At 37.8% G+C, this 61,166-nt stretch overlaps 2 protein-coding genes across 5 annotated transcripts; one reads left to right on the plus strand and one right to left on the minus strand.

Annotated features, from left to right (window-relative positions):
• Positions 1 to 10,400: 10,400 nt before the first annotated feature.
• SERP1 (stress associated endoplasmic reticulum protein 1) lies at positions 10,401 to 14,644 on the minus strand. The gene is made up of 3 exons (XM_082682432.1): positions 13,998 to 14,644; positions 13,624 to 13,699; positions 10,401 to 12,388 (listed from the first exon to the last, which is right to left on the minus strand). Exons 1-3 carry the CDS (start codon positions 14,079 to 14,081, stop codon positions 12,348 to 12,350), a joined length of 201 nt encoding a protein of 66 aa, XP_082538558.1. The 5' UTR covers positions 14,082 to 14,644; the 3' UTR covers positions 10,401 to 12,347.
• Positions 14,645 to 14,646: 2 nt separating this feature from the next.
• On the plus strand, positions 14,647 to 50,282 carry EIF2A (eukaryotic translation initiation factor 2A). Of its 4 annotated transcripts, XM_082682398.1 has the most exons (14): positions 14,647 to 14,781; positions 25,836 to 25,905; positions 27,740 to 27,814; positions 30,819 to 30,937; positions 32,541 to 32,640; positions 32,997 to 33,079; positions 34,449 to 34,522; positions 34,660 to 34,804; positions 34,980 to 35,096; positions 37,922 to 38,493; positions 42,077 to 42,190; positions 48,108 to 48,236; positions 49,231 to 49,296; positions 49,896 to 50,282. In XM_082682398.1, the coding sequence occupies exons 1-14, from the start codon at positions 14,754 to 14,756 to the stop codon at positions 49,959 to 49,961; spliced, it is 1,758 nt and encodes a 585-aa protein (XP_082538524.1). In that variant the 5' UTR covers positions 14,647 to 14,753; the 3' UTR covers positions 49,962 to 50,282. The 4 variants fall into 4 exon arrangements, with proteins under 4 accessions (XP_082538524.1, XP_082538526.1, XP_082538525.1 ...); XM_082682400.1 differs by lacking the exon at positions 30,819 to 30,937; XM_082682399.1 differs by lacking the exon at positions 27,740 to 27,814.
• Positions 50,283 to 61,166: the final 10,884 nt, after the last annotated feature.

Here is a 61,166-nt window from a genome sequence, read left to right on the forward strand (position 1 = left end):
ATATGAAAGCCATTAGCCATCCTGGAAATGAAAATCAAAGCCACAAATGAGATAACTCTTCATACCCATTAGGAAGGCTAGAATAAAAAAGTTAATAACAAAGGATGTTGACATTCTTTGACAAAGGTTGACAAGGATGTAGAGAACTTAGAATCTTTATACACTGCTGGTATGTAAAGTGGTGCATCTACTTTGGAAAACACTCTAGTGGTGCTCAGAAAAGTTAAAACATAGAGTTACCATTTGACAAGCAATTCTACTGTTAGGTATATATCCAAGAGAAATGTAAACATATGTCCATGCAAACGTTTGTACACAAATGTCTATAGCAACATTATTCGTTAGAGTCAAAGGTGCAAAAAACCTAAAATCTCCATTAAATAGTGAGTGGATCCACAAAATTTGGCACATCCTTATACTGGAATATTGTTCAGCCTTAAAAAGGAATGAAGTGCTGGTACATGCTACAACATGGGTGAGGCTAGTTACAAAATACCACATAGTCAACGATTCCATTTATATGAGAAGTCCATAATGGGCAAATATAGAGACAAAAGAAATTAGTGGTTGCATTAGGCTATGGCGTGGGGGATGGCGGGGAATGTTGAGTGGTCAGAGCCCAGAAATACTAGATTTCCTTTTGAGGTTACGAAAATCTGACCGTGGTGATCATTGCACAACTCTGAACACGCTGAAAACGATTTAAGGGCACACTTTAAATGGGTGAATTGAATGATTTGCGAACTACATCTCCAAAAAGCTGCTTTTTAAAATAACAAATCCTGAAAAGCAAAGTCAAATGGGACAAGTGAGCCTAATTGGATATCAAGGTAGTGGCACAATCCCACAGACAAATTTCAGACGATTTAGAAGCTAGTCATCGGCTGCCGTGAGCCGAGGCGGCCCGGGGAGGGCCCTTCTGCCTCGGCTCCGCGCCCAGGCTTCGCGGCCCCAGCGGTCAGCTCCCAGCCAGCGTGGCCCAGAGCGCGGGGAGGCGGCCTCCAGCCGGGTCTGCGCTCTCTGCCCTCCAAGAAAATCTTGCCGTGAGTGGGTAAGACCCCCAGTAAACATCCAAGCCTTCGGCCCGTTCACTCTTACTTCCCCGAAGACGAATCACTGTTGGAACAAAAGCCAAGACGATGAGGGCAAGAAACACAAGAATGGCTCCAACAACTTTGGGCAAACCAGAACTCGACATTTCATAAGGAAAAAGACGCATTTATTCACTCAAGACTACCGGCGAAAGGACCGGAACTGAGAGTTGGATCTGGTTATAAAGCCACACGACACGCAGAAGAAATGGCTGACCTTTACAAGGGATTTCTAAGTAAAAATCTTCTGAAGCACGTGTATTATAACCGAGACTGATACAAGCGTAACTTTGCCATCACCTTCTTCATGGGGAAAGGGGTCCCGGGGAGAGCTTGGGACAAGCTTAGACCACAACCAAAGAGGACCAGCTCCCGGGAGCCCACCTGCCCTGCCCCCCCACCGCGGACAGTTTTCCCGGAGAAGCGGCTACTTTGGGGATCCGTTTTACAAGGGCTCTAAAAACCTGCAAGTGAACTGAGTCCCGTGCCTGCTTCATGGGGGCCCCTTGGCTTATGTCAGCACAAGGTAGACTGGCAGAACGGGCGTCCCGGTGGGCCCCAGACCTTGTGACTGTCCTGACTGTGGATTCCAAGCTGGCCTCCGGTCGTGGACATGATGTTAAATAAAACCCAAGCACTGTGAAACGTACATACATACATAATACAGACATACCTACAAATAAAGGCTAATAATTTGGCTCTATATCCCTCATGAAATACTGCCTAAGGACAAAAAGGACTTCAAAGATAAATAAATATATTTTTAGAAACTGCTTTCAATAGCCGTATTGTTAATAAAATTGCTATATTTTAAAATTATAGTGTATTTAGTAGGATAAAGTGACTAAGCAATCACATTATTGTTGTTAGGAACCAAGATTTTCAATTTAAGGAAAAAAAAAAAGAATGCAAATATAAAATTCAAGAAACTAGTGAAAACCTGTCATCTTAAGTTTGAATTGGAAATACCAATATAAAATCAAGATGTACTTTCCCTTAAAAATACCTATTTTTTAGTTTTGTTTACTAATAGTCTTAGTAACAATGAGAACACAGTTGCAAAAAACTCCCCTAGGGTTTAGACTGTAATCTCTAAATATCATATCCTGGTATCCTGGTAAAAAGAACCATAGATGACAGTTCCAAGTCTAGGGAAGGAAGTATCTCAGGTGAATTTGGGACACCCTGTTATGCCAGTCTCTTTTCTATGTATATTATCTACATTTGCTCATTTAATTCCTTTGTAAATGAAGAAATAGAATTGAAAAGATTTCCCAAGGTCACAAAGGAACAAAGTGAAAAAAAAATAATAAATGCAAATGAGTCTAGAGCCACACTTGAAAAGTTGCTCAAGGGCGCCTGGGTGGCTCAGTGGGTTTAAGCCTTTGCTTTCAGCTCAGGTCAAGATCCCAGGGTCCTAGGATCAAGCCTCTGGCTGGGCTCTCTGCTCAGCAGGGAGTCTGCTTCTTCCTCTTTCTCTGCCTGCCTCTCTGCCTACTTGTGATCTCTCTCTGTCAAATAAATAAAGAAAATCTTTAAAAATTAAAAAAAAAAGAAAAGAAAAGTTGCTCAACCTTGCTAGTAACCAGAGAAATGCATATTAAAACAACTCTGAATCAACTTACCCTCTTCTTATAAAGGCAAAAGTTAATGTCTGATGAAATAAAGTTTTAGTGAGCTCTCAAGGACATAAAAACTCTTACATATTGCTGATGGAAACTTAATTTTTCACAATCTTTTTTGGATAGTTAATTTACCATACCTAACACATTTGAAGATGCATATATCTCATGCTCAGAAATTTCTCTTCTAGGGGTGCTTGGGTGGCTTGGTTAGTTATGCATCTGACTCTTGATTTTGGCTCAGATCATGATCTCAGGGTCATGGGATCAAGTTCTGCATTTGGCTCCCCCCTACACTGAGTGGGGAGTCTGCTTGGGATTCTTTTCTCCTTCTGCCGCTACCCCTTCTCTCTCTCTCTAAAATAAACAAATAAAATCTTTTTTTTTTTTTTTTTAAGTTCCACTTTTAGACTAGGAAAATTCTCTATATATTTATACAAGGAGCCAATGTTTAGGGGCTCCTGGGTGGCTCAGTTGTTAAGCGTCTGCCTTCTGCTCAGGTCATGATCCCAGGGTCCTGGGATAGAGCACTCGTATCAGGCTCCCTGCTCAGAAGGAAGCCTGCTTCTCCTTCTCCCTCTGCTGCTCCCCCTGCTTGTGCGCTTTCTCTCTCAAATAAATAAATAAAATCTTTAAAAAAATTTAAAAAGAGGAAATAAAGTATAATTATCCACATTCATTGCAGCCCAGAGTGTAACAGTGAACACATAAAAACATCTCTCAGGAGTCTGGACACGTAAGTGTGGCTTATTCATAATAGGTAAACTCTATGTGGCAATTAAAATAAATGAATCAGATCCACTGGAGAAACCTCAAAATTATGCTGAGTAAAAAGTAAAATTGCATATAAAATGTACAGTTTGACACTACCTATGTAAATCTTAAAAGTTCACAAGAATATGTATTGTTTATGAATTTATATATGTGTAGTAAGGGTACAAAAATGCATAAGCATGGCCTACAGTGACTTCATAAGGCAAAGGGTGTATTTGTTGTATCTTTAACATTTTATTTATACTTAAAAAAGAGATTTAAAGCAAATATGGCAAAATTTTAACAACTGTGGCATATTGATGATGACATGTAGACATCTCATGTTATTTTGTGTATATTGGAAATGTTTTACAATTATAATATTTAAAACTCCAAAGCATAACATTCTATATTAGGTGCAGTTTACTCATTAAAAAAAAAGAAATGAGGGCTAAATTGCAGTGTGGTAGCTTGGACTGGATTCTAAAATAGAGAAAGGACATTAGTAGAAAAACTGGTAAAATCCAAACAGAGTCCTAATCTAGTTAATAGTATCGCTCCAGTGTTGATGTCTTAATTTCGACAAGTGTACCATGGTTACATAAGATATTTACATTAGGGGAAGCTGAGTGAAGTGTACAAAGGAACTTTCTGTACTATCTTTGCAACTTCTCTGTAAATCTAAGTTTTTGTTGTTTAAATTCAATTAGCCAACATATAATACATCATTAGTAGTGATCCAAGGGGGCACGTGCACCCAAATGTTTATAGCAGTAATGTCTACAATAGTCAAACTATGGAAAGAACCTAGATGTCCACCAACAGATGAATGGATAAAGAAGATATGGTATATATTATATATATACAATGGAATGCTACGCAGCCATCAAAAAACCCGAAATCTTGCTATTTGCAGCTATGTGGTTGGAACTAGAGGGTATTATGCTGAGCAAAATAAGTCAATCAGAGAAAGACAATTATCATATGATCTCTTGGATATGAAGAATTTTAGAGGCAGGGCAGGGGGTCATGGAGGGTAGGGAGGGAAAAATGAAACAAGATGGGACCGGGGAAGGAGACAAACCATAAGAGCCTCTTTTTTTTTTAATTAAGATTTTTATTTATTCACTTGACAGAGAAAAAGAAATCACAAGTAGGCAGAGAGGCAGGCAGAGGGAGAGGGGGATATAGGCTCCCTGCTGAGCAGAGAGCCCCATGCGGGACTCCATCTCAGGACCCCGAGATCATGACCTGAGCCAAAGGCAGAGGCTTAACCCACTGAGCCACCCAGGTGTCCCACCATAAGATACTCTTAATCTCAGGAAACAAACTGAGGATTGCGGTGGTGGTGGAGGTGGGGAGGAGGGGCGGAGGGGAGAGGATGGTTGGATTATGGACACTGGGGAGAGTATGTGCTATGGTGAGTGCTGTGAGATGTGTCAGACTGATGATTCACAGACCTGTACCCCTCAGGCAAATAATACATTATATGTTAATAAAAAAATACATCATTGGTTTCAGACATAGTGTTCAATAATTCATCAGTTGTGTATAACACCCAGTGTTCGTCACATTATGTGTCCTCCTTAATGCCCATCACCAATGTTTATTTTTAAAATGAGCGAAGGTGGGATGCCTGGTGGCTCAGTCTCATTTGAGACCCATGCATCCCCCGGTTTCTCTTCAGCTTTCCAAATGTAATATGTCTTCTTATTCCAATCCTGATTAGCTGGATAGGATTCACAGTCCTGTAAGTTTTGAAAAGCCATTCAGAAGGCAGAAGATTGGGAAAGGGAGATTTAGTTCAAGATATATGAATAGCAAGTGACCGTAAGAAGTAGGTGACTTCTACCAAGTCCAATACAGAGGCTAATGATACTTTCTGTTTTCAACAAAGAAGGCCCCTCAGCCTATGGGAGATATCTTGTTTTTGCAGTTTGTAAAATTAGTGGATCTTATTATGTAGATCATTTTAGCTTTTCAAAGTGCTTTTACCATCAAGTTTTCACAACAGTTGTATCAAATAGGAGGGTAAGTGCTTTCTTTTCTGTAGCCAAAGAGAACAAGACCCAAGGAAGTTAGGTATCCATTTCAGAACCAGAACTCTGAGACCTCTTCAGCACTTCTCAAAGTTTAATTTGTATATGAGTTACCTAAGGGTCCTGTGAAAATGAAAATTCTGATACAGTGGGCTTTGGGTGAGGCCCAAGATTCTATATTCCTAACAGACTTCCAGGTTACCGTGGGTCTGTTGGCCCCACTCTGAATAATAGATAAGACCATTGACATAGGCTGGTTATTAAACTCCATTGGTCCACTTTCCCTGCGGGTACTTGTCAGTACAGATGGGCTTTAACATAATGTTTAGAAAAGAAAGGGATCTTGGGGCGCCTGGGTGGCTCAGTGGGTTAACACCTCTGCCTTCAGCTCGGGTCATGATCGCAGGGTTCTGGGATCGAGTCCCGCATGGGGCTCTCTGCTCAGCAGGGAGCCTGCTTCCTCCTCTCTCTCTCTCTCTGCCTGCTTCTCTGCCTACTTGTGATCTCTCTCTGTCAAATAAATAAAATCTAAAAAAAAAAGAAAGAAAAGAAAGGGATCGGCCTTGGAAAGCATTCTTTTTTTTTAAAGATTTTATTTTGTTTGTTTGACAGAGAGAAAGTGCACAAGCAGGGCAAGTGGCAGGCAGAGAGAGAGGGAGAAGCAGTCTCCCCACTTTGCAAGGAGCCCCATGCAGGACTCGATCCCGAGACACTGGGATCATGACCTGACCAAAGGCAGACACTTAACCGACTGAGCCACCCAAGCGTCTCTAAAGGTTTTATTTTTAAATAATCTCTACACCCAAGCTCGAACCCACAACTCTGTGAATAAGTGGCATGCTCTACTGACTGAGCCAGCCAGGTGGCCCTTGAAAAGCATTCTGCAATCAAGCAGAAATGAATGTTAGACCTTCCTTCTTCATGTAATCCATCTGTGGTTAACAGGAAGTTGTGCACCTGTAACCAAGGGTGGAACTAGGTGGAAATATGCTTGGATATTGCCAGTGTTTATCTTTATGATTTGGGCTTTGTTAGCTCTATCTCAATCCCAGACGCATTTGAACCTTGGCATCTACAGTTGTTCATTAATTGGTGGCTCAAGTGTCAGAACACAAACTCATGAATCTTGGTGGTTCATCCTAGTCCCACGGTGCTCCCCGGTGTAGGAATTAAGTGATTTTCCACATGGCTGCATGGATGACGTTTTCCCAGGTGGGCCCTGAGAGTTTCCTTTGTCCAATGTCGGAGATCTAGTTTGGTAACCACATGACATGATAAAAGCTCACCAGTGTGGTGTGGTGTGGCCTTGCTGTAGGGAATTTCTTTGTGAAGAGAATAAGCTGTCCCTTTCAGGGACTGGATCTGGTTTGGGAAGAACAGAGCCATCTGGGTTTGTGGGCTGGTTTGGAGAAAGGTGCCCACTGTGACATCCTTGTCCCTTTCTGTGCTATAGGATGGGGCCTGGGACAGAGGGCGGCTAACAGCCCACGGGCACCTGCTCTGAACAGTGTTGTCAGACTCTTTCCTTATAACTGGGCAGACTGGTGTGGTGAGGTGTCAGCTTTCTTTATAAAGCACATTTTATAGTTTTCTCAATGACACTTATAATGAACGGTTCTCAAATATGCCTGAAGGACAAATACAACTGTTGATATATTTCCAAACATCAAGCCTATCCTAAGAGAGTTCATTTGAAGGGTAAACTTGGATTATGGTGCTGAGCCCAGCCATCAAGCAGAGGATGCCAAGATTGGAAGTAGTTTGGATGGCTTTTGTATCGGGGTGGATTATTTTACATGTTCTTAAAGATTATTCTAATATGATAGGGCATTTGGTGCTCTCTTTATCACTCATCTAAAATGTTGAGCTCCCCTCATGTGTGTAAAGTTCCATGCTAGCCTAAGGGCCCCTGGGTGGCTCAGTTGGTTACGCGCTGCCTTCAGCTCAGGTCATGATCTCAACGTCCTGGGATTGAGCCCCCTTATTAGGCTCCCTGCTCAGTGGGGAGACTGCTTCTCCCTCTCCTGCTCCTCCTTGCTTGTGCTAATACATAAATAAAATCTTAAAAAAAAAAAAAGTTTCATACTAGCCTCAAGGGTGGTGGAAGTAGATGAAAAAATTACGAAAAATGTGGCATTCGTTCTTAAGGATTTCATGTTCTAGCTGGGAAACTGAGAACGCTAATAAACATGGCAACATAATAAATGCTAACTAGTCCAGAGTCATCAATCCCAAAGAGAGCGTTTCTAATTCCCATGACATAGGAAAACTTCACAGAGGTGATACTTAAGCTAGATATTGAAGGGAAAGTAGTATTGTAATGTAGGGAAAATAAGCAACAACACTTAGAGCACAGGTATTTGAAAAGTGAACTTTTGGGGCTAACTTGACTAAGGAGAGAAGCAGTGGAGACAAAGCTGAAAAGGTAGGTTGGGCCATGCTGTGAAGTTTCCTGAAAAAATCAGAGCTAAAGAGACATTTCATTCCAATGGCAGCAGGAAGCCACTGAAATTTAGTAGGTATTCAGATTTTACCTTCACAGAACTCTTAAGGGTTTCATGAGATTTTAACATGTTATCTTAAAAAAAAAAAAAAGACATTCTAGAAGAATCAGAATTCTTTAGCACTCAATGGATTAAAAGAGCCAATTAGGTCACCACAAGACTATTTATCTAATCCTTGTTTTGTCAATGGTTCATTGGTAATGGGAAAGATCACTTCTCTAGGCCATAATTTCCCCAAGTATAAAATAAAGGGGCTAATCAAGATAATTTCCAAAGTTCCTTCTTGGTCTAAAATCAGTTATTTTCATTTCCCTGGTTCAGACTTCCTCATAACAATGAAAAAAGAAGAAAAACCTGTTACTAGTGCTTTTAATGACATTGAAATCATAGTTTTATTTAAATTTGCAAATTTGTTCTATCTGCATCCCAAAGTAGAAGTTCACACTGTGAAAAAAAGTCACACATGATTTATTCACTAAAATTTTGTAATAAAAAGAATCTATGTAGGATATATGACTCCATTTTCCTTCTTTTTTGGGGGGGGGGGGGCTACCAGACTGATTTTTCAACATTACAGATGAAAACTTTTAAAACAAAATACAGTAAGGTTATATAACAAAATACCCTTTAAAAATGTACTCTTGGATATGTTACAGTGAATAACATTACTGATTTGACCTATTTTTTGTGCTGTACAGGAAATATCAAATTTGTCACTTAAATTCATTTTCAAAAGACATTGCATCTATAAAAGGACAAGTTTTTTTTTTTTTAAGTTTGCAACATGCAAAAATTTTTTTAAATTACTGGTTTTCCTAAAAGCAGAAGTAAAGAGCTCATGAAAACAGAAGTGTTGTGTGTGGACGTTCTGCAGTCATTCCTATGGTTTCTCTGGGATACAGCTGAGTCCGGAAATCTTGATTCTAGTTTCTGCTCTACCTCAACGAGCTCTGAGAGAGTGGACACCATTTATCTGATTTTACTTTTCTTTTGAAACATTAACCACAAATATAGTCTTCATTTTACGGTCTTTTCCCCCCTACTACAGGACTGAAAGATACTTGTGTGCTGGGACTCTGTATTCACAGCTCTAACTCTGTATCTGGCACATAGCTCAATTATTTACAGAATAAATGAATTTTTTTTTCCCCTGTAAACTGGGGCAGTTGGACTAAACTACCCATGTCTTTTCTATCTTTAGGATTCTGTACTACAGATGATTTTACTTTGAATTAACGGAGTCCAGACGGCTGAACATTCCCCTTCAGCTTGGCTTCGAGCCTTTACTGCTCATTATTGGTCTTTTCAAATTAGGAAATTTCTGTTCTAATCCAACCTGAAGCTAACACAGAACAAGTAGCTAGAGTGGGATGAAGTTTTGACAGGAAATGATTCTCTAAGGAAAGGGACAGAGAATTTGCTGTTGCACCTCAAACAGTATGTTAAAAAACTAAAAAGGTATGTAAAGACAAATCAAACGTCAAAACAATTTCTAAGTGGAAAATCTGAGGCTCTAAAGTTTTAGATACTCTAAGAGCAATAAAATTTTGTTGATGATGAACCTCCCAAGAACACAATCCAGATCTCCATGATATTCCTCTGTGCCAGCAAAACCCCGGTAATCTCAGTGAGAAGAGCAATGGCCCAGCTGTTGAATTCAGATACACACTTTTTTGATGTTAAGTCAAAGCCCATTACAATACATCCTGTTACAATGAAAAGCTTTCCTTATTTTGGAAGCCTACTCAATTATTTTGAGTATCATTATATACAACCCAATGGATACAATGAAATCACTGACAACTCCTAGAAATGTTAAAGGTAAATGACAAAGAGTAATTGGATAATGTAGACAATCCCCCAATATTATCACACTGTGTTCAACACTGCGTGACATAAAATTCAACTGGGAAAGGGAGACCGAAGGAACTATGATTTTTCCTCGAATGAGACTTAGCTAATGAGATGAGGATAAACCCTAGGAAAGGAAGTATTTAATTCACTGTGGTTTTTTTTTTGTTTGTTTGTTTTTTTTATTTGACAGACAGAGATTACAAGTAGGCAGAGAGGCAGGCAGAGAGAGAGAGAGAGAGAGAGAGGAGGAAGCAGGCTCCCTGCTGAGCAGAGAGCCCGATGTGGGACTCGATCCCAGGACCCTGAGATCATGACCTGAGCCAAAGGCAGCGGCTTAACCCACTGAGCCACCCAGGCGCCCTAATTCACTGTGCTTTTAATGTATTTCTTGCTACTTATTCCCAGTTATAAACTTTTAATCTGTGTCTCTGGGTACTTACTTAACTCAAATACAACATAATAGTAGGCATTCTTTAAAATCATTTTCTACTAACCATAAAAAGTACACTCCAATAAGAAATCTGTAAAATCATTTCCTTTTAGAAGGCATCAAATATTCAGGGAACTTTATTTTTAAAGGACAAATCAAATAAGACATAGCTTTCATTGACCCAAACATGCATAATCCATCCTTAATATAAAATGTACTCAATTAGGAAATTACACATGAAATACAAAGGGAATGCAACTTTACATATGTAAAATGATTGCTAGCTATAGCAATTTAACAGTCAAATTAATAAAGACACGTACAATTAAAAAAAAAAAATCACCCTAACATCTTAAAGCCAATTATCTATAGTAAACCAGGGGATATGGAATGGTTTCACTCAAAGCAAAGAATAAGGCACCTGCTATAAATTTAGAACAAAAACTTTAATTTTTAAAGTTATAATAAAATAGAATTAGTCAACCAAGACACTTGCTTCAAAGAGGGAAACAAGTCTAGGGTTGATTTCCTGGGTGAGAAAGGCAGGTTAATAATGCAGAAAAAAACCCTGCTGATCCAAGGTCAGCTGACTCCTTCCCTGTTCTTGAGTAAAGTTCCTAAACATTCTTACCTGCTCCTCTCCCTCATTCTCCCCCTGTATTTAGGGGTATCAGAAGCTCTCTCTGAGGTTCATACTGTGCATGACTAGGTAGATTTCCCTTCTGTTCCTCTTAAGAGTTTATTTTAAAAGAGATATCCTGAGACAATTAACAAAGCAGATGAGCAGCTTTCTTTCCAATTCACTGATACATGCCTTTTTTTTTTTTAAATCAAGTTATGACTACATATTTAAATTAGCCTAAACTTTAAATTTTCTGGTACCAGAAAACCCAAAACCTGCCTTCTCACCCTTACCATTAGTAAAAAGAAACTTTGATCATAACCTATAGAATTACAAAACAAAGGGAAGACTAAACACTGATCCTTATCAGTAAATCCATTTAATTCCAGATGGCACTTTAGTCGGATGTATCTAGTACCCCAACATAATTTTAATCATAGATCTAGAAAATTATTTCCAAACTAAGTTTTTAGTTGATGTGCCTTTTTTGGTATTAAAAGTGCTATTCATGTGCTAAGATGTTTTATGGCACATTGGACTCATCAGTATGTCCCGATGAGACACCCAGTTTTAGTAGTATTTTTCCCTAAAATGTTGTCTAGCATAGTAGACCCCTTTGATATATTAAAATAATTTTGGTGAATTTAATGGTGACATACTTTCCCGACTTTACTCCACCACGGTAGCTTTTGGTGAAAATAAATTGACTAATTAAGTTACAAAATGCTCAATCAAGTTGTTTTCTTATGGCATTTCAGGTTAGTATAATTACTCATGCAAAATCCAAGGTAGTGTAACAGAAATAATATTGTTAAAATAGATGTTGTAGCTATAAGCATCTCCTTTTATATTAAGCATTTAGAAGCTTTTAAAAAATTTAGGTGCTAAAGGTTATGGGAAACTAGGCTAACTGTGTAGTTGTTCCATTATAAGCACTTTATTAGAGAACTGTTACATGACCCTATACGGGAGTGTGCTTTCAATTCAAGATACAGTAATAAAGTGCCTAGCTATATAAAAATTGTAACTCCAAATTTTAAATTAAGCTAATTGCATTTACACATTAGGGTTAACAAAATCTAGACCCTATCTACATAAATTTAATCTAATTATCTATATTGGATACTGTTTTAATAACCACATTAAAAAAATTTACTCTTTACTGACTGAATAAGTAGGGTCCACTACTGTAGCTTAACAATCAAATTTTATTGCTTTATTCATGTGGTGCTTTTGCAAGGCACTGTGGTATGGACTAGAAAACTTGGAATGACCTGTGAAGAAACCTGGGAATGACAAATGAAGGATGATATGAAAAGTCATTCTGAGGCAGGATGCTTTACTGAATTGTTTTTAACCAGGGTATCAAACATCAGGAATGAGTTCAAGTTAAAATTCACAGGAGAATGGAAACATCTTAAGGTCAGTCACTTCACATGCCCATCCTGATACTTTGAATAATCTGGAAAATTGCTGTAAAGAGAAAGAGCAAATGTTTTAGTAAGCATGCTTTGAATAAAATAGGTCTGGCACGATAAATACTTATTAAGGTAGTTCACAAGAACCCAAGAGCACCTTTTCAATTACTTGTAAATGCTATGCAACTTCACTGAAATAAAAACAACTATTCTAAACAACTGAATGTCAAATTATATTTTTAAATTTCAGCCTCTCTGAATTATATGTCTTAATGTCCAAGAGATTTTGCAATACGCAATCATTTCAGAAAGAACTTCAAGCACCAAAGCAAACAGGTTTTCTAGCATAGAATTATTCTGATTTATCCCCAAAATATTAAGTGTCCTTCTAAGGCCTGGCCTGTAATATAATCATGTTTCCTCATTCTCACAAAGCTGAAATTTGATAATCCTTAGGTTATGTAAATTGCTTGGCTCTTAGCCATTTATCAAGAAAGCTTCTAACTAGTAAGTTTAGGAAGGAGGCAAAGCGAAATGTTTAAGAGAAACCTCAGTAACTTTAGAATATCAGAATGTAAAAAACAAAAATGTGTACTTCAATATCAACAACTTAATATGCAACAATTTGCATATTAATAAATGAAGATAAATGAAGAGAGGAAAAGATATTCTGTAATTTGTAGAGACAAGAATCTATTACTTTAACAGCAGGTTAACCTGATAATTTATTTTTCCTACCATATGTCAAACGTTTCTTTAATCTAAAAACATTTATTTCATATATTAAGTTGCCAGTCAGATCCGTTTTCTTTATACAGAATCAATTCTTTTCAAGAGCTTTCTTTACTTTATAAAAGATACCCAATTCTGACATTAAGACATTAGACTCTGGGACACATTAAACTAAGTTCAACGTCCATAACATACATCATGTTCCTAAGCTTTTTTGCAAATGTATCGATAATGAGGCTGCGAACATTCTGAATTCTCATTCCGTGAGGCTTTTTTGTTTTGGTCTAAATTTCTTCCGACTTGATCATTACTAACTAAGGACCTGACCTCTTTTTCTGATCTCCTGTGAGCACAAATCAACCTGTGAGAAGTTTCTGGAGCACCACCCTCTGTGCATATGTGGGGCAAGTAATTCGGTTCAGATGAAGGGAGACTTATGTGGGGCTCCCGGCAGGTAAATTGAGAACTACGCTGGTAGGAGTCACTACTTATGGGTCACCACGTCATCCCAACCCGTACATCCAAAGCCCTACCCAATGGTAGCCCCCAAACACTTACCAGAACCACAAACAACAAAAATGAAGAGAGCCAATAACCAGGGTCCTACAGACGCCTTCTCTTCGGGAGCATTTCTCTGTAAAAATGAAGATTCCCTTTTCAAATGCAAAACCCCGCTCCGACCCCGGGCTCCTGCAGCCTACACCTCGGTCCAGGTGGCCGGGTCCTCTCAATTCACAGGTTTCCCCTGCGTTCCCGAACCACCAAGCTCCGGCACCCACTTTCCCGAACCTCCCCCACCGCGCCCCAGCCTGCCCCCGCCAGCTCGCGGCCCCGGTCCCCTAGCCTCGGGTCTCGGGGAGAACTCGACGCGGCCCTACGACCCGGGCCTGAGCCTGGGCTGGCAGACCGAGGGGCGCCTGCCCGTTCCTTACCGAGGTCTTGGCTACGTTGCCGCGCTGGGTGATGTTCTTGCTGTGCTTCTCGTTGGCCATACGGATTCGCTGCTTGGCGACCATCTTCGCGGCCCCACCACCTGCCCCCGGCACCCCCTGGACGCGCACGCTCGCCTCCCCTTGGGCCGCCGCGACGCTCTGCTCCCGGTGCCTGCGCCGCCGGAGCTAGGAGGCTCTCAGGCGGGGCACTAGCTCCGGCCGCTGGGCCTGGGCTAAGAGAGCACGAGCGCCGAGCGCTAGCGGGGCGCGGGCCGCCGACTGACTGACCACGCCGGACTGGCCGGCCGAAGGCAGGCGCGCGAGACGACAGCGGGCCGCCGGAATATTCTTGCGCCGCCGCTCTGGCCGCCGCCGGGAGCGTGGAGTGAAAGAGGAAGGAAATGCAACGCAACAACCGGGCAGTGCCGTCCGTAACCTCGAACTACTTCGGGTTCGGCTGCCAACGTCAGCACTGAAGGGGCTCCGCCCCGCGGAAGCGCGGGCTCCGCCTGCTGAAACAGAAAAGGGAATACGAAGCCTAGCCTCCCGACGCTCTTAAAAGTGTTGCCCCGGAGCTGCGCGTGCGCTTTCGGGCTCCTTTCCGCTACTCTCTCCAACCGGAAGTGAATTGGCCCCGAGGCTTGTGATACCGGAAACAACTCTGCGCGGTTTCCACGCTTGAAGAGACGTGTTGGGGCCGGGTTTGGCCCTCGTGAACTCTGACCCAAGCGGGTGGATTTCTCTTTCCGGGACAAGATGGCGCCGTCCACGCCGCTTCTGACAGGTAAGTCCTGAACAAGTGAGGGACTGTTTTTCAGAGCACTTTATTTTTGTGTCTTTGCTCTTGGGGATAACCTGAGAAGCATTGGTGTCTGATGCACTTTTCCTTGTGGGTTGTGGAAGATCTCGAAGGCCTTTTGGGTTTCTTGGTGTAGCGTGGCAATCGGAAGTGAGGCCCCCGCCTCTGGGCCCCAGCATTCCCAACCCGTTTGGCCCATCCATCATTCCTCCCTGTCGCTTAAAGTTTCACTGGAATTGGGGAAGGAAGATAAGATCAGAAAGTGCTGGTTGAATTTGTTACCCCGGGTCTGCAGCACTGATTTTATACGAACCCTCATCTGGTGACAGACCTTGTTGACAGTGAGAAATCATTCATCCCTTTAATAAGGAACAAAAACATATGATTAAGTCCCTAGAATGAGCACACATATTAAATACATCTGAACTTAAGTAATACCAAATTCTGTGCTCCTTGCTTTAATTAGATTAGAATAGAGAATAGAATAGAGAGAGTAGAGCTGTATTAGTGTAGATTTAAAGTGATGAAAGTGTGCTCTGGGATTGTAGCAGTGAGTATTATAGAAATGATCTGGTAACGTTTGATGTTGAAATGGTTATGAGCATTTTCGAATTTGAACATGAGAGGATTCCTGAGATTTTGAAGTGGAGTTAGAGTTTATAATTTTGGAAAAGATAATTAACTTAGTCTTGGACTGTGTCCGAGAAGACTGGACTACAGTAACGATTGGGATTCTCATATGACTATCAAATAAAGAGAAGGGTGTTGGGAAAGAAAAGAATAGAGGCTTTCTAAAAGTCGTGGACAGCTTATGTAGAAGGGAGAAAGTCATTTTAACAGAAAGGTTGTCTACTTTTTTTTTTTTTTTTTTAAGATTTTATTTATTTATTTATTTGACAGAGAGAGATCACAAGTAGGCAGAGAGGCGGGCAGAGAGAGAAGGGGAAAGCAGGCTTTCTGCTGAGCAGAGAGCCTGATGCAGGGCTCAATCCCAGGACTCTGAGATCATGACCTGAGCTGAAGGCAGAAGCTTAACCCACTGAGCCACCCAGGCACCCCAAGGTTGTCTACTTTAGAGGAAGGGGATTATGTCCCCTTGTGCCTTGAAAGGAACCTTTAAAAACTTGACCTTTTTCCCATTCTTCATTTTAAGATCTTTATTATTAAGCACCACGTCCACTCATATCAGTCTGGTTACCGCAGTTCCTTCATCAGATATTTATCAAATGCTGACTATAATTTATTAGATGATTATGCCAGGCAGATACTGTTTTAAAAGGCATAATTACATAATTAAATGAATTTTTTCCTCTGGCTTCATAAAGATAACTTGTATGTTCAGATTTTTGGAATACTAAATGCTTATTTGAACTCTAATAGAAAAATAGTACATTAAAATTATCTATAAATTTTTCTCCTTTAAAAATCCTTACAGGGTCTTCTTGATGCTTACAGGGTAAATTCCAGTTTAGCATAGAATGTGGAACCCTTCATAATCCTTGAAAAGCTCTTTACATCTGGCTTGTGCTCCATCAGTATTGAACTGCTTATAAAAAACTGCTTATAAAACCCTTGAGAAATAACTTCTTCAGCTAGGATTATCCTGTTCCTCTTGATTTGACTTACTTTTCATCTTTAAAACACATTTCAAACATCATTGCCTTTTGAAGTTTTTTCCACTCTTCCCAGATGATCAGTCAGTCCTAGGCTATTTTTGTACTTCATATATACTTGAATTTTTTTTTTCCACATAGGTTAATTATCTGGTTGTTTAGATGCTTTTCTGCCCTGCTAGACTGTGAACTCCTTGGTAGTGGGGGCAGAGTTTTACTCCTCCCTGACTTCTCAGTGCCAGGTACAGTGCATGGTAAACAATAGACACTCTAAATGTTTGATGGAGGAATAAGTTAATGAAAGATCATCACTTCATTTACAGTCAAATTAACTAAGAATGACAATTTTCTTATAATGCTTAAAATCAAGGACTTTGTAAGAGCTTAAAGGTCAACTAGTCTTTCTGTTTCTCATATTCTCATATTCATGGAGGCCCAGAGAGATTGTTATTCCAAGTTGGCAGAATCAGGATTATATTTAGTCATTTAATTCCATGGTCCATTTTTCTTCTACTTAAACACACATATTAATTTTGTAAACATTGTTAGCATAGATATTTCAGCCAATAATAGATTCTTTTACTTCTAACATCTTTTTTTAAACTTAGACTCATGGAATTTTAGAGTTTAAAATAATTTGGACATTGTTAAGTAAATTTTGGTAGATATAACTTTTAATTGGAAATGATAAAAAGCCAAAGCACACCTGTGTGGCTCAATCCATTGGGTGTCCGACTGGATTAATCCATGAGATTAAGCCTCTCTTGAGTTGGGCTCTGCGCTCTGTGGGTGATCTGCTTACAATTTTTTCCATTTCTCTCTCCCTCTGCCCCTCCTCCTGCTTGCATGTGTGCACTCTAAATAAATAAATAAATGTTTAAAACAAAATTCATTCTCAGGCTAATGCTCTCCATGTTTACATTCAACCAGCTCAGCAGCCCCAAAGGAAAGCATGTTTTTTGCCAATCTCAATGCTGTCTGTTAGGCTTGACTTGGCCTGGATCTTGCTTATCTTTGAATCATTCAGTTGTTAATCGAATCACCAGGACCAAATTATATTCTCATGCTTGGACAGTTTTCCCTGGAAAATGAGAGTCTTCTAGAAGGTGGATTCTGGATGCCAGGCATGTAAAACAGTGGTCATTATGTGAAACCCATATTTCTAATCAGCTTACCTGGTTGAGGCCACTGAGTTAATTTATTCAAAATGGAGTCATTGGGGCGCCTGCGAGGCTCAGTGGGTTAAAGTCTCTGCCTTCGGCTCGGGCCATGATCCCAGGGTCCTGGGATGGAGCCCCATATCAGGCTCTCTGCTCAGCAGGGAGTCTGCTTCCCTTCCTCTCTCTCTGCCTACCTCTCTGCCTACTTATGATTTCTGTCTGTCAAATAAATAAATAAAATTAAATTTAAAAAACAAAAACAGAAGGGGTGCCTGGGTGGCTCAGTGGATTAAGCCGCTGCCTTCAGCTCAGGTCATGATCTCAGGGTCCTGGGATCGAGTCCCGCATCGGGCTCTCTGCTCAGCAGGGAGTCGGCTTCCTCCTCTCTCTCTCTCTGCCTGCCTCTCTGCCTACTTGTGATCTCTCTCTGTCAAATAAATAAATAAAATCTTAAAAACAAAAACAAAAACAAAAAAAAACCCAGAAAAAAACAAAATGAAGTCATTGTCCTACATTGATAGGTACTGCAGTAGATACAAGGATTGGAAAAAGTATCCCATTATAATGATCACCATATCCCTGGCATAGAACCCTTGTTTGTTGAAACCTAGTAGTTTTCTCATATTAATTGAGGCCTAGAGCAATAAATGGTACATGAGTATCCAGAAAGGCTACTAATTTTTAAAAAGATTATTTAAATACAATATTTAATATTCTTGATTTTAAACAGTTTTTCTGTGTGAAACTCTGGCATTTATTTTTTGCTTTACTGAAAAGAGCTGTTCATGTTCTAGGTTTTTCTTTCTAATAGAGCATGTTTCCAGATCCCCTTTGATTGCAGGGGAAGATCATTAAAAACAGATCATAGCAACTCTCAGTACACTATATTAAGCTATCTCTACAGTCTATTCAATGTTTTGCATTCAGTCATTTCTAATTAAAATGAATTCCTCGGGGTGCCTGGGTGGCTCAGTGGGTTAAGCCTCTTTCTTCCGCTCAGGGCATGATCTCAGGGTCCTGGGATCGAGTCCAGCGTCAGGCTCTCTGCTCGGCGGGGAGCCTACTTCTCCTCGCTTTCTGCCTACTTGTGATCTCTCTCTGTCAAATAAATAAATAAAAATCTTTTAAAAATAAAAAATAAGAATAAGTAAAATGAATTCCTCATTAAAAGTAATGTAGAAAAATTGTTTTCATTACTGAAAAGAACTTTATATTCATATTTATATTTTTGCTTTTGTTAACTTGTAATACAATTTATGTTCTGTTATGAATATGATTTTGTGTCTTCTAATACACTGTGCATATCCTTTTATTCCTGTATAAGTTACTAAAACTGATTAAATCCAGTAAAGTGGTTCTAAAATGTCTTACAGCACTTTATGTTATTTTATTTAAGCATTTTAGTTATGCTTCTGTGTAGGGAGGTGTTAAATAAAATATTTGCTTTAATAGTGATTGTAGGGGCGCCTGGATGGTTCAGTGTGTTAAAGCCTCTGCCTTTGGCTCAGGTCATGATCTCGGGGTCCTGGGATCGAGCCCCGCATCGGGCTCTCTGCTTGGCAGGGAGCCTGCTTCCCTCCTCTCTCTCTGCCTACTTGTGATCTCTGTCTGTCAAATAAATAAAATCTTTAAAGAAAAAAAATAGTGATTGTATGTATGAACAAGAATGTAGTGACCCAATATGATTTTTATGATGAATTCAATTGATAATTAATCCCCCTAAAATAGACATACATGTTATAAGATATAACCACTAGTATCACCAGTTTTTTAAAGTAGCTCTGGTTTGTACTTTTGTCTCATGGACTTTATCTTAGTACAAAAATCTTGATCTATTCAATTTTTAATTTTATTTATTATTTTCTTTTTTTTTTTTTAAGAGTTTATTTATTTATTTGACAGAGATCACAAGTAGGCAGAGAGGCAGGCAGAGAGAGTTGGGGGAAGCAGGCTCCCCACTGAGCAGAGAGCCCGACACTGGACTCCATCCTAGGACCCTGAGATTATGACCTGAGCCAAAGGCAGAGGCTTTAACCCACTGAGCCACCCAGGCGCCCCCAATTTTTTATTTTAATGAAACACTTTTATTTGGTATTCCCAAGCAAATCCATTCTTGAGAAATGTTGAATAACTTTTTTCCAGGGGTATCTGGATGGCTCATTTGGTTAAGCATCTGCCTTCTGCTCAGGTCATGATTTCAAGGTCCTATGATGAAGCCTTACCTTGGGCTCCCTGCTCAGCGGGTGGTCTCCTTTTCCCTTTCACTCTCCCTCTGTGTGTCTCTCGAACAAACAAAATCTTAAAAAAAAATGGGGGGGGGGGGAGAAAACCTTTTTTCCAGACTTTTGATTGGCTTAATTTCTTGCCATATTTTGAAAAAGCATTATAAAAAATGGTGGTCTTTTACAAAGCCTTATATTTTGGTATAATTTAAGACATAAAAAGTCACAAAAACAATAAAGGGAGTTCTTAGTGTACCTTTCACCTAGCTTTCTCCAGTGATAATATATAACCATAGTACATTATTAAAACTAGGAAATTGGTGCTTGTACAGGAGTATTTACTAAACTATAATCCTTATTTGGATTTCACCAGTTTGTGTGTATATATGGTACTAAGAAATTTTATCACATATGTAGATTCATGTAACCACTACTGTCATAATATAGAACTGCTCCATCATTGCAAAGAAGATGCTACCCTGGGGATCCTGGATGTCTCATCCATTTGAGCATCCAACTCTTTTTTTTTTATAACTTTTTTTTTTTTAAGATTTTATTTATTTATTTGACAGAGAGAAATCACAAGTAGTCGGAGAGGCAGGCAGAGAGAGAGAGAGAGAGAGGGAAGCAGGCTCCCTGCTGAGCAGAGAGCCCGATGCGGGACTCGATCCCAGGACCCCAAGATCATGACCTGAGCTGAAGGCAGCGGCTTAACCCACTGAGCCACCCAGGCGCCCTTGAGCATCCAACTCTTGATTTTGGCTTAGATGATGATCTCAGGGTGGTGAGGTCAAGTCCCATGTCAGGCTCTGCTCTGGGTGTGGAGCCTACATAATATTGTCTTTCTGTGCAACCCCTACTCCTTACCCCTCACTGTATGTGCTCTCTCTCTAAAAAAAGAAGAAAAAGATGCTACCCTTTTATAGTCATACTCTTCTTTCCACTCTGACCATGGGCAGCCACTGATCTATCCTCAGTGATTTTGTCATTCCAAGAATGTTATATAAATGGAATCAGAACATACAACTTTTTGGATTTTTGTTTTAAAACTATTTATTTAGAATGTGAACATGTGCATGTTGAAAAGAAGTTGATCAATTTCACTCAAGATTTTGCTTCTCCAGAAGCATACTAAAACCAGGAACTGAAAACCACCTGAGACTGAATGCTTCTTGAGTGACACTCAAGAGTGACACTTTCTTACAGGGACTTTTCTGTCCAGTATTGCCTTTTAAGATTTTGAGTTAACAATCTGTATGAAAGAGGGTGGGTTAAGTAGTTTTTGTTTCTCACTGCTACTCTGTCTCAGTCCATTCAGGCTCCAGTAACAAAAATACCATAGAGTGGGTGGCTTAAACAACATTTATTTCCCATACTTCTATTAGTCTGGAAAAGTCTACTTCAAGGTACTGGAAGATTTGATTGTTTGGTGAGAATCTGTTTACTGATTCAAAGAGAGCCATTGTCTGCTGTGTCCTCATAGGGCTGGGGGGGGGGGGAGCTTCCGGGAATCTCTTTTATATGGGTGCTAATCCTATTCCTGGGGGCTCTGCTGTCGGAATCTAATCACCTCCCAGAGGCCTATCTCCAGATACCACCACCTCGGAGATTAAGTTTCAACATTTGAATGATGTGGGTTGTAAACGGTCTGTAGTAGATCCTTTGGAGTTTTCCACCTGTCTTAGTTTGGTATGAAGATATGAAATATACAAAATATGTGTTAATCATTTATATCAGCAGAAAGGCTTCCGGTCAGCTCTAGGCTATTAGTAGTTAAATATTTTGGGGAGTCAGGTTATTGACGCATTTTGAGTTACACCAGATCCAGCACTCCTAACCCCTCTGTTGTTCAGGGGTCAACTGCATAATGTACAAAAACTTTGAATTTCACCCCAACTATAACATTGTGGTTGCTGATAACAGAAAAATGAACAAATATGGAGGACCAAGTCACTAGTTCCAAGTTCATGAGAACACAAGAGGCTGAGATGAGATCGATAAAGCTTGTTTTTTCTGTTTTACCAGCCGCTTCAGGCATTATGTTCTCAGGGTCAGCAGTTAAAACAGAACATGGTTTGATTGCATCATCTTGTGGCACATTTTCTCATTACACTGCAACTTCATTGGGACTTCACTGACCATATGCTGTTTTATTTTCCTAGGCCTATATGTAAATTCTGTAAGAGAGCCCTTAGTGTGTTAAACCACAATAGCAGCTTGTGGGAGGGACCTCATTAGGCCGACAGTTGTATGTAGCCTAGTATTAAAGTGTAATCTGGAAACTAAACTCTGTAGTTTGGTAAATTCACTTTTTATTAAACCCCGAGATAAGTGTTAAAGCTGTTATTATAGTATTAAGAAAAGAATGGCCTGGGGCGCCTGGGTGGCTCAGTTGGTTGAAGAAAAGAATGGCCTCTTCTAAATGCTAATGAGTTGTACCTGGTTACAACAAATGATTCCGTGATGAGAAATAGCACTGTTTTGCCTGTTTAGTAAAAGAATTTTGATGCTACCCTTGATCTTAGCCAAAAAACTGAGAAGCAGTTGAGAATTTTGATGCTAGAGAATTATAGTTCATAGTTTTAAAATCTCAGTGTTTCATTCAAGGCATAGCAATAGACTGAGCTCCTTTGAAATTATTGCCTTGAATGCAGTTATGGATTCATTTTTTTAAATCCCTCATGCCTAACACACAGAGCTGTGAAGGGACCAGATCATATAGAGCCTTGTCTTGTAAGCTGTGTAGTGTTACAAGTTTAGATCTTGATACACGCAGAACACTTCGCTAGGCTTCACTCTATTCAAGGCCAAATGACCTGTAACAGTTTGACCATTCAGTCTAGTGCTTGCATGTGAGGAAACATGGTATGGACTTGTGTACTTGTAGATATCTAACAAGCAGCTCATCGTTTAGTTGTGTTTTTATTTATCTTGGTCCCTCCACTAGAGTGGAAGCTCCATGAGGGCATAGTTTTTTTTGTCTTATTCATCAGTGGTTCTTTTCCTTAACTTTAAATTACTTACTTTGGGACTATAAGTTATATTACTTTCAATATCTGAAAATTGAACTAGTTAATTCTCAGGTAGAAAATCAGTGTAATGATGAGGCTCCTGAGTGGCTCAGTTGGTTACGTCTCTATCTTTGGATCAGGTCATGGTCCCAGGGTCCTGGGATCAAGCCCTGAATCATCAGGCTCCCTGCTCCATGGGGAGCTTGGTTCTCCCTCTCTTCTCCCCAGTGCTCTCTCTCGCCCTCTCTGTCTCTGTCAAATAAATAAATCTTTAAAGAAAAAAAAAAAGAAAGAAAATCAGTGTTATGAGAACTGTACCTTGAGAAGGAAAATGGAGCCAAGAGTGGCCCTGTTTATCAGCTGTGCTGCTTTCTCACTAAAAGGAAGAGTGGAAGATTTGTGAACAGCTGGCAGAAAAAGAAGCAGATAGAATTACAACCATGAACCTTAGTATAAGTTTTTCTTCTATTCAGTGCTTAACTGTTGCTGCTAGCAAGAATTTTAGCTGACAAAATAGTTAACTCATCACCAGGTTCTGCCAGTCTTATCTCTTAAGTATTGAACACACACTCACCATTTCCACTGTACCCCACCAGTCCAATATCCATACTCTCCTGTGGGACCACTGCAGAACTGTCTTGAATAGTCTTATCCAGTCTTTCTTCCAGTTTTATTCTCTATGCTGGACCAGATTGACCTTTTCAAAATGCAAAACTGGTTCTTGAAATTCACCTAGGGGCGCCTGGGTGGCTCATTGGGTTAAGCCTCTGCCTTTGGCTTGGGTCATGATCTCAGGGTCCGGGGCTCGAGCCCCGCATTGGGCTCTCTGCACAGTGGGGAGCCTGCTTCCCCCTCTCTCTCTGCCTGCCTCTCTGCCTATCTCTGATCTCTCTCTCTCTCTCTGTTGAATAAATAAATAAAATCTTTTAAAAAAATTTTTACCTAAAACCCTTTAGAAGTTTCCCACCTTAGGCCATAGACCAACGTTGCCTAACTTAGACCACAAGAGATCGTGCTTGGTCTGAGCCCTGTTTTCTTCTCCAGCTCAGTTACTTCCATAAAGGCCTTTAGTTGCTTCTGATGCTCTATCATCTCTCTCTTTTTTTTTTTTTTTTTTTTTTAAAGATTTTACTTATTTATTTGACAGAGAGATACCACAAGCAGATGGAGGGGCAGGCAGAGAGAGAGAGAGAGAGGGAAGCAGGCTCCCTGCTGAGCAGAGAGCTGATATGGGACTCCATCCCAGGACTCTGAGATCATGACCTGAGCCAAAGGCAGCGGCTTAACCCACTGAGCCACCCCGGCACCCTCTATCATCTCTTTTGCCATGGATTTTTTGCACTTGTTGCTGTTCTCTTTGCTTGTTAACTACTATCCATCCTCCAGAACTCAGCACACAAATCCTGTACTCATGACACTTTCCCTAACCTTCCATTTTTAGATCAAAACTCCCTGTTATTCACTGGATTAGCTCCATAAATCTTTACTTTATAGCACTAAGCAAACTTACAGAATTCCATGTATTTGACTGATTATGTGATTAATGAGGTTAGGGACAAGGCTGATTTTTCCTCCCTGTTGTATCATCAGTACTCTACATAAGGTTTGGGAGGTAGTTTTTATTTTTGCTCAGGAAGCATTTTTCAAATGAACAAATCAATTTCTTTGATTCATCTTTAGAAGCTTCTAAGTCAGCCATTTAAAAATACAGAATTAATCTGCGACATCTGGGTGGTTCAGTCGTTAAGCGTCTGCCTTCAGCTCAAGCCATGATTCCAGGGTTCTGGGTCCCTGCATTGGGCTCCCTGCTCAGGGAAGAGCCTGCTTCTCCCTCTCCCTCTCCCTGCTGCTCCCTCTGCTTATGCTCACTGTCTCTCTCTGTCAAATAAGTAAATAATCTTTAAAAAAAAAAATAAAAATATATAATTCTGTCGATGTTTTTGCTTAATCTTGAATTCTGTTCTGACTTTTTAGTTTTTAGGATTTTACCATTATTGGAAACATAGTAAATGTGTTTCATCCCACTTGTTCTCTTAGTTTGAGAAATTGTAAATATATTAATAATACCTTACTTTTTAAAGAACTTTGAATATATTCTGTATCTTTATGGTTTTGTTTTTGTTTTGTTTTTAAATAACGCACACAGCTACCCTGCTTTCTCTTCTATATCCTCTTCTTCCAGGTTGCAGACTGCCAACTTTTTATTATATCCTTACATCGCAGAAAGAGAGCTAGGTAGCTCTCTGGAGCTTTTCTTAGAAGGGCACTAATCTGATTTATGAGGTCTCTACCCTCATGAATTGGATTACTTCCAAAAGGCCCCAGATCCAAATGCTATCACATTGGGATAAGTGTTTCAACATGAGAATTTGTGGGGGGACATAAACATTCATTCCATTGCAGTACCTATTGATTTCCCAGCAGTTGCAGGATTTCATGCAATAGGGTTAAGAAAAATGTACCTATTTATTTATTTATTGAAAAAGGTACCATTGGGTGCCTGGGGGGCTCATTGGGTTAAGCCGCTGCCTTCAGCTCAGGTCATGATCTCGGGGTCCTGGGATCGAGTGCCGCATCGGGCTCTCTGCTCAACAGGGAGCCTGCTTCCCTCTTTTTCTCTCTGCCTGCCTCTCTGTCTACTTGTGATCTCTGTCTGTCAAATAAACAAATAAAATCTTTAAAGAAAAGAAAAAGGTACCCTTTTAATGCTAACATTCTATAGTTCTAGGAAATGTTTAATAATTTCATTGATACTTTGATAGCTTTTTTTTTTTTTTTTAAGATTTTATTTAAGAGAGTGAGAGAGCACATGAGCAGGGTTTAGGGGAAAGGGAGGGAGAAGTAGGCTCTCCATTGAGCAGCGAGCCTAACTCAGACTCTATCCCAGGACCCCAGTACCTGAACTGAAGGCAGATGCTTCAGTTGACTGAGCCACCCAGGTGCCCCTGAAAGCTTTTTGTTTTTTAAAATATTTGTGTTTACTGAGTATTTATTAACAAACTGATGATGGTTTTTTCCATTTTGTTTCTTTAGTCCGAGGATCAGAAGGACTGTACATGTTAAATGGACCACCACATTTTACAGAAAGCACTGTGTTTCCAAGGTATGGTTTATATTGTTGACTAAGGTTATGGGGAACTATATGATACATGCTAAATTATTTTTTTGCTGTTTCATTCTGAACAAGAAAGAAAGAACAGATAGACTGGTTTCTTGGGGTGTGTTATGTAATATCAACAGAAGATGGAAAGAATGCATAATCTTTATCAAGAAAAATTATCAATCTTTAGATGTGAAAATAATAATTCAGCATGTTTAAAAGAAAAAGTGTAGACATTAGTATATTTGAGTTCAAGCCTTTAGTTTCGAAGAATCTTATCTTGGGGGATGAAGAAAAACTTGCAAATGTGATGACCAAACCACTGGCTATAGTCTTCATGAAGTCAGAGAATGGAAAAGGTATAGGAAAGGAAGGAAATAGAAAATACATATATATATAACTAGGTAGATACAGATATATTTTTTCCTAGAAAAAAACAATGAATGGGTAAACAGAAAATTATAATGAAAATACTAAGTTTAAGTTGGTGGCATAACCATATGATGACATGCAAAATTCTGAAATGCATTCAGTTGTTTTCTTGGTAACAGAAAATTGATACGCCATTTTAAATCCATTGTATGATATAAATAAATAAATATATAACATATTAAAAATCATTAGAAACCAAGTTTTTTTTTTCAGCATGAGAATGAGAGGATAGACTTGCATATATCAATATGGACTCATGATTTTTTTCTTTCCATTGCTCAAAGTGTCCCATCTTAAGGTTAGTGTGACCCCCCCACCAAAGTTGATTCCTGTGACCTTAGTCGAGATTGTAGATGAGTGGCTCTCAAATTTGGCTGCACACTAGAATGGCATGGGGAGCTTTTAAAAACCTGTATATCCAAGGACTGGGTAATAAATGAAATAAGTTGCAGCACAGGTGGAAGATGGAGGACTTCTTGTTCATAGTTGTTTATGTGAGAAGAGGGACAAAAAATAATGTTTCAGTAACCACAAACTGAGATAAGCTACCATTATTATGTGATTACAGATACCATCTTCAGATGAATTAGTAATGTAAAGATAGTATCCAGTTTAAGGGGGATGTCCTGGTCAGTTCTCAATGCTTGTTATTTAATAATTCAAATGCTTGTTAGCTGATGAAATTCTGGTTTTATGTGACTACACATATGGACATTCTGCATGTGCCCACATACACATTTCTGTTTGTATGTTCCTTATTGCTGGGAGATGTACTCCTAGTAGCCATCTCCAGTTGAGAGATACAGTATGTAGAGTTTTGATCATTGGATAGAATATTGCCAAGAAGTCTGGTTTCCTAGGTCTGTTCTTATAGAGAATCTTGCATCCACAGTTTAACGTGAAGATCCTCTTATTGTTGTTACACTTCTTGTCTCTGTACATCAGAAATTGATGGAAGATCTTTGTCCTTCAAATCCAGGGGCACTTATTGGTTTCTTGAGGGTATTCTATTCATAGTTAGGTTGTTGTGCCTGCGATCTGGGCATTCTTTACAGTCTCCATTTTGAAATCCTTCAGCCCTCTCAAGATTAGGGCTGACAGCTGGTGACTTCTATGTTCACTTACATTTTTGAGTTTTCACACAAACTAGTTATTCACCCAAAAGGACTTTCTTTTCTTCTTAAGATTGATCTGTTGATGTAACATCAGTTTCCACCTTACTTTACAGTGGTTGTTGGCACTGCATTTTAAGAGATAAGGCATTTGGTAGACTAAGGCATTTTGGAATTACTTCTTAAATTTATGTAAGTTCATTATCATTAAATTAGTAGTAAGATTGTAAATTTTTAATCATTTTTTTGAAAAATAATAATTCTTATTAAACTTTTTTTCTTGTCATTTTCAGGGAATCTGGGAAAAATTGCAAAGTCTATACTTTTAGTAAGGATGGTACCTTGTTTGCCTGGGGCAACGGAGAAAAGTTAGTGTTCCTTTATATATTTTTATCAGTATAAAACATAAGTGGCATTATTTGAATAACAGTGTTTTGATGTCATTACTAAATTCCTTCTTTTAATGTCATGATGTAGTTAGATATTATCTGCAGTGTAGCTCCCCTAGAACTCTAAAGTTATTAACTTCTATTTATATGCTATCACTTGACTTACCATAGTTTCTTAGGATTAAAAAGTAATATATTAAAAGAGGCAATTAATTTAATGCTGGAGAAGCCGAGTTGTTTTAAATAGTGCTCTATGTTATTGGTAAGGGTTTCTTCAGTTCTGAACTAACACTTAGAGAATAACTTGTTTGTTTACCTTAGACTTAGATACTTATATCTTTGCTTTTAAATTAGTAACAACAGTTATTTCTTTGAGTTTTATTATATATAAAAGTATGTCATTTAAGAATTTTATAAATTATTCAAAAGTACATTAGTGTAGTTTCTGTTTCATAAAATAATCAGATTACAAAATCGGTTTTGCAAAAAAAAAGTATTCTGATTAAATACTCATAATTTCACTAAGAAAATCACACACAATTTTTCCATAGTCACTATAGCATTTCAGTTCAAAGAACCAGGAAAATGCCTAAGTATTTGTTGCTTGATTTAAAGTTATTCTTGTTGTTGTTTTTAACCAGATGTAATACCTTAGGTTTTTTACAAGGTAGAAAATGTATTCATTAATATGAAAAGTCCATTTTAAATGTTGTTTGTTACACAGTGATGATGGATTCTAAAGTCAGATTGGATTAAACACCTGATTTTTTAAAATTAATGCTAAAAAGATTGTGTTGAATTAGATGATTCACTTTGGATGACTATGAGTAGCTGGCAGAATTAGTTTTTGTAATTAAAAATGTTGATCACCTTATTTTTTTAAGTTATTGAAGCCAACCAGTAAACTACTACTCATAAATTAGTAAGAATATAATAATATTGGGGGTGCCTGGGTGGGTCAGTCAGTTGAGTGTTTTCCTCTTGATTTTGGCTCAGGTCATGATCTCAGAGTTCTGGAATTGAGCCCCATGTTGGGGTCTGCATGTTAAACAGAGTCTGCTTGGTCCTCTCCCTCTGCTCCTCCCCCCACACCCCAACTCATTCTTTGTCTCTCTCAAATGAATGAATACAATCGTTAAAAAAAAAAAAGAATATGATCATATTGGGTCTTATCCACAATGTTAATAGAGTCTTAATCTCAGTCTCAAAGAATGTACTCTCAAATTTTCTTATTTTTGGTGTGACCTTTTGTCAGTATTTGAGTTTTATTTTATTTTGTTTCATTTTTAAGATTTTCTTATTTATTTGTCAGAGAGAGAGAGAGCACAAGCAGGGAGAGCAGCACGTGGAGGGAGAATCAGACTCCTGGCTGAGCAGGGAGCCAGATGCCGGACTCGATTCCAGGACCCTGGGATCATGACCTGAGCTGAAGGCAGATGTTTAACCGACTGAGCCACCAGGCATCCCTTATTTTTTAAGATGTATATTTTAAGGGTAATTTTGAAAAAAAATTAAAATCTATATTTTAGTTTATACTGTAATAAGCTAATAGAAATTTACTGATGAGACATAATATACTTCCTTTCATTGTCTATTATCTTTTTGAGGTATCCCTTACTCTACTAGCTTAGGGTTGTTTGAGTAAGTCTGTTTTCACCTTCACAGTTCTTTATTTTATGTATTTCATATCCCCAATTGGCTTTCTGTTGTATTCAGCTCTCAGACCTTTTAATAATGTGCCCATTTGTTGTGTCCATCTTTTTAATAGATACTTTCTATCCCTGGTTCTAGCATTTATTTCCTTCAATTTCTGCAACCACAACAACATATAATGTTTCTGAAATAGATGTAGTGTATTGATTGTGGTCTTTGCTGAGGTCATAGTTAATTAATCAGAAACTATAACTGATTTTTCCTTAAATATGTGGGGTTTTTAGTGTAAATAAATACTCTGTTAAACTAGGAATAACTATTAAAGGCTATCAACAACAACAAAAAAACAAAAAGTTTCATGTAATTCTAAAATATGTAATTTATAGTAACTTGTAAAAAATCCTGTGTATTTATGTGTGTGTGTGTGTTTAAACAATATGCAGTAATTATTCATTCTTAAAAACTTCACTTATCCTAAACCAGTGGCTCAAACTCGAGTAGAACAAAGTAACTTTAAGCAATTTTCTAAAGTAAGATGGAGTATCTTTTTTTTTTTTTACCTATAAGAATACATAAGATAAGTCGAGCCAAACTGGTTTTAAAACTCGACTTTGGCATTTATCAATAGTATGATCTTGGACAAATCATCAAATCATTTATTTTTCTAAACCTCGCTTTTACCATTTGTAAAATAGAGACAATGATACCTATTTTTTAAGTCTCTTGTGAGGATTAAATGAGAAAATGTATATAAAGTGGTTAGACCAGAACATGGTTCATAGAAAGCATCCAAAAAGTGGAACGGCTTTTATTATATAATTATTATAATTTTTATCATTATCATATCACCATAATTCTTAGTCTTATTTTTTGGAGATTACTTCTGAGATTTTAATAGACATCAAAAGTCACCTTGATGATTTCACAGCCGCTACAACTTCCATTTAGTCAAATTAAAAAATATACTCTCAGTTTAGCACTTCTGTTTTCCCTTGGTTCGATACACGTCAGCTTATCTGTATCTCTGTGTCCACTTAAAGGCCCATTTTCTTTTCAGCTAAAAATGGAATCATCTGTTATATCCTTCTGCTAAGTCTGTGTTTCCCAATACCAACCTTATATAGGGACAATTTGGTAAAATATACACTTGGTTTTTGTTGTTGTTTTTAAGGTGTTCTTTAGATATTTTCTAGAATTAACTGAAAATTGATTTTTATGAAAATGACCACTTTATAGCAATTTGTATTTGAAAAGAGGCATGAATGTTTTGGATCTTGCTGGCTATTTTAAAACAGTATTTCATTGCTGAAGTACTTTCTTTTGAAACCAGAATAAATGTTATCAATGTCACTAACAAGGGACTCCTGCACTCCTTCGACCTCCCAAAGGCAGTTTGCCTTGAGTTCTCACCAAAAAACACTGTCCTGGCAACGTGGCAACCTTACACCAGTAAGTATTTTCCAATTGTAAAAATATTGACAGGACCAGTTCAGTTCAGTGGGGGGAATAAAAGAGAGAAAGTTTAAAACCTTATATGACAGTAATTAATCGTTAGACAGTAAATAGTGTTTGTGAGAGTCTTCACTGAACAATGAATCTTGTATGGCCGCAATATAATGTACTTTAAGTAATTTGAAGGTATAGTAAGTAAGTGAAAAGATCCGTCATGAGATAGAGAAAAAGAAAAAGCTCAAGTGAATACCACTGGTTGGAGAAGGTCTCAAAAATTAAGGATAATAATGGCCCTTAAATGAAAAATATTTTAAATAATCATTGCCAGGTGGTGCCTGGGTGGCTCAGTGGGTTAAAACCTCTGCCTTCAGCTCAGGTCATGATCCCAGGGTCCTGGGATCAAGCCCCTCATTGGGCTCTCTGCTCAGCAGGGAGCCTGCTTCCCTTCCTCTCTCTCTGTCTGCCTCTCTGCTACTTGTGATCTCTGTCAAATAAATAAATAAATAAAATCTTTTAAAAAAAAAAATCATTGCCAGTCAAGGGTGCCTGGATGGCTCAGTGGTATTAATCCTCTGCCTTCGTCTTGGGTCATGGTCTCAGGGTCCTGGGATCAAGCCCTACATCGGGCTCTCTGCTCAGCGGGGAGCCTCCCCCCGCCCCGCGTACCTGTGATCTCTCAAATAAATAAATAAAATCTTTAAAAGACAAATAAGTAAATAATTATTGTCATTCAATAGGTAAGAAATGCATATGGTGTGACAAAGAGTAGGAAATGTGCCATTTTTTAACACATTTAAAGATAATATGTTATATGAACATTTTATATGAATGTGCTTCATAGATGAATAATAATTTAGAACTGGTGTAGGGGCTTTTTAAACATGTTTTAATAACGTGGGCATATGTTAAGTTAAATATATTAACCCCTTGTTGGGTTATAAACCCTCTAGGTTTGTTCTTCCAAGAGGCATAGACTTGAATGAGTATTCATTTTCAAGTAAATAAAAAGGAAATTGAGGATCATGAGTAGTTAATATAATTTTGTGTGTTTATGTGTGTGACTTACAGACATAAGATTTCATAATAACAGGGGCGTCTGGGTGGCTCAGTGGGTTAAGCCGCTGCCTTCGGCTCAGGTCATGATCTCAGGGTCCTGAGATCGAGTCCCACATCGGGCTCTCTGCTTGGCAGGGAGCCTGCTTTCTCCTCTTTCTCTCTCTGCCTGCCTCTCTCCCTACTTGTGATCTCTCTCTGTCAAATAAATAAATAAAATCTTTAAAAAAAAAAAAAAAGATTTCATAATAACAGAATTTAATCCATTTAACTGCAAACCATGTCAAACTTAATACAAGTCTATTAAGTATTCTTAAAATCTATAGTAATTAACTCATTTCACAAATGCTAAACTTGCTCAAACAGCTGTCAAATTGTGGCTTTAGGAAGGGATGATTAAATCCATAATTAAAGCTAAAAGAAAAAGTTGATTCAAAGCAACTCTTTCACTTGATCTTTATAATCTTGTTCAAAGTTGTTCTTTGAAAGAATTCTTTTTACTACCGTTAGGAGACAATTACTGCAAAAAAAAATGTTTTTATTTTAGCTTCTAAAGATGGCACAGCTGGGATACCCAACCTACAACTTTATGATGTGAAAACTGGTACATGTTTGAAGTCTTTCATCCAGAAAAAAATGCAAAATTGGTAAATAAATGCTTTAAAATACTAATTATTTACAAAATATTTTAAATGTATTATATAATGTTTTTTATCAGGTACTAAAATAGAAAATAACTTGTCCGACCAAAATCTAGATCTTGAGGGATTTTGTGTGTGGGAAAGTAACAGAGGAAAACTTGATCTTTCTTTTGTTTAGTATTTGAATGAAAGAGAATGATGTCTTTCTAGTACAAATGCTAATAACTAAAGCTATTGGGATCTGACTTGACATATTTATCAGTAATTTTCCTTAAATAGTAAGCAATATCACTAACTTCAGCATGTTAACACTGAGGTTATACCTCTCTAAATTTTGTTCATACTCTTTCTTTTCAACATAGGTGTCCATCTTGGTCAGAAGATGAAACTGTCTGCGCCCGAAATGTTAACAACGAAGTTCACTTCTTTGAGAACAACAATTTTAGTATGGATATATGAACTAAGTTTATTATTTACTCTAAGTGTATATAGTTTTATTGCCTTATATAGCATCATAGGGTTCCCCTAAATACTGTTAATATTTTAATAATCATTGTTAAATTAATTCATTTGGATAACTTTTGTAAGTCTAAGTGCCAACTAAAATTCTACAACAAAGATTTTTTTATAATAAGCTTTTATTATCTAATAATTGCTATTAAATTAAAACACTTGCATACTCTTTCTGTGTTTAGTTGCTATCAAAGTTCTGTGATATGGATTTTTAAAATGTTTTGTTATGTAGAATTTGAAACATAAAAGTCGACACCTAGTCCCAATAACTTTCAGTGCATTGCCAGTCCTGCCTCATCCATATATCTCTCTACCTAACATCTATCTCTCTTACTCTGCTAAAGTAAATCCTAGACATAGCATCATTTTACCTATAAGCATCTCAGTATGTATCTTTGAGGATTAGGGCTCTTTAATTTTTTAAGACTTAGGCACAATACCATTATCACAGATTATAAAATATCTGGTCAGTATCCAAATTCTAATAATTGCAAATGTTACAATTTTTTTTTAAACGTGGACTCCAAATAAGGCTCCTCACATTGTAAATTGGTATATATATCTTTAAGTTTCTTTTAAGCTATTAATTCCCACTCCCATCTCCTCTGTCCCCCATTGAGATTTATTAGTAAAGAAACAAGGTTACTTGTCATATATTTTTCTCATAGTTGAATTTTGCTACTGTATCCTATCCTGTAGTTTACCATGTTCATCTGTCCCCTAAATAGCTACTTGGATCTAGAGCTGGTCAGCTTCAGATTCTTCTTTTTTGGGGTAATGAGGGCAGATCTACCTCATAAGCGGTGCTCAATTCTTTTATCAAGAAGCACATAACATCTTATGGTCTTTAATTTTGTAGGATTAGCTGACATTAATGTTCAGTGCTTGGATCCATTATTTTATGAGTGGTTGCAAATTGATGTTCAAAGTCTCCCCAGCTCCCCTGTCACTTATAAGCTATATTACTTTTATAAAGAGAAATTCCTCCATCTACTACTTGGTTACCTAGTGGGACCAATTATAAAAGAAAGAACACTGTTTTCTTAAAATCATCAGTGGGAGTTAGATGTGCAGTCCCATTACTCACCAAGGTCACCCAGCTAGTAAGTGACTGGGTAGGAATTCAAATCTAGGTCTGTGTTGTTCCCACTCCACATTTTTTCCACCGTACGCCTTACCTACATGAGACTGTAATGAATAGTATCAATGTGTAGTTAAGTTAATCTTTTATAATGCATTCAGAATTGATCATGTTCCTATTAGCTTCTCTCGTCCATCTAGCACTGTTTGCTTTTTTTCAGACACAATTGCAAATAAATTGCATTTGCAAAAAATTAATGATTTTGTGTTATCGCCTGGACCCCAACCATATAAGGTAATTTCTTTGTTTTTGTTCATGTGGAATGAAACTAGATTAAACTTTTTCCTGGTTCTTAGTGACTGTAAAAACATGTCCATCTTAGTTTATATGCCTGAAAAAACTAAGTAATGATTTATATGTGTGTATTTCAGGTGGCTGTCTATGTTCCAGGAAGTAAGGGTGCACCTTCATTTGTTAGATTGTATCAGTACCCTAATTTTGATGGACCTCATGCAGCTTTAGCTAATAAAAGTTTCTTTAAAGCTGATAAGGTTACAATGCTATGGAATAAAAAAGGTATGATAATTATATTTCATTTATGAAATATTGACATATTCCTGTATATTTAGAAAAAAAGAATAGCGATGCTTATTTAATGAAAATGTGCTCTGTTACATTTTTTGGAATTTTTTTTTAATCAATATTAGGTTAATTTGTGTTTTAAATCTAACTAAAGTTTTTACTATTATAGCTACTGCTGTGTTAGTAATAGCTAGTACAGATGTTGACAAAACAGGAGCGTCCTACTATGGGGAACAAACACTGCACTACATTGCAGCGAATGGAGAAAGTGCTGTTGTGCAATTGCGTGAGTATTCATTTGTCTTCTTGTGATAAAACAATAGAGCACTATGCCATAAAAAGGATCTAATGCAAATTCTTGATCACATGACAAAACTCAAATATTTTAATAACCTTTAAAGTAAAATTTCTCTTAATTAACAAACCTAAAATCATCCCCAAACATAGATTATTTTGACAAAATCCAGTTTATTTAGTTCTGGGGAATTTGTCGAGTGAGGTAATTTCATTGTAGTACTCTCTAGGGACTTGCTTATTATGACAGTAAGTTGGTCTAGTGAGTTTAGCACTGTCTTCAGAACTAAGGAATGTTACCATTTCATCTTTTGTTTTGATGAGCTAAATTACTGAGATTATTACAGTTCTAAAATTCTGGCAACTCCTTGACTTTTCTTTGCTTTTTTTTTTTTTTTTTTAAGATTTTATTTATTTATTTGACAGAGAGAGATCACAAGTAGGCAGAGAGTTAGGCAGAGAGAGAAGGAGAAGCAGGCTTCCCGCTGAGCAGAGAGCCCGATGTGGGGCTCAATCCCAGGACACTGAGATCATGACCTGAGCCAAAGGCAGCGGCCCAATCCACTGAGCCACCCAGGCGCCCCTGACTTTTCATTTTGAACATGTAAAAGTAAGGTACATCCTTATAAAAAACTTCCTTATAAAAGAAAAACTTTGTATTCCCTCTGAAGTCATCAAGGATTCTACTATAATTTAATATTGTGGAAGACCTAGTCAGTATAACTGATCAAAAGAATAAATATACAGTTCTGAAAGGAGAAAACAGAATCATATCTGTGCATGTACATGAAGTCACAGTATAAATAGCCACTTGAAAAACGTAATGAAAGGAAAGATCTCATAGAAACTAACAAAAGGCAAGAAATACATAGGACTAATGGGAAGACAACTTCAAAACTTCTAAGAGGCAAAATGTGACCTTTATTAAGAAGAGTTTCGGGCGCCTGGGTGGCTCAGTGGGTTAAGCCGCTGCCTTCGGCTCAGGTCATGATCTCAGGGTCCTGGGATCGAGTCCCGCATCGGGCTCTCTGCTCAGCAGGGAGCCTGCTTCCCTCTCTCTCTCTCTGCCTGCCTCTCCATCTACTTGTGATTTCTCTCTGTCAAATAAATAAATAAAATCTTAAAAAAAAAAAAAAGAAGAGTTTCATAGGGGCACCTGGGCGGCTCACTAGCATCAGCCAGGAGCCTGCCCTCTCCCTCTCCCCCTGCTTGTGCTTGCTCTCCCTGTCAAATAAATAAATAAAATCTTTAAAAAAAATACAAGTGTTTATGAAGATGTCATTTCTCTCCAAATTAACCTAAAAATTAAAAAGCCAGGGTTTGTTGTCTTTTTTTTTTTTTTTTTTAACTAGATAAACTGGTCCTAAAGTTGATTTTTTTTTCTTTTTTTCTAATCTTTTTTCTTTAATTTATTTGAGAGAGAGAATGAATGAGCATGAGCAGGTGGAGAGGCAGAGGGAGAAGGACAAGCAAACACCCAGCTAAGCAGGGAACCCAAGACAGGGCTCATTCACAGGACCTTGAGATCATGATCTGAACTCAAGTCTGATGTTTAATTGATCTGCCACTCAGGCACCCTAACCTTCTCTTCTAATCTTGAAAGTGAAAAAAGATTTTCAAACATAGCAGAAGAATAAAGGAAAGCAAATATATAAAATACAGATTTCTACATAGGAGGAAGAAAAGCCCATAAATTAAACAAACAAAAAAAAAAATTGGGGAAAAATTTTTAGACAGACAAGAGATAAATGTGAGAAAGTTGAATTTTGTTACTCTATGAAGTAAATCAGTAAAAGAACAATAACTGGAGAGAAAAATAAGCATGGGACAGTAAAAAACAGTCCACAGAAACAAATGAAATTATGTATAAATATATTAAAAGGTACTTAGTTTATAATAAAAGAAATAGAAAGGTTTTTCTCTTAGTAGCTTGGCAAAGATAAAAGTATAAAATTACACAGTGTGAGGGAGACTGAGGGGAAAATATGTACACTCAAGAACTGCTCAAAAAAAAAAAAAAAGAACTGCTCATGGGGCACCTGGGTGGCTCAGTCAGAAAAGCATGTGATTCTTGATCTTGGGTTGAGAGTTCAAACCCCACACTGGGATTAAAGATTGCAAAAAAAAAGTTAATAATCTTTAAAAAAAAAATGCTTTCGATAGTGTAAAGTGGTACAGCTCCTCTGAGGGGCATTTTGGCTTTATCAAGTAAATGTACATAACCTTTGAGCAGCCAGGTTCACTCCTGCAGATGTGTTTGTATACACTCACAGTTGAGAGTATACAGGAATATATTACCACTGGAAGAGTGAGGCAGATCTTAATGTGCTCATGTGGAAAAATCTCCAAGATAGAGTACTAAATGAAACAGCAAAGAACTTCAGTGTGAGTGTATATGTGTGTTCAAGAGAGATGCTTAATTTCAACAAAAATATTTTGAAAGAATATACAAAGAATATAACAGAGGGTTGCCTTTGTGTGGAGGGACTTATTTTGTGGCATATCATTTTATATAATTTGTATTTTTATTACTATGTCCCTATATTACCTCTTCTAATGAAAACTAGCTTATTAGTAGGACTAATAATATATGTTTCTATGAGCCTACATTGCCAAAATATTTAAAAGAAATTAAGATAAAGCATTAATTGCCATAGTATATCATATAATACTTTAATTGTAACATATCTTGAAATTTTTGGATTTTTTTTTACTGTTTGACATGTTTATAAGTATTATACAGTTATAACTTGGCTAATAAATATTGTATTCATGTAATGATTTATTGCTAATTTGGGTCTTTTATTTTTTTTCTAGCAAAAAATGGCCCCATTTATGATGTTGTTTGGAATTCTAGTTCTACTGAGTTTTGTGCTGTTTATGGTTTTATGCCTGCCAAAGCAACAATTTTCAACTTGAAATGTGATCCTGTGTTTGACTTTGGAACTGGTCCCCGTAATGCTGCCTACTATAGCCCACATGGACATATACTAGTACTGGCTGGATTTGGAAATCTGAGGGGACAAATGGAAGTATGGGATGTTAAAAACTACAAACTTATTTCTAAACCAGTAGCCTCTGATTCTACCTATTTTGCTTGGTGCCCTGATGGTGAGCATATCTTAACAGCCACGTGTGCTCCCAGGTTACGTGTTAATAATGGGTACAAGATTTGGCATTATACTGGCTCTGTCTTGCACAAGTATGATGTCCCGTCAAATGGAGAATTATGGCAGGTTTCTTGGCAGCCCTTTTTAGATGGAATATTTCCAGTAAAAGCAATAACTTACCAAGCAGTTCCAAGTGATGTACCCAGTGAAGAACCTAAAGCTGCAACAGCTTACAGACCCCCAGCTTTAAGAAATAAGCCAATCACCAATTCCAAACTGGTAAGCAAAGTTTTACTACTTTGGTGGGAAAAGATTTTTCAGTGCGTGGAGTTCTGGAGACCTTTTTCTCATGCATTTTCTTGCGTTACTTAGTACCTGATTAGAATATAAACCCTAGAGTAGAAATCATGGAGGACCTACTGCTGAAGATCATGAACAGCTAGCATTGTCAAGTTGACAAAGTAGCAATTGAAAGCAGTTCACGTTTTACGTATGTGGGAAAGAGAACGGAGTATAACATACTGGCTTTACTGAGATCATGGGCTCAAATTCAGATGCTTGTCAGGCGAGGCTGGTAATGTAAGGCTTTGGTGACTGGGGGAGAATGCAGGGGAGAGACCATGCCCTTTTTAAAGGCCACCGCAACTACACAGCAGCAGCTGATTGTTTCCATAGGAGATTTGGGCACAATTTGCCAAAATGTCTGATTTTTCAAGACAGAACAAGTCTGGATGCTTACATAAAATTTCTCAATTTTTAAAACACTGTTGGTCAGACAAAACGTATTTGTTTTCCTTAGGCTGTTGGTTCCCATCTATATCATAAATTTAGGACCAGAGCATTGGTCAGATTCTGATATGCTTTAAAATGTTAGCATCTCAGAGCTCAGAGAAGCATTTACTAATGACCTGAGTCTCTGGGATGAGGTTAAGGAATGAAGCTGTTCTGCAAGAATGAACAATAATATTATTAGTATTATAGTGGTGACCATACAATCAGTGTAAGTTGGAACCAAGTAAACAGGGCTATATAGTCACTTAACTATTAGGCAGTCAGGGAAGTAGATACTTTTTCAGAGGATAAATATTCCTATGCCTCCCTCATGCCACTCTTAACCCTCTCAAAAACAAAAGAATAGCCATCCTCCACAAAACCTAGCAGTAGTCTGTAACTTCTTGACTTCATTGAAGTGTCCTGTTTAAACATCCTTTTGTATTATTTACTAAAAACATAAAAATACATGAACAAATTAAGCCCCATTTATGATACTTGGCATTTAGAATAAAAAAAGAGAGCTATAGTAGTCTTTGGATTTGTCTTATTCTCTATATTAAAATGTTCCTTGCCTAAGATAAAAACAGAAACAGCCTCAACATATCCTGGCTTCTAAATATCTGTAAGGTTGCACAAGAGTAATAAATTTTAAGTCAATATGTATTTTTATTCTCTGATTCATAAAACTAATTTGTTTTGATAGGGAGAGGAAGAGAAAGATAAACTTTGAAAATAGTGATAAAACTTGGTAAGAACTTCTAAAAAACCAGCATTGTTGTAACATTTAAGATTTCCACTAAATTTTTGTTTTTGTATGTGACATGATGATTATGTGATCCTATCAAATCATTTTAGTTGAAGGAATTATATGTCCAGTGAGAAAGTTTTGTTTGTATCAAATTCTAGAAATGAGCTAAGTGGCAAAAAAAATAGTCAAGAAATTAATAGAAACAAAGACATTCTTGTAAATAACTTCACAAGGGAGGAGGGTTAGATAGCAAAAGGGACAAAAAAGAGATGGGATTTTCTCTCAAGAAAAAACTTCCTAGCTTTTTTTATAAATAAAAATTCACAAATGAATTCTACTTAAGTATTTCTTGGCTTTCCAAAAAACCTTCACTTTTATAGTGTACTCATTAAAACAGTCTGGTAATAATTGACATAAATGAAAAAACAAATTTTATTAACAGAGATGAAATTGTGGTGGGCACAGTACTATGGCCAGAAAAGCTCATGATCCGTAGTAGCCATGTGGATTTTTTGTGTGTCTGAAATGAAAGTCTGTCAGTGACTACATAGTGTTCATGGTATAGAAGAGCCTTATTACTCATCCTTCCTTACATCATTTTTAATTGCTTTGTCATTTTTTTTTTGACGTTCTCATGACTAGAAGCTTCTCACCCAAAGCAAGGTACTGTAGGAGAGCCCACTGTGGAAAGAATTTTGATGTATAAAACACATGTTCAGCAAATACTGCTATGTCTTAACTAATATTGTATGCAGTGTGGATAACAAAGAAGTGAAAGAGACTTGCCATCAAATTGTCTGTTCTACAAATACTCAGTTACTTCAGGTAGAGCATGTACACACCGAGAACTTTGATGACCTGAAATAGTTGATGCAGCTAAGATAAAGTCACAGTATGGTTTCTTATTTCTTCCTCCTGTACCTTCAGTGTTTGAGTCCTGCCCATCTCCTTAGAGCACTTACAAGTACCACAGGGGTCTGATATCTAGTACTTAGGAAACTTCATAGAGAACTGATTCTTTAGATGTGCTGAGTATGATAGAGTGTAAGAGACAGTTAACACTGAGATAACAGCAGTTTGGAGGGAAATCAATAAGTAAACATGAGCCTGATAAGAAGCTGTGGTGCAACCACGCATGCTTCATGTGGCCTCCAGCAACTGTGGAGATGACTTAAACCTGTGTATATATATTTTTTATTGAAATATAACTGACATGTAGAATGATAAGATATTTAAGTATACATCATGGTGATTTGATATATGTATATATTGTGAGATATAGTTAATTAATCTAGTTAATTAATGAATCTACCACCTCATTATAATTTATTTATTGTGGTGAGAACATTTGAGTTCTTAGCAAATTTCAGCAATTTCAGTTATATGATACAGTGTTGTTAACCATAGTCACCATGTTCTATGCTAGCTTCTCCTTGATCCTATCCTTAAGTGATCCTTTCTGTTGTGGAATATAGTTGATGGATGGTTATATAAATATCTCCTGATGCAAATGATTTTCTCTTTTTATTATTATAGTCTGACCAGTTATTTAGTTTTTTGTGAACTTCTTCATTATGTTAATCCTGGATTTCCAAATATACAGTTACCACTTGCTGTTTGTTTGGATGTTTTTTCCTTCTGATCTGTTTTAGTTTTTAATTTGCTTTTATTTTTAATCTTCTAATCTCTGATTTTGCATGTAAAGACCTAGCAAGTAATTCTTTGTGTAAAGAAAGCAAATGAGGGGCTCCTGGGTGGCTCAGTGGGTTAAGCCGCTGCCTTCGGCTCGGGTCATGATCTCAGGGTCCTGGGATCGAGTTCCGCATCGGGCTCTCTGCTCAGCAGGGAGCCTGCTTCCCTCTCTCTCTCTCTCTGCCTGCCTCTCCATCTACTTGTGATTTCTCTCTGTCAAATAAATAAATAAAATCTTTAAAAAAAAAAAAAAAAGAAAGCAAATGAGGTAACTGGGTTTCAGTTGGCAGTAGTCAGGTCCAAAAAGAGCCTGGAAGAAGCTGTTGTTAGTATCTGATTTCCTATGAAGCATGTGTCAGTAGTAGTACTAAGAAAAGTTCCATTGTTTTAACAAAACTATACTGTGTTTTGCCAGCACTGTGTAACTGAAAGACATCATATATCCACTAATAATAAGATCCTCATTAAATCCCTCCTGATAGTTGGAATGTGCCTACTACTGAGTTTTAAAATATCCTTTGCCAGTGATCTTAAAATAAATTTAATAAAATACATTTATCCCACAGTAACAAAATTGTATAATTTCTGATACATGTTTTTAAAAACATGGATTCCATTTCACAGTTGTTTCTTTTACATTTTCCACAGCATGAGGAGGAACCACCTCAGAATATGAAGCCACAAGCAGGAAGTGATAAGCCATTATCAAAAACAGCCCTTAAAAATCAAAGGAAGCATGAGGCTAAGAAAGCTGCGAAACAGGTATTTGGGGCACTAATCTTTTTGAAACAAAATAAAACCAGTTAAATTAGCTTAATTTAAGCCTCAAAGTTTAAAGATTGTAGTCCTAAAGACTTGACTATTGTGGGTTTTTTTGGTGTGTGTGTGTGTTTTTTTCTTTTAAGATTTATTTATTTGAAAGCAAGTGTGTGTACATGCACATGAACAGGGGCAAGGGCCAAGGAGAAGGGAGAGAGAGAATCCTCAAGCAGACTCCCCTGCTGAGCATGGAGCTGGACAACACGGAGCTTGATCCCAGGACCCTGAGATCATGATCAGAGCCCAGTTCAGAAGCTGGCCACTTAGCCATCTGAACCACCCAGGCACCCTAAGATTTGACTACTGTGTTGTAAAATGTAATTGAAGTTAGACTTAAATAGTGAGAATGTCTTTCTTTTGTATTTGCCTATGATTTTCTGGGTAGTTCTGTTTATATAATGAGGCAGTGAGGGAACTGGATCTTAAAACCCGAAACCTTAATGGGATTATGTGGTATGTTACTTGTTATAGACCCTTCTGTTGGAGTGTGAAGTGGTATGGTTTGCTCTCTGAAAGCATGTTTGTTAAGAGAGATCAGAAATTATATGACCATAAAGCCATTTTGTTACTCAGTATTATATTACTGTAGGAAATTGTTCAACTGGGAGTCTAAACAACAGAAGTACCCAAAACAATGGAATTGTTCTAAAATAATTTTTATGTGGTTTTATTTTATTTTATTTTTTAAGATTTTTATTTATTTGACAGAGACACAGTGAGAAAGGGAACACAAGCGGAGGAGGGGGAGTGGGAGAAGCAGGCTCCCTACGAGCAGGGAGCCCGATGCGGGGCTCGATCCCAAAACCCTGGGATCATGACCTGAGCTGAAGGCAGATGCTTAATGACTGAGCCACCCAGGCACCCCTTTTCTAAGTGACTTTATAGTTAAATTACACCAGTGTAATAATTGATAAATGACGATTGTGTATGGCTTACGGTGATATTGCAGTCAGCCAAGCTAGGAGTATCTGGTTAGTGAAGTCATCATGATCATATTTTTAAGATTCAGATAATGCAGTCTTGCTGGTAATGCTGGAATTTTGACATATCTAGGTTGCTTATGTTTTGGTAGGCAGTTCCTATTTTAAGTCATAGAATTGTATTATGCAACCAGTCTGCTAAAATCCGAGCTTAAAAAAAAAATCAGTGTGCTCTTTTGTACTTGATATATTTCATCTCCAGAGATAATCTTTAAATAGGTCAGGTTTAGGTCATTCTAAGCATAATGATCTACTCCATGTATTTGACTTGTATAAAAGCAGGAATTGTCCTTTCATCAGTGTGAGTAGAAATCCCTTACTGGCCCTGAATATTACAAGTTAGTAGTATCCTTTTAAGTGCTGGTAGATTAGAGTTCTTTTTTTTTTTCCTAGCTAATATTTTCAGGCATAACTCACAAAAATTTTTAAGTGTACAATGTGATAAGCTGTTATAGGCAAACATTGTGAAAAGATGCCCACAGTTGAGTTTATTAACACATCCATCACTTTACATATTTGCTTTTTGAGAGGTGAGGACACTGAAATTCTACTCTTTAGCAAACTTCAGTTATACAATACAGTATTATCAGCTGTGGTCACATTATATATTAGATCCTCAGACTTTATTCATCTTGTAATTGGAAGTTTGTATCCTTTTACCAGTCTGTCCCCATTCCCCCCACTCCATAGCTTCTGGCAACCACCATTCTACTCTTTGTTTCTAAGAGTTTTACTTTATTTTTAATAGATTCCACATATAAGTGATACCATGCAGTATTTTCTTTCACAGTCTGGTTTATTTCACTTAGCATAATCCCACCATGTTCATTCATATTATTGCAAATGGGAGGATTTCCTTTTTTTTTCCTTCAAATATTTATTTGTTTATTTGAGAGAGATTGGGAGTATGCACTTAAGAGAACACAAGCAGGGGGAGCGGCAGAGGGAGAGAGAGAAGCAGACTCCCCACTGAGCAAGGAGCCCGAAGTGAGGCTCAATCCCAGGACCCCAGGATTGTAACCTGAACTGAAGGCAGACGCTTAACCAACTGAGCTACCCAGGTGCCCCTGAATAATAGTCCATTTTATATGTATATTCCACATTTTCTTTATCATTCATCCATCGATGGACACTTTAGGTTATTTCCACCTTGGCTATTGTGAATAATGCTGCAATGAACACAATATAGGTATCTCTTTGAGATAATGATTTTGTTTCCTTTGGTATATCTCCAGAAATGGGATTACAGAGTCATATAGTAGCTCTGTTTTTAGTTTTCTGAGGAACCTCCAATCTGCCCATAGTGTCAGTATAGGATTCCTTCTCGTTGAGATGGAAGGGCTTTCTGAAGCCCACTCAACTTAAGAATCTTATTTTTGTAAATGGTGTTTCTTCCTCTTTATTATAAGATTATTTATTTATGGGGGCACCTTGTTGGCTCAGTGGGTTAAGCCTCTGCCTTCACCTCAGGTCATGATCCCAGGGTCCTGGGATCGAGCCTCACATCAGGCTCTCTGCTCAGCAGGGAGCCTGCGTCCTCCTCTCTCTGCCTACTTGTGATCTCTGCCTGTCAAATAAATAAATAAATAAGAAAAAAGAAAGAAAAGATTATTTTAAAAGATTTTCTTTAAATTTTTATTTAAGTTCCCATTAGTTAACACACAGTATAATGTTTCAGGTGTACAATACAGTGATTCAGCACTTCCATATATCACCCAGTGCTCATCACAACAAGTGCCCTCCTTAACCCCCATCACCTATTTAACCCATCTACCCCACCTCCCCTCTGGTAACCAGCAGTTTGTTCTCTATAGTTCAGAGTCTGTTTCTTGGTTTGCCACTTTCTCTGTCTCTTTTCCCTTTGCTTGTTTGTTTGGTTTCTTAAATTCCACATCTGAGTGAAATTATATGGTGTTTGACTCTGACTTACCTCACTTAGTGTGATACTCTCTAGCTCCATCTGTGTCATTGCAAATGGCAAGATTCATTCTTTTTTATGGCTCATAAGTCCATTGTATATATATATACCACATCATCTTTATCCATTCATCAGTTGACGGACACTTGGGTGGGCTATTTGCATAATTGGCTCTTGTAGGTAATGCTGCTATAAGCATCGGGGTGTATGTATCCCGTTGAATTAGTATTTTTGTATTCTTTGGGTAAATACCTAGTAGTGTGTTTGCTGTATCTTAGGGTAGCTCTATTTTTAACTTTTGGAGGAAACTCCATACTGTTTTCCAGAGTGGCTGCACTAGTTTGCATTCCCACCATCAGCGCGAGTATTCCCCCTTCTCCATATCCTCGCCAACACCTATTCTTTCTTGTGTTGTTGATTTTAGCCATTCTGACAGGTGTGAGGCGATATCTCATTGTGGTTTCGATTTGTGTTTCCCTGATGATGAGTGATGTTGAGAATCTTTTCATGTTTCTGTTGGCCATCTGTATGTCATCTTTGGGAAAATGTCTATTGAAATGGATGGTTGGGGTTAGTTAACGTCGTGTGATAGAACAAAGGTAAATGGTCCGTGACAATAGCTACTTTCTCAGCCCTGACTCTTGAGTTAAGTAATCAAAGATAAAGGAGTTAGAGACATATAATCTAACCAAGTGCTTTTATAAACTAGTGATGACTTTATAAGCTTATGAACTCTACCAAAAGGAATTGAACCTAAGAATTTAATCTTACCATATATATATATTGTTTTTAGAGAATGACCAGAATTTAAGTATAATAATGCAGACATTTTAACTTATTCTTGGTTTTCAAAAATATGGTAGAAAGTTAAATTTCATATTTCGCTTAGTAGTTTTTCACATGTATTGACATTAGTCTTCTTTCCTAGAAGAAAATTTTTCTCAGCTCTTTGCAAACTAAATTTTAAAAATACTTACTTGATATCAGAAATGATTTTTTTTTCAAGATTTTATTTATTTATTCATGAGGTACAGAGAGAGAAACAGAGGGAGAAGCAGGCTCTCACTGAGCAGAGAGTCTGATGCAGGACTCAATCCCAGGACCCCGGAATCATGACCTGAGCCGAAGGCAGGTGCTTAACCATCTGAGCCATCCAGGTGCCCCAGAAGTGAATTTTGATAGGCGCAGTACCTCTCTTCTCCTTTTACTCACTCTTCTTTAGTTTTCTATTATGAAAGTACCAAACTACATATTATTAGAATAAATAGGCTTCTTAGGAGAAGAATCTAAACAGTTTCTTTCTATTTATTAAAGTGCTTGCTCAGTAATGCATTTTCACATGGAAGGTTAGAAGTTAATATTTGTTAAACTGGAATATACAAAAAGTACAACTAACATGCTTTAAAAAGAAAAAGTGACTCCAGTTCTATGCTCTCCAAAAACTCTCAGGCAAATATTTCTAGATACGAGTGATACCATGTTTCATGTCCCCCTAGGATGCTTTGGTATTCAGAGCATTTTACCCAGAACTCTGAGTAAGAGTTGTGGCCTTGGGGCTTTATGTATTCTACTGGGAACTCTATAAGGAAGAAATAGAAGTTCTGTCTTGGGGCTAATAAAGCCTTAAGTAACCTTTTACCCCCCCCTTGTAAAAATGTATGTCTTGTCATAATTACAAAAGCAGAGTAGTTCTTTGACTACTTCATTTATTTAGCATGTGCCATAAAGCAGGTCTTGTGCTGGGGGCACAAACAGAACAGTGAACAAAGAAAGCTCTGGTATAATCTAATGGGAGATAGTGTAATATACTGTTACAGTAGGAATACATAGCACGTGTTGTGCAACTAATCCAGTCTTCTGGGTTGGGAGAGAATTTTTCAAAAGGCCTAAACAATAAGTAGGGTCAGCCAGGCAACCTGAAGTTGTTCTAGCACACACGAAGGCCAGAAAACAAGTATATGGCACCTGAGGGGAAAGAGAAGTGGTTCAGAATCAGAGGTCTGATTACATGGAGAGCAATATCCCTTTGAGTTTTCCTTAGGAATTTGTCACAAATTTAAATTTGTTCAGATCAGCTGAACTGATCTGATTATAAATAAATCTCTGCAGGGCTTATCTAGTAACATTATCCATTACATGTACTTGATCATACATACTTACTAGAGTTTTTGGAGGACATCATCAAAGTAAAACTTCAAACACTTTAAATTAGAAGGGCCCTCTCATATTTCTAAACCATTCATATAGTGGCATATCCTAAAATACCCAAAAGTTTGGAATGCTTGTAGGCTGATACAGAAACCTCCTGTGTTTTTCTGCTAAAATCATTTCATTTCTTTTCATATATAGGATTATTTTCTATTTTATTATTTTATTTTTTATTTTTATTATTTTATTATTTTTATTATTTATTAATTTATCATTTATTAGTATTTTGTTATTCTACTTCAACTCCAAATTTTAGACCTAACAAAGTGTTCCCTATGACGATTGCATGGTAAAATCCTTTTGGGTGGGGGCGCCTGGGTGGCTCAGTGGATTAAGCCCCTGCCTTCGGCTCGGGTCATGATCTCAGGGTCCTGGGATCGGGTCCCGCATCGAGCTCTCTGCTCAGCAGGGAGCTTGCTTCCCTCTCTGTCTCTCTCTGGCTGCCTCTCTGTCTACTTGTGATTTCTCTCTGTCAAATAAATAAATCTTTAAAAAAAAAAAAAATCCTTTTGGGTGTCTCCTTATCTGTGTTTTTCTTTCTTTTTTTTTTTCTTTAAAGCTGTATTGTATATTTCTGTTATGGGACAATGTGGCTACTTCATGAGACTTTCAATTTAGATCATTTATATAAAATGTAGTATAAAAGATAAAAATCACATTTTGGTTTCTGCATTTTATATACCAAGACTGTGTTGGTTGAAGTACTTTAATGTTTCATTTTAGAAAATTGAATTTTTGAAAATGTTTCCTGCAGGAAGCAAGAAATGAGAAGAGTCCAGATTTGGCACCTACTCCTGCCCCACAGAGCACACCACGAAATACTGTCTCACAGTCAACCTCTGGAGACCCTGAAATAGACAAAAAAATCAAGAACCTAAAGAAGGTGAGACACTTAAGTAAAAATCAGATGTATTTATTGAAAGAAATCCATGAGAAATATATAAAGAGAGGCATCTAAGAAGTTTGTAGCAGTTCTGATTATTGCTTTCTCTCTATGAAATTCTATAATTTGGGAACTGATTTTAGTTCTAGTCACAAATGTCTGATAGCTATTATTAGTTTTTATTATTGATTCTTGGAGTAATAAGAAATGTACATTTGTACAGAAATACACTGAACACTTATACTTAGTATTTCATCAGACATTTGTGAGATAGGTAGGAACAGATGTTTATCCCAGTTTTGAAGATGAAGAAACAGAGACAAAAAGAAGTTTATTAATTTGTCTTATTGCAGCCAGTTTGTGATGATGGCCCTGGGGTAAAACCAGGTTTCTAGAGCCTTCCCAGGCTGCATTACAAAATACCTCTTTTTTTTTTTTTTTTTTAAGATTTTATTTATTTATTTGACAGGCAGAGATCACAAGTAGGCAGAGAGGCAAGCAGAGAGAGAGAGGAGGAAGCAGGCTCCCTGCCGAGCAGAGAGCCCGATGCGGGACTCGATCCCGGGACGCAAGATCATGACCTGAGCCGAAGGCAGCGGCTCAACCCACTGAGCCACCCAGGTGCCCCTACAAAATACCTCTTAAAGCCAAACACATTGTCTGGGTATAGTGAAGTGCTGGAAGAAGTAGTAAAGTTGGTGATATATTTACATACTTATAGATGTACATATATAATATAATAATTACTTGAGAGCTTGAAAATTTTTTTGCCAAATCCCATGTTCTTAACATATTCAATTTTACATATAAGTTAAAAAAACAAAAAATTTTGCCTTAGCATTTTAACAGACTATCCTTGATCCAAAGGTAAGGTAATTGTTTTTTCTTACTCATTTTTCCAATCCATGTGATTGCGTTATTACTAAGAAAATTTGCATTCTGAAATTACTTGTTCTTCCTTCCTCTTGACTTGTAATATATTTGATATTCACAGAAACTGAAAGCAATCGAACAACTGAAAGAACAAGCAGCAGCTGGGAAACAGCTAGAAAAAAATCAGGTCATTTTTACATGTTTCATTTATGCTTATAATTACTACCACTCTTCTTTTTATTATAAAACAATTATTTAATCAAGTGGGAGAGCTTATAATTGAAAAACTTAATTTGAAAACATATGCCATATATTTGGTAAAATGTTTTCACATTTAAAAGAGGATAGGGGAAGATAGGATGTAGATCATGGTGAATGAGAGAATCACTATTCCCAAGAGGTATACTAAGGCCATTGCTATTAAAAATAAAGGCAAATTATTAAAATAGATAAACATAGGATTCTCTTCCTTTCTGTATCTCGGGTTATACTGCCCTGTTTGCTCTTTTCTCTCCTTCTGAGGGAAGCCCAAGTGTAGAATGGAAAATTTCTTGGACCCTCAATGTTGCAATAAGACAGCATCTGTCCTTTGCCCCCTTGATTCATACCAGGAAAAAATTAGAGCTTGTTTCCCTGTATTTTTAAATCTGTATTTTCCAGTAGATCTGTTAAAGTATCAGAAATACTTTTTATAAACTTTTTCTCCTTTGCTGTTTTGGCTGTATATCCAGTAATTATTTTATTTCATTTCCTATTTAATAACTTTGTTGTTTTGAACTTTTCTAGTTGGAGAAAATTCAGAAAGAGAAAGCCCTTATCCAGGAGCTGGAAGATTTGGAATTGGGCGTTTAAAGATTCACAGAAAGCAAGTTCTTACCAGAAATCAGCAAACACATTTTCTGTTAAACCCATTGGCGGACATGAAATATTCATGTGCCCACATTTAATGTTCATCTATAATTTTAACAATTTATCCAAGATTCTGCATATGTTTGAAATTATTTAATAATGTCTGTTAAATTGATTTTTACAACCTGCATCCTTTATCATGTCAACACATGATACAGAAAAGAAACACATGAATTTTTTAATAAGATTGAAAGACAGTGTCATTGCTTTTTTATTAGGGGACAGTATTTACCATCCATGTGAATAAAAAACATTTAAATTTAATCATCGTTGGCTTTGTTATAACTTCCTAAGTTAACAAGTCCTTTATTAATTAATAACACGAGTTTGGAAATTTTTCCTTTGAATGTATAATAAAATGGCTTTTTTTTAATCCTAAAGAATTATTATATTGTCCAAATTTTAAATTAAAGCCTTAAAAATCTGATAGTGCTAAACATTAAATTGATTATATTATTTGTAGTATTTGAAATAGTTTTTGTGCATAGTTCTAAAGTAAATACAGACTTTAAAAATAGAAAATAGTAAAACATTTTATTTTGATATTTCAGATAATAGATCTAGTGATTCAAGGATGAAGTAAATATTTTTGAAACATGAACTATGATTATTTTGCTGTAGTCGAGTCTTATTTTGATTGTTTATTCATATGGTGAGAAAAAGATGTAATGATAATTTGACACTTACCTATGAAAATGAATTTATATATAGTTTTAATGTCTATTACAATTAATTTTTTTTATCAGGTTTACATTTGAAGTCACTTTTTTAAAAGTTTGATTAATTTAACTAATCTGTACACCCAGCTTGGGGCTTGAAATTGGACCTTGAGATCAAGAGACACACTCTCCTGACTGAGTCAACCAGGCACCCTAACATTTGAAACTGCTTTTATTTCATTTGCCTTAATACAGGTTTTCATTTTCCAGAGGTAATCTTTAAACTGATAGGTGAAAAAATACAGAAACAGCTTGAGAGACAAGAATAAACGACTGAGTTTACTGATATCCCAGAGTTTCTACTAAGATTTATCAGTGATTCATTACAATTCATTGCAAGGATGAATTCATTATTCATCCTTTCCCCAAAGGGCAAGGATGTAAATGTAATTCATTACAATTTTGAGTGGTATTGACAGGGAGGGATAGTCCAAGATGGCGGAGGAATAGGAGACTTAGTTTTCGTTTGGTCCCAGGAATTCAGCTACATAGCTATCAAATCGTTCTGAATACCTGTGAACACAACCAAAGAGCTAAGAAAATAGCTGCAACTGTGCAAATGGAAAAGTGACTAAATTCTGCAAGATAGAAGGTGCAGACAAGTGAATCTGAGGCAATAAATGGGAAGATAAACCGTGGGGAGAAGGAGCTTCTGTCAGCAGCCTGGGCAAGTGATAATAGCAGCGGAGCACAAAATCAGAACTTTTAAAAGTCTGCTCCAGGGTATCTGTCACAGTGGTTTAAGCATCTGTCTTCAGCTCAGGTCATGATCCTGGGGTCCTGGGATCAAGCCCCACGTTGGGCTCTTTGTTTAGCAGGGAGTCTGGTTCTCCCTCTGCCCATTGTGTCCCCCTACCCTAGCCTCTGCTCATGCTCTCTCTTTCTCTGTCAAATAAATAAATAAAACAAAATAAAGTCTGCTCCAGTGAGGAACATCTGTCTGAAAGGTGCTCAGGTGGTAGAGTGGGGCAGAATCCTAGGTGGGACAGCATGGTCTCAGGATCCTTGGGGTCACAGGAAGGGGGGAGGTGCCCACATGGCAGAGTTCCTAGGCATTGGAGCAGGGAAGCTGGCTGCAATCAGCAAGCCCAGGAGTAGGTTCTCAGCTCAGGGTTGCTGTAAACCAGGAACTGTGGCACAGTTGGGTGACCACTCTCCAAGCAGGGGCCCAGCAAGTGGCAGAACTGTGGCAAAACTATCTCCTTACCTCCCCTGGGAGGAGCTGCATGGGTGGGCACTGTAGGAGTCTACAGGGTTTGAAGACTAGAAACCAGATCATGTGCCTGAGATAGAAACGCTTGGTCACAGGCTGGGTGAGCACACTGGATGGAGACCAGGGAGACAGGAGTGATCGCAGTTTTCATTTTTACACTTATATTCTATGCTTTCATTGTATTTTATTTTATTTTATTTTACTACATATATAAGTTTTTCTTACTTTACAATTTTGGGATCTAGCTTTCCAACAAACAGACCAAAATACACACAAGATCCAGTCTGGTCTGTTCATCTGATTATATTCCTTTTTTTTTTTCCCCTTTCAGGTCCCTTCTGATTTGTTTAGTGTATATTTCTCTGGGGTCATTGTTGCCATTTTAGTATTTTTGTTCTCTTGTTCATCTCTTCTCTGGACAGAATGACAAGATGGGAAAACTCACTTCAAAAAAGAGAAGAAGCAGTACTGACTGCCAGGGACCTAATCATTATGGATATAAGTAAGATGTCAGAACTAGAGTTCAGAATAATGATTTTAAAGATATTAGCTGGGCTTGAAGAAAACATAGAAGACACAAGAATCCCTTTCTGGAGAAATGAACTAAAATCTAATTAAGTCGAAACAAGGGCTATTGATGAGATCCAATAAAAAATGGAGGCTCTAGATGTTAGGATAAATGAGACAGAAGAGAGGACTAGTAGATATAGATTAGTATATAGAAGACAAAAGTGATGGAGAATAAAGCCGAGAGAGATCAACAACTATTATACACAAGAGGAGAATTCGAGGGATAAGTGATCCATAAAGCAAAACAATATTAGAATAATTGGGATCCCAGAAGAAGAGGGGAGGTGGGCAGAAGGTATACTGGAGCAAATTATAGCAGAGAACTTACCTAATCTGGGAAAGGAAACAGGTATCCAAGTTCAGAGAACCCCTCTCAAAATCAAAAATTGGTCACACCCTGACATATAGTAGTGAAACTTCGAAATCAAAGAGAGAAAATCCAGTGAAACTGGAACTCAATCACAAGAAGAAATTTGGAAAGAACTCAAATATATGGAGGCTAAAGAGCATCCTACTAAATGAATACGTCAACCAGAAAACTAAAGAATTTTTAAAATTTATGGTAACAAATGAAAATGAAAACACAACTGTTCAAATCTTTGAGATGCAGCAAAAGTGCTCCTAAGAGGGAAGTATATAGCAATACAAGCCTTTTTCAAGAAATAAGAAAGGTCTTAAATACACAACCTAACCCTACACCTAAAGGAGCTGCAGAAAAAAAAAAAAAAACAGCAAATAAAGCCAAAACCCAGCAGGAGAAGGGAATTAATAAAGATTAGAACAGAAATCAATAAAATAGAAACCAAAAGAACTAGAACAGATCAACAGAACTAGGACCTGGTTCTTTGAAAGAATAAGACTGATAAGCCCCTTGCCAGACTTATCCAAAAAAAAAAAAAAAAAAAAAGGACAAAGGACCCAAAATAAATAAAATCATGAATGACAGAGGAGAGATCACAACCAACACAGGAAATATAAGAACATATGAGCACCTATATGCCAACAAATTAGGCAATCTGGAAGAAATGGATGCAGTTCTAGAGACAGATAAACTACCAAAACTGAATCAGGAAGGAATACAAAACCTGAACAGAACTAATAGCAAGCAAGGAAATTGAATCAGTAATCAAAAATCCCCTAAAAAATAAGAGTCCAGGGCTGGATTGCTTCCCAGGGGGAATTCTACCAAGTATTTTAAAAAGAATATCTATTCTTGTGAAACTGTTTCAAAAAAATAGAAGTGGAAGGAAAACTTATGAACTCTATGTGGCCAGCGTTATCTCGATCCTCAAACCAAAGACCCAACAGAAAGAATTACAGACCAAGATCTCTGATGAACATGGATACCAAGATACTGGCCAATAGGATCCAACAGTACATTAAAAGGATTATTCACCATGACCAAGTGGGATTTATTCCTGGGCTGCAAGGGTGGTTCAACATCTGCACATCAATCAGTGTGATACAATACATTAACAAAAGAAAGGACAGGGGCACCTGGGTGGCTCAGTGGGTTAAAGCCTCTGCCTTCGGCTCAGGTCATGATCCCAAGGTCCTGGGATCAAGCCCAGCATCAGGCTCCCTGCTCAGTGGGGAGCCTGCTTCCCCCACACTCTCTCTGCCTGCCTCTCTGCCTACTTGTGATCTCCGTCTGTCAAATAAATAAAATCTTATTTTTTTGAAGATTTTATTTGTTTCTTTGACAGAGACAGATCAGAAGTAGGCAGAGAGGCAGGCAGAGAGAGGAGGACGCAGGCTCCCTGCTGAACAGAGAGCCCGATGTGGGACTCAATCCCAGGACCCTGAGATCATGACCTGAGCTGAAGGCAGAGGCTTTAACCCACTGAGCCAACCAGGTGCCCCTAAATAAAATATTTCTAAATTTTTTTTTAATTAAAAAAAAAAAAAAAAAGAGGACAAGAACTGGATGAGCCTCTCAATAGATGCAGGAAAAGCATTTGACAAAGCACGGCACCCTCTCTTGATTAAAACTCTTCCAGTGTAGAGATAGAACATACCTCAATATCATAAAAGCCATATACAAAAAACCCACAGAGAATATCATTCTCAGTGGGGGAAAATTTCCCCTAAGGTCAGAAGCATAGCAGGGATGTTCAACATAGTACTGGAAGTCCTAGTCTCAGCAATCAGACAACCAAAAGAAAGAAAGTCATCCAAATTGGCAAAGAAGTCAAATTCTCACTCTGCAGATGATGTGATGTTCTATGTGAAAAATCAAGAAGACTCCACCCCCAAAATTGCTAGAACTCACAGGAATTCAAAGTGGCAGGTTATAAAAAATCAATGCACAGAATTTAGTTGCATTTCTATACACTAACAATGAGACAGAAGAAAGAGAAAATAAGGAACCGATCCTATTTACAGTAGCACCCAAAACCATAAGATAGCTAGGAATAAACCTAACCAAAGAGGCAAAGGATCTGAACTTAGAAAACTATAGAACACTCATGAAAGAAATTGAGGAAGACACAAAGAAATGGAAAAATGTTCCATGCTCATTAATTGGAAGAGCAAATATTGTTAAAATGTCTATGCTACCTAGAGCAATCTATATATTCAGTGCAGTCGCTATCAAAATACTTCTTTCACAGAGCTGGAATAAATAATCCTACAATCTGTATGGAACCAGAAAAGACCGCAAATAGCCAAAGGAATGCTGAAAAAGAAAACCAAAACTGGTGGCATCATGATCCCAGACTTCAAGCCTGTTACAAAGCTGTAATCATCAAGACAGTATGGTATGGTATGGTATTTTTATGCTATTTTTATACCAATAAAAATAGACACATAGATCAGCGGGACAGAATAGAGAGCCCAGAAATGGACCCTCAACCCTAATCTTTGACAAAGTAGGAAAGAATGTCCAGTGGTAAAAAGTCTCTTCCAACAGATTCTGTCAGGAAAATTGGACATCCACATGCAGAAGAATGAAATTTCCTTACACCACATACAAAAATAGACTCAAAATGGGTGAAAGACTTCAGTGTGAGATAGGAATTCACTGAATCCTAGAGAACACAGGCAGCCTCCTCCGTGACCTCGACTGCAGCAACTTCTTGCTAGACACGACTCCAAAAGCAAGGGAAACAAAGGCAAAAATGAGCTATTCATCAAGATAAAAAGCTTTTGCACAGCTAAGGAAACAGTTGACTAAACCAAAATACAACCAACAGAATGGGAAAAGATATATGCAAATGTCTAAGGAGATAAAGGGTTAGTATCCAAAATCTATAAAGAAACCCAATACCTGAAGAACAAATAATACAATCAAGAAATGGGCAGAAGATATGCAAATGGTCAGCAGACACACTAAAATGTGCTCCACATCACTCAGCATCAGGGAAGTACAATCAAAACCACAATGAGGTACCACATCACACTGGTCAGAATGGCTAAAATTAACAAGTCAGGAAACAATATGTTGGCAAGGATGCAAAGAGAGGGGAACCCTCTTACACTGTTGGTAGGAATGGAAGCTGGTACAGTATAGAGGTTCCTCAAAAAGTTGAAAATGGAGCTGCCCTACCACCCAGCAATTGCACTATTAGGGATTTATCCCAGATATACAAATGTAGTAATCTGAAGGGGCACCTGCACCCCAATGTTTGTAGCAGCAATGTCCACAATAGCCAAACTATGGAAGGAGCCCAGATGGCCACTTGACAGATGAATGGATAAAGAAGATGTGGTATATATATATAGACACACACAATGGAATACTACCAAGACATAAAAAGTGAAATCTTGGGACGCCTGGGTGGCTCAGTTGGTTGGACGACTGCCTTCGGCTCAGGTCATGATCCCGGAGTCCCGGAATCGAGTCCCGCATCGGGCTCCCAGCTCCGTGGGGAGTCTGCTTCTCCCTCTGACCTTCTCCTCGCTCATGCTCTCTCTCTCTCACTGTCTCTCTCTCAAATGAATAAATAAAATCTTAAAAAAAAAAATGAAATCTTGCCACTTGTAACCTACATGGATGAAACTAAAGGGTATTATGCTAAACAGAATAAGTCAATCAGAGAAAGACAATTATTGTATGACCTCACTGATATGTGGAATTTAAGAAACAAAACAGAGGCTCATAGGGGAAGAGAGAAAAAAAGAAAATAAGGCAAAATCAGAGAGGGATGCAACCATAAGAGACTCTTAATCATAGTAAACATACTGATGGTTGCTGGAGGGGAGAAGGGTGCACGGATGGGGTAACTGGATGATGGACATTAAAGAGGACATGTGATCTAAGAAGCACTGGGTATTATATAGGAAACTAATAATACATTATATGTCCATTGAATTTAAATTAAAAAAGAATGAAAAAAACAAAATAGAAAAAAGTTGTGGTATTTTAAATGTTTTAAAAATTTTTTAAAAATTAATTACATATTTATAGCAAGAATTTACAGTAAACATTATCTTTAAAATGTTTATCTCAAAGATAGCACCGTTGACTTTTGTTTTAGTCAAATGCGTTTAAATTTTTCCAGGCTAACTCCTCCTACCAAAATTCTTCAGCTTATATTTTTAGAATTGTCTATATTTCTGTAATCATTTAATCTATTCAACTCTTTAAAAAAAAAATGTTTCGGGACGCCTGGGTGGCTCAGTTGGTTAAGCAGCTGCCTTCGGCTCAGGTCATGATCCCAGCATCCTGGGATCGAGTCCCACATCGGGCTCCTTGCTCAGCCGGGAGCCTGCTTCTCCGTCTGACTCTGCCTTCCACTCTGTCTGCCTGTGCTCGCTCTCGCTCGCTCTGACAAATAAATAAAATCTTTAAAAAAAAAAAATGTTTCCTTTCTGAGCATATGTCAAGATAAAAATCACTGATTTCTTTGACTACATATTTTTTTATTTTAAACATATTATCCTCTCGGAGTAAGAGTATGGTGATAGAAAAAAGAGGTTAAAGTGATGAAAGTCTGCTTGAGAATGAAATTTTAAATACATTGCTATATTCATTATAAAAGAAAATCTATAAATCCCAGATTCTCATAAAAATCTCCCTTGCTTACTTATCTCAAAAACGTTTTTGGTATTTACCAGAATCACCTCTAAGGACATTATAGTCTTGAGGAGAGGCACTTAAGTAGACACAAAGGCTCTCCTTATCTTTTATGAGTTAAGTTTCCCAGTGAGGGAAGAGAAAAAAACCAAAACCCAACTCTACTGTTTAAAAAAAAAGGAATTCTTTTCTTAGGAAAGAAAAAAGAGATGATCATTTGTGTCAAAAATGATATTTGTGGGGCACCTGAGTGGCTCAGTGGGGTAAAGCCTCTGCCTTCGTCCCAGGTTCAGGGTCTGAGATCAAGCCTTGTACCACCACTTTCCAGGCATTTCTCTGAGATCCTGAGACAGGACAGAGCCAAATACATGTCCTATTTTTGCTGTCTTAAATCAGGAGTCATAAAAGTGCACTTCTAAAAGTGTTTATAACATATAGAATCATATTTTAAGTGAATTTGAAAATTCGAAGCCTTTGGTTTTACCTAAACAATTCCTGATACGGCCACTAGAGGGCTCCAAAATCAGAGCGTTGTATAAGGAAATTAAAGAATTAGAAATCTTACAACATATACTGAAAAATATGCTCACTCACTTAAAAGTTACCAGTCTCATAGGCTGGTTTGCTGTTTTTTCTTTTTTTCATTGCCGAGTTCCTTGAATTAACCTTCTTTATCCCCTTGCCATCAGACTTATTTCTACCTTTCTCCTGATTCTGTCAGTTATCTATTGGCTGCAAATGAATCATGTCCCAGGAGGTTACTTATAGGTCAAATATTTACAAAATGGAATGTGTTTTCCTAGAGAGGTAATAATGGAACTAGTTATTGGTGCTGAGGTGAGCCCATGAAGTATTAAATGGAAAAACTATGTATACATTTTTTTTATTTGAGAGAGAGAAAGAGAGAGAGAGCGGTCGCAAGCTGGGGGGAGGGGCAGAGGGAGAGGGAGAAGCAGACTCTCCTGCTGAGCAAAGAGTCTGATGTGGGACTTGATCCCAGGACCCTGAGATCATGACTTGAGCTGCAGGCAAATGCTTAACTGAGCCACCCAGGCACCCTACTTTTTTTTTTTTTTAAGGCAACTTAAAAATTAATTTTAAAAAACTAGCACCAGTATAGGAAATATATACAAAGAGAATGAGAATTCCTTTAGAAATTTTGTATGCTACTTTAAAAAAAAAAAAAGATTTAAATGAAGAAAAATATTTTTTAGGCTATTACTAAGGACGATTTTGGTCATTTTTGTGTGCTTTAGATACTCGTTCTTTACCGAATACATGCAAACATATCTTCTCTTTTCTTTGATACAAATTTTCACTATACTTTAATTACAACTGAGGTAATTTGGTGTTACAAATGAAGGAAAGAAAGGAGATTCCTTTTCCTAAGATCACTAAGCAAAAAATGGAAGCAGTAAGAAAAGAAAAAGGAATTACAGAGAAAAAGATGTACAGGAGATACACAGAGGAAGACGGAAAGCAAGGGAGAAGTGAAGGAAAGACATTGGAATTGGGTCAGAGTCGTCACACCCAGGCAACTTCTCAGTTGCTTATTTGAGCCGGCGAGGAATGGAGGGTTGGTGAGCACACCTGGAAGAGAAAATAGGTACTATGTAACCCCGAGATAGTTGGCAGATCAAGCCTGATGTGACTTGGGAATGCCTTCAGAAATCTCTTAGGAATTTAGTTCTTTTTCGAAGAAAATGGAGGTGTATTTTTAGAGTCCTAAAAGACTAGCAAAGCACAGTTGCTTACATTTCCACTAAGGCAAAATTACTCCTAGGCACAGTTTTGTTTTCCATGTTCATTTGAAGCTAAACAAGTCAAGTCCTAGAATTGTGATATCACCAGAGAGAATCTTTTATTGTGCCCAGCCTGTTTTTTGTTTCTGTTTTTGCCTCCTTCCCCACATCCTTTGACATCTGGTACCCACTTAAGGAACCTGAAGTCCCTGGCTTGTGCTTCCTCCCCCAAGCCCCTGATTGAAATCATATGTTTGGACCATAAAACCTAGGCAGACATCGCATTTGAACACTGACAGTGAAAGACTTTCTCAAGGAATTTAAATAGTTTGGTAATGATGAATGTAGGGATGTGATACACCTTGGGCATAGAAGGAATGGCCCCAGTGCAAAATAAAAATGTTCAAAAAGAAGAATTTCAAGATGGTGATGGCAGTTAATAAGCTGAGTACAGACCCCCTCCCCCCCCTTTTTAAAAGTGAATTCTATCCCCAAGATGGGACAAACTCATGACCCCAAGATCAAGAGTCACATGCTCTACTGACTGAGCCAGCCAGTCAGCTGGCCCTTCTAAGCACTGAGTCCTCTGAAATGGACTCACACCCTTGTGTAGAAGGTACTGGAATTTCATCTGATGTAAAGTCTACTTAGTTTATGGACATCCTTCCCGCTCCCTGGAGGAGGAAGTGATAGTGCCTGACCATAACAAGACTGTTATGGTATTGGGTTGGCAGCTGCTGAGGAAAGGAGAATTTTTTTTTTTAACTTTTTTTAGAGTAGTTTTAGGTTCACAGCAAACTGTAGGTACAGAGATTTCTCATTTATCTCCTGCCCCCACACATGCATAGCCTCCTCCATTGTCAACATCCTCACCAGAGTTGTAGATTTGTTACAATTGATGAGTACATTGACACATCACCCCCCACCCAAAGTCCATAGTTTGCATGAGGCTTCATGATATACAACACTCTTGACACATGTTCTATGGGTTTGGACAAATGTTTAATGACAGGTATCCATCATAGTATCCTACAGAACAATCTCACTGTCCTAAAAGTCCTCTGCTCTGCCTATTCATCTCCCCACTCCCACCACTGACAACTGCTAGTCTTACTGTCTTACTTTTGCCTTTTCCATAATGTCATTTAGTTGGAATCATACAGTACGCAGTCTCTTCGGATCGACTCCATTCCCTCAGTAATATGCATTTAACATTCTCTCATGTCTTTTATGGCTTGATAGTGCTGAATAATATTCTACTGTCTGGATGTACCACAGTTTATTTATCCGTTCACCTACTGAAGGACATCTTGACTGTCTCCAAGTTTTGGCAATTGTGAATAAAGTTGCTATAAACATTAGTGTGGTTTTTGTATGGACATGAGTTTGATCCTAGGCCTTTTATCCTAGGCTTCTTGATGCCAGCCCTTCAGGAAGTCTGAGGTCTGGCCTTGATTCTGAGCTTGCTGGCCAGGGTTTTCCCATCTTTCTAATGGAAAGACCTTTCTGAGAAACCTATAGCACTTTTCTTCTATGCTCAAGAATCCAGTGCCTGGGTGGCTCAGTGGGTTAAGCCTCTCCTTCAGCTCAGGTCATGACCTCAGGGTCCTGGGATTGAGTCCCGCATCGGACTCTCTCCTAACAGGGAGCCTGCTTTCTCCTCCCTCTCTCTCTCTCTCTGCTTGCCTCTCTGCCTACTTGTGATCTTTCTCTGTCAAATAAATAAAATCTTTAAAAAGAAAAAAAAATCTGTAGTACCTGTGACCATCTGTTGAATTTGTTGTTTTCCAGTGCTGCTTTCAAAGCCATCAATCGTCAGACCCTTCCTCATACTGCTAATTGTATTAATTGTACTTGTCAAAGAAACTTCCTCAGGCCAGCTCTGCT

This window comes from Mustela nivalis, assembly GCF_964662115.1.
Source record: "Mustela nivalis genome assembly, chromosome: 1".
Taxonomy (NCBI): domain Eukaryota; kingdom Metazoa; phylum Chordata; class Mammalia; order Carnivora; family Mustelidae; genus Mustela; species Mustela nivalis.

What these genes read in the sequence shown, in the direction of transcription:
- EIF2A (XM_082682398.1), top strand. Translation starts at nt 14,754, where the DNA reads ATGGCGCCGTCCACGCCGCTTCTGACAG. An exon ending in CAATCACCAATTCCAAACTG is followed by an intron (nt 38,494 to 42,076) that starts GTAAGCAAAGTT and finishes CATTTTCCACAG; the next exon opens with CATGAGGAGGAACCACCTCA. An exon ending in AAATCAAGAACCTAAAGAAG is followed by an intron (nt 48,237 to 49,230) that starts GTGAGACACTTA and finishes TGATATTCACAG; the next exon opens with AAACTGAAAGCAATCGAACA.
- SERP1 (XM_082682432.1), bottom strand. Translation starts at nt 14,081, where the DNA reads ATGGTCGCCAAGCAGCGAATCCGTATGGCCAACGAGAAGCACAGCAAG. An exon ending in GCAACGTAGCCAAGACCTCG is followed by an intron (nt 13,700 to 13,997) that starts GTAAGGAACGGG and finishes TCATTTTTACAG; the next exon opens with AGAAATGCTCCCGAAGAGAA. An exon ending in TTTTGTTGTTTGTGGTTCTG is followed by an intron (nt 12,389 to 13,623) that starts GTAAGTGTTTGG and finishes TTCTCTTTACAG; the next exon opens with CAATTTTCCAGATTATTCAA.